Source organism: Tenrec ecaudatus, chromosome 1, assembly GCF_050624435.1.
Source record: "Tenrec ecaudatus isolate mTenEca1 chromosome 1, mTenEca1.hap1, whole genome shotgun sequence".
Taxonomy (NCBI): domain Eukaryota; kingdom Metazoa; phylum Chordata; class Mammalia; order Afrosoricida; family Tenrecidae; genus Tenrec; species Tenrec ecaudatus.
In genome coordinates this window covers 29,285,610-29,357,698 of record NC_134530.1, presented here as the reverse complement: position 1 = coordinate 29,357,698, position 72,089 = coordinate 29,285,610, and positions in this window count along the sequence as shown.

Below are 72,089 nucleotides of genomic sequence, written 5' to 3'. Positions count from 1 at the left end.
CAGTTGGGTAATGGTTATTGTAATGTATTTCTTAGGCTATCAAACTACATGATACAGCTGTATTTCTGATCACTCTTGGGAATGAGTCATGAACCTTACGAAAAACGGAATCTCAAGAAGTCATTTGGCCCAGACTTCATCCCACTGCATTGCATCGGAATCATCCAGGAAGCCATCCAAGAATGCTGGAAATGCAGATCTCTTCCACAGAACTTCTTCCTTTCTCAAGCAACTTGAGTTCTCTTAGTTGATTTAGACTAGAGGGAAATAATTCAGTCCCTTCTTATAGTTAAAATGCACGACCAGCTCCTCCGTATTCAGGAAAGGTTTCTTTGCCTGGGCATAACACTGTCACATGTCCAAGGACAACAGCAGGCCCACACAAGGTGCCTGGACACCCTTCTCTCTTGTTCTGCACATGTGCCTCACAGCCTCCGGGTCTCCTCATGGTGTGTGCGGCTTTGACCTTCTTTGTCTCCACTAACAGCAGAGCCCTTAACCCAGGCAGCGACCCAGCAAGCAGCAGCCAGCAATCACTGGCTGTGTCCAAGTCTCAAGTAAATAAGCCATTTGTTCCCTGGCTTATCTTTATCAAAGCCCGGCTGTCTTCCAAATTAGGGCTGAGTCATTTATAAAGTGAGTAAAGGTTTGGATATTAGCAGCAAACATCCATTCATTTCAGGATAAATGATTAAAAGGCACTAATTAAATTCCTCTGAGGATGGATGCCGAGCCCTAAGGATGGATTGGGCTTCTCAGGGACTCTTCAATGACTATGTCATCTAATAACAAGTTATGGAAATTTTGGGGGGCCGGGGGAGATCTCTGTTTAAGGGATATATTGATGGGAGATAACAAGAAGGATGGTGTTTGAGCCCATTTCCAGAGTTGTCTTACTCGGAAACATTGGCACAGCCTTGTTGGCTCCTCCTCATGGAAGGATACATGTTACATTCCTTTAATGCCCGCAGGAAGTAGTTAATTCAAAGGGCCAGGGAATACTTCAATAAATTACTCCTAGCTATTTATTGCAGGCCTTATATGTTCTGAATGGGAATTCCAGGACCAATAATTGTCTCATGTAGAACCTGTTCATAGACCAAGAGGCAGTCGTTCCAAAGAGCAAAGGGATATTGTGTGGTTGAACATCAGGGTTGTATCCTCTTGCCATATTTATTTAATCTATACGCTGGGCAAATCATCTGGGAAATTTCACTAGGAAGAACTCAACAGCAGGACTGGAGAAAAACCCCTCTGTGATATGCAAATGGAATGCCTTCTGTCCTTGAGGAGAAGGCTGGAAGCACATCCTGGTGAAGGGAAAAGACTGCATAGCCTTTCAGAAGGATAACATCTCCACAGGAAACAACCCCAAATCCTGACAACTGGGCCAATTCACAGCCTCGTGATAAATGGAGAAAAGATGGAAGTTGTCCTGGGTTTCATGTTACTGGGCTCCCCCATGAACCCACACAGAAGCAACAACTAAGAAATCAAACACTAGACTGCCTGCTCCTGCTGCAGCCCTGGAGGCTCAGTGGGGCTGGCAGAGCAGCAGCTGCCAGGCCTCCCATCTGGGAGAAAGCTCTCTGCATGTCTCAGCCCATAGGCACCCATCCCTTGAGCATCTTCCCTTTGCCAAGATGCCTGAATGGAAGGTCAGCCAGGCCAAAGGGGCAGCGACAGAGGAGTCTAAACAGGAGGTGGTCCACAAAACCTGTGCCTGCAAAAGTGGAGGGGGGAAATGGCAGCAGGAAAGGATCAATCTTCAGACAAAAATGTGGAAGCAAAAGGAAAACTGGGAGCACAGGGAAGACAGGCTGACTGGGCTAACCAAGGAAGTAAAGATTTACCCTGTGAAAATAGGAATGAAAGACCAGAGTTCAGACCCTGATGAAGCAGGAGAAGAAGACGCCAGGTCTGATCAATGTTCATCTACCAGGTCTTCCCAGTGGACCTGTTATCTCCCTTCTTATGCAATCCAGAGGAATATTTTTATCAATTATTTTTTACATGTAAATGAATGATTTTTTAAATATCTCTCATTTTAAGGAGGAAAGCCCACTTCATCTCTCTCTTATTTTTATAAGTGTAAATATCTTTAAAAATCATTTTATTGGGAGCTCATACAATGCTAATCACAATCCATACATCCATCCATTGTGCCAAGCACATTTGTATATTTGTTACCATCATCTCTCTCAAAGCATCTGCTTTCCACTTGAGCCCTTGGTATCAGCTCCTCATTTTCCCCCTCCCTCCCCATTACCCCCTCGTTCATGAACCCTTGATAATTTACAAGTCATTATTATTTTGTCATATCTTACACTGTCTGTGATAGTTTATTGTGCCAGCCTGGCCGATAAACACAAGTAGGATTAATTGAAGGGAGGACAGATAAATGGCTCGGTGAGCCTCGCCTTGCTGGTCTCTCGCTCTTTAATCATCAACAAGCCTTGCTTGTTCTGTGCCTCAATTTAAAGGGCACACTACCTGTGGGATGCCTAGCCTGTGGACTGTGTCGCTGTAAGTTAAGGTCCCTTTAAGCCCACACGATTGAAATGTTCATCTCTGGACCTGGGGACCGACAGTTGGTGACCTGCCTTGCTGTTTGCTGCCTGGGTTTATATAGCCCTGCTCTCTCTACAGAAGAGGAAGTGGCGGCTCTGACGACTTAAAGGACTACTAGTGTCTCACTGCTTTATAATTTATAATTTAACTGTTAATTTCTTGTATTATCTATCTATCTATCTATCTATCTATCTATCTATCTATCTATCTATCTATCTATCTATCAATCATTACTAGCAATCTGGTTTTGTCTCTCTAGAGAACCCTGTCTAACACACTGTCCAATGTCTCCCTTCACCCGCTTCTCTGTAAATATCTTTTAAAGACATGAACTTATTCACCGGTTGTTTGTTTTCTGGTACAACCAAGAAAGAGTGGGTTGTTGAAATGTGGGAAAATTTGACTCTGTTGGGTGTCAAGGTCACATTCCATGGGGTCTGGGTAGTTTTGTATCCCTAATACAAAACATGCTTAAAGGCAATTTGGAATCACCATCATGCATTTGTGGACCTTGAAGATTGTGAATCCTGATGGGATTTTTGGGAGAATTTTGTGTCTCCAAACCATTCCCTTACTGTGGCTCTCCTGTCAGAACTGTGTGCATTCTACAACATCTTTGGTTGTAGTCATTCAGTCTACCTGATGACTTTGTTATGTGTGGTGAGAGGTTAAACATTTGCGTGTGCAGTGTGTATGATATTAAATTATGAATTAGTGGGACTTATGATTTAAAAACCTATCAGCATTTGAAGATATGAGTTCTCAATAATCTCATAAGGAAATTTTGCCTCCAATTTTAAAGCTGGAAAGTCACTGGAATGTAGAAAAAGATTGTAACTACACTCCATTTCAGGATTTTGGTATATGCATTAAGAATGGCATACAAATTGTTTATAATGTCTCTGTATTGATCCTCAAAACAACCATTAAAGTGCCAGTTATGGAAAAAAGAAAGACAGAAAGAAACCAAGCAATGCATTACATTGGGCAAATCTCCCCTAAAAGACTTCTCTGAAGATCTCACTTGGAGGGCTAAGTGTGCCTGACCCAAGCCGGGGTGTTTTCAGTCACCTGACATACATGCAATGGGTGGACAGCAAGGAAGACAGAAGTACTTGTTCCTTGCAATCATAATGTTGGCCAAGAAAGTTGACTCTTTCATGGACAACTGGAAGAGCAGGAGAAAGATGGGGGTTTCCACTCCTGTAAAGGGGGACGGTCTTGGAAACTCACAGCGAGTTCTACCCTCTCCTATAGGGTGGCTGTGAGTTGGTAACAACGTGAGGTCAGTGAGTGTCCAGCAGAGCAAACAAGTCCGTCTCCAGAGAAGTACAGCCAGAATTCTCCTTAGATGAGATACGGAGACTTCATCTCATGTACTTTGGACAGATTTTCAGGAAGGATCAGACACTGGAGGAGGACATAACACTTGGTAAACAGAGAGAAAACCCTCCAGGAGATGGATCGATACAGTGGCTGCAACAATGAGGGTGGACATCGGAATGACTGTGAGGATGCCCGGGTCTGGACAATGTCTAGTTCTGCTGTAAACACTGGGTTGCTGTAAGTTGGACCTGACTGGCTTAATGGTACCTAACACCAGTCAGACAAAATATGGATAAAGAGTTCCTGAGGAGCACAAATAGATAAGTACTTGACTGTTAACCAAGAGACTGGAGCTTCAAGTCTACACAGAGGGGCCTCAGAAGACAGGGCTGGCTTTCCACTGCTGCAAAAGCAGACACTAACAATCCTCTGGGGCACAGTCCTACTCTGACACACATGGGACCATCATGAGCTGGAATCAACCCAATGGAAACTGGTTTCCTGAATATCCTGGGTTAAGCGCTTGGCCACCAACCACCTTAAGATAATAATGAATAAAGCCCTGAAAATCTGCTTTTTAAAGGTCACTGTCATTAAAATCCACATCGGATCACCATGAGTTGGAGTCAACCTGATGGCAACCTGTTTGTTTGCTTGTTTGTGTTTGATATGCACTGGGCTCTGTGTCTACCACTGGGAATAGAGATGCAAAATACTCCTGGCTCTTCCCTAACAAGGTGTGAACTTCATGGGGAGATAGGTCACACACGGGCAAACTCATGAATGAGCAGAACCCATGGAGAACAGGTTCTATCTAAGCTGGAACACAGACACAGCATGCAAGGCTTCCACTCTGTGGCTGTCCAGCCCTGCCCCCCCAACCTTTCTCCAAGTTCATGTCCCACTCTATCCCAGGAAACAACCCCGCAGCTCTGGTGCCACATCTGAGTCTCCAAGACCCCTTGGATGTACCCCCTTTCCTCCCACACCCAGGATCTCCAACCCTGTCCATCCCTTCTCTGCTTCCAAAGGGCACTTTTGAACCACAAAATTAGATGCCTCCTTCATGTCTAGGGATAGTTTCAAATCAGATATCTGATAAGAGTTTGATATCTACAATATATAAACAACTCTTGCAACTCAACAACTAAAAAAGCAAACAAGGTGATTAATAAATAGGCAAGGGAATTGAATCAACAAGTCTCCACAGGCATTGGCACTGTAAGGTAGCACTGAACTGTTCACCGGAAGTTTGGTGGTTCAAACCCACCAGCTATTCTGTGGGAGAAAAATGAGGCAATCTATTCCCATAAAGATTTACAGCCTCTGAAACCTTCGGTGACTCTATGTCAATGGGCATCCCCAAGGATGACATACAAATGGTGAATCATTGCACAGAAGATGTTCAATATCATTAGTCATTGAGGAAAATTTCAATCAAAGCCACAAGAAGATAACACTTGCACCCATTTGGAGGGCTATTATGGGGGCTTGGAGGACTGAACGAGTGTTCGCAGGGATGGAGAGAAATTGGAGCCGTCTACCACCATGCCAAATGGTGCAGCCACTTTGGAAATCAGTTTTAGAAAACAGCTTTGGAAGCTCCCCAGAAACTCGAATACGAGGTGGCTATATGACTCACTCACTGCCCTCCCATGTGTCCACTCCCATGAGTTGAAAGCAGGAATCCAAGCACGAAAGCTTATTTGCAGTGGGTAGAAGCAAATCCAAGTGTCCGTCAACAGATGAGTGGCTAAGCCACACGTGGTTTATACATTAAAATGGGACATTTCTTAGTCCTAAAGAGAAATGAAGGCCTGACACACACCCAAACTTGGGTGAACCTTGAACACATGCTGAGAAAAATGTCAACCACAGCAGAACAACTATTGCACCATCCCACTGATATGAAATACCTAATCTAGACAAATGTACAGAGACAGAAAGCAGAGGAGAGGGGACCAGTTGCTTGGGGTGGGAGGAGCAGTTCAAACATCCACTGAAACCTCAATGGAGCACAGTTCTGCTCTGATACTCTGATACGCATGGGGCGCCATGAACCCCAGTCAATCTCATGGCAATTGGTTTGTCTGCCTTCTTTCTTTCTTTTCTTTCTTTCTTTCTTTCTTTCTTTCTTTCTTTCTTTCTTTCTTTCTTCCTTCCTCCCTCCCTTCTCTCCTTCATTTGTTCCTTCCATTCTTTTTCGTTTTCTATTTCAGTGCAGTCTCATACTATTTTTTTTGCCTTTTTTTTATTTCAACAATTTATTGGGGCTCATACAATTCTTTTCACAGTTCATACATATACATACATCAATTGTATAAAGCACATCTGTACAGTCTTTGCCCTAATCATTTTTTTCTCTTTTCTTCTTTTACATTTTATTAGGGACTCATACAACTCTTACCACAATCCATACATATACATACATCAATTGTATAAAGCACATTCATACATTCCCTGCCCCAATCATTCTCAAGGCATTTGCTCTCCACTTAAGCCCCTTGCATCAGGTCCTCTTTTTTTTCCCCCTCCCTCCCCATTCCCCCCTCCCTCATGTGCCCTTGGTAATTTATACATCGTTATTTTGTCATATCTTGCCCTATCCGGAGTCTCCCCCCCTTCTCTGCTGTCCCTCTCCCAGGGAAGAGGTCACATGTGGATCCTTGTAATCAGTTCCCCCTTTCCAACCCACTCACCCTGCACTCTCCCAGCACCGTCCCTCACACCCTTGGTCCTGAAGGTATCATCCACCCTGGATTCCCTGTACCTCCAACCCTCATATGCACCAGTGTACAGCCTCTGTCCTATCCAGCCCTGCAAGGTAGAATTCGGATCATGGTAGTTGGGGGGAGGGAAGCATCCAGGATCTGGGTGAAAGCTGTGTTCTTCATCGATACTACCTCACACCCTAATTAACCCATCTCCTCTCCTAAACCCCTCTATGAGGGGATCTCCATTGGTCGACACTTGGACCTTGGGTCTCCACTCTGCACTTCCCCCTTCATTTAATATGATATATATATATATATACATACATATATACAGATACACATATATACACATACATACACACACTTATATCTTTTTTTTTTTTGCATGATGCCTTATACCTGGTCCCTTGGGCACCTCGTGATCGCACTGGCCGGTGTGCTTCTTCCATGTGGGCTTATTTGCTTCTGAGCTAGATGGCCGCTTGTTCACCTTCAAGCCTTTAAGACCCCAGACACTATCTCTTTTGATAGCCGGGCACCATCAGCTTTCTTCACCACATTTGCTTATGCACCCATTTGTCTTCAGCGATCCTATCATGGAGGTGTGCAGTCAATGATATGATTTTTTTGTTCTTTGATGCCTGGTAACTGATCCCTTTGGGACCACTCGATCACACAGGCTGGTGTGTTCTTCCATGTGGACTTTGTTGCTTCTGAGCTAGATGGCCGCTTGTTTATCTTCAAGCCTTTAAGACCCCAGTCACTATCTCTTTTGATAGCCGGGCACCATCAGCTTTCTTCACCACATTTACTTGTTCACCCACTTTGGCTCCAGCCGTTGTGTCGGGAAATAGATCTATGTGTCTATATTTATAGGTCAAGTATTAAGGTGGCGGAAGGACCTTGGGCCTCTACTCAAACACTCCCTCAATGCATGAATACCTTCACATACTATTTTAACTAAAATCACCTTCATAAACATATTTTCACACAAGATCACATGCATAGGTACAGGAATTATGGCTTAAATATATCATTTGGGAGAACATAATACAACCCACACATGCACCACATTTTCTGATATGTGCAGTGGTGGAGGAACTGGTAATTTGGAAGCATATATGACACCATCTTGGACTCGATTTTCTGGAGAAGCAAACCAGTGAAGTTTATAGATTCACATGTACTTGTTGGGCTGCAGTGTGTGTGGTCAGAAATCTGAAACCACCAGTCGCTTCTTGGGAGAAAATCTGGATTTTTACTTCCATAAAGTTACAGTCCCAGAAACCCACAGGGAGTCACTATGAGTCAGCGTTGACTTGATGCCCATGAGTTTGTTTGTTTACCTCAAGGAAATGGCTTTGTGGCTGTGAAGGCTACAAAATTTCAAGTTCATCTGTCAGATATCAGGCAGATGGCTGATTTTGACTCAAGTAGCTGCAGGGGTTGACAAACCCAAGATGGACAAGTCGAGTCAAAGGGCGGCTGTTGCAAAGGAGAATGAATCCAAGGAGGGCAGGTAAGATAGCAGGTTGCTCACTCGTAGGCTGCAGAGGCTAATGATCCCTGGGATGGACAGGCAATGTGGCAAGTAGCTAGCTCAAGTCCAACGAACTAGAGGTCAGATGATGACTTAGATGTAGGATACAGATTTAGCAATAAGCATAAATGTTTTGTAAGAACTTGTATATATTTTGGAAGCAGACCACACCCCCAATGAAATCCCCTTTCAATTGATTGACTTCTCATTGCAGATTTTATCCTGGGGAATGACTACATCATGTCTACCAAATCACTAAGAATCACAGTCAAGTCCAGCCAAGTGATACACAATCTTAACTATCACTGCACCAAACAGGGAGAGTACTCAGGGACATCATTTCAGGCACTGTTACTTCCATTGAGCCTGGGGCAGGATCAGGACCCTGCACCTAGTGGAGGTCCCTGGTCATTGTTACCCTTAATTAAAAGGTAGGTGCCACTTCTGAGTCTCCTAGGACTCCTTGGATGTACCCCCTTCTCTCCCACACCCAGGATCCCCAAACCTGTCCCTCTCTTCTCTGCTTCCAAAGGGTCCTTTCTAAACATGAAATTAGATGCCTCCCTCATGTTTAGAACTGCTTTCCAATCAGCTGGCTTCTTTATTCATTGCCATTTTCCAGATGCACACGACGGGATTGAAAATATGATGAGTGGGGGAGGTGCATCTTAGTCCTCAAAGGAATGTTCTTGCTCTTCCAATCTTTTTTTACAAATCATTTTGTTGGGGGCTCATACAACTCTTATCACAGTCCATACACACATCCATTGTGTCAAGCACATTTGTGCATTTGTTACCATCATCATTCTCAAAACATTTTCTTTCTACTTGAGCCCTTGGTAGCAGCTCCTCATTTTTCCCCTCCTACCCCCACCTTCCCTCCCTCATGAACCCTTGATAATGTATAAATTATGATTATTTTTTCATGTCTTACACTGACCAATGTCTCCCTTCACCCACTCTTCTGTTGTCCAACCCCACTGGGAGGGGGTTATATGGAGATCATTGTGATCGGTTCCTCCTTCCTGCTCCCACCTTCCTGTTACCCTCCTGGTATTGTTACTTTCATATTGGTCCTCAGGGGTTTATTTGTCCTGGACTGCCTGTGTTTTCAGCTCTTATCTGTACCCGTGTGTGAGTGTGAACATGTGAATATGTGAGTGTGTGCATACATGGTATGTGAGTGTGTGTGAGAATGTGAATTTGTAGGTGACTATGTGAGTGTACATGTATTGGGTGTGTGGGTGTGGATGTGTGTGTGCGCAAGTGAGTGTGTGTGAACATGTATGTGTTTGTGAATGTGTATGTGCGTGCTTGTGTGTGTTCGTGTGAGGGCTTGTAGGAGCATGTATGGCTGTGTGTGATTGTGTATGGTGAGTGTAAATATGAGTTTGAGAGTGTGAGTATGCGTTTGTCAGAGACACACCTGTGCATGCGTTTAGAACACATCCGTGGGATAGGAAGCAGCCCATCTCCTGGATTCATATTCCTCATCTTCGTTTCCCTAACTTAATACTGACAGGACAAGGCATGCGTTGCCCCTTCCCCTTGGTGTCCGACCAAGTCCTCTTTCAGGGTTGTGCAGATCAGGGATGCCAACCTCAGAGGCTCTGCTCACACAGGAAGTGGAGGATCTGGTTTCGAAGGAGTCTGCACTCTCACCTGCCCACCTCTGGAGCTTTGCCACTTCATTTTACCCCTCAGCTCTTTTACCTCTAAAGTGGGGACGGTGACAAGGAAGGTTGGGAGGATGGAATACAGTATGTATTGTATTGACGTCCTGTGGCTGCCACGACAAAGTACCACTGACTGGGTGGTCTTAAACACCAGACATCTGTTCTCCGCTAGTTCTGGAGGCCAGAAGTCATCCAGCACGCTCCCTGTAAAAGTTGGAGAGGAGACTTCCTGGTCTCCCAAGTTCCTGATGGCTCCAGGCATCCTTGGCATATGATGGCAGCATCACTCCAGTTTTTGACTCTAGCTCCACAGGCCATCACCTCTCTGTGTGTCGCTCTCTGTCTCCTCTCCTCTTCTTATAAGGACAGCAGCCATATTGGGTTGGAATCCACCCAATGGCCTCTTGTTAACCTACCTAATGAGTCTGCAAAGGCTCCACTTCCAAACAAGGTCACAGTCACAGGTACCAGGGTAGGGACTGCAAAGCTTCTCTTTAGGGCATAGCATTCAAGCCATGACATAGATACTAATTAAACATGCACTAGTGTCACTTCTAATTATTATAATGGGTGAAAAGGCTCATGGAAGCACAGACAATAAGTTACCATAATGATTACATATTTATTCTCACAGTAGTTTCAATTTGCCACGAGTACGATTCCTATTTTATTCTTATTACTGTTGCTATTATATAAACACAGCCCTGTTATATTAATGCTGACATCATTATCAACGATTATGGGGCAAGCCATTTACTACGAAGACTTGTAGTTTAAAATGAGGACTAAGCTGGTAAAACGGGCTCCTCATTGTCAGAGGAACGACTCATCCTCAGGCACCTATACATGCTGTATACACCATCTCATGTGCACACGCACACTCACATTTGCATACATGTTCTTTCTCCCATGCACACACATTCACACACATGCATTTTGGTACATGTCTTCACACTCACATTCCAATATATGCTCTTGTTCTCTCTCTGTCTCCCTCTTACACGTATGTGCACACACCCTGCCACTCAAACACAGCTGATGCATGCTCAGGTGAGCACATGGGAGTGCATGCGGATGCCACCTTTGAACGAAATCTGTGCTCAGAGGCCAAAAAGAGACCTATGTGGAGCAGGGTTGCAGCTGGGCTGACAGTGAGACCGGGGTCCCTGTTCGTTTACATGGCAGTGAGCATGATACTAGACTCAGGACAAATCCAAAGGGACCTTATGGTAAGTGTGTCTCAAGTGCTCCAAGAGACGAAGGAGAGAAAAGGTGGCATCGTCAAGAGCAGGGCTTGATGCAAGAACCAACAAAGAGCCAATGAGAAACAAGGAAAGAAACAAACAAAAGGAAGCACAGGAACGTGGCAAGGTCAACGCTGACTAGACTGAGTGCTTGAAGGACATCATTCTGAGACGAGAAAGAGGGGCTTGAGAACATCGACGTCCAGAGTCTTCTGACCAGGTGACCGCTGGACAGGATGGAACCTATCGGAGGAAGTGCTACTCAAAGCTGGGTGGCCTAGCACCTTCCAGAACTGACAGAAGACACTCTGCAGATGGAAACAGCAGAACTTGGAGCCAAATAAGTCACAACACATCCCCATAAAGATGTATTTTCGCTTCCTATTTGGAGACTGAAATTCAAAGAGAAGACTCTTAGCTGGCATCAGGAAGCAAAATAGGTACTTTCAGTCCTGACTTGTGGGGAACATGGATTGATCGGGGCTTTGTTGAAAAATAATTCGGGATAACATCTACAAATCCCTAAAAAAAATTCCACAAGCCATTTACTTAACATTTTGATGTGAAATTTGTTCTAAGAAAATAGTAAATCGAGTGTACAAAGACTGCAACTCAGCAGTGTTTGCCACGGGGGGGAATGAGAAAAGTCTTATTTCTGAACAAACACATGTACATAAATGATGGTATAAGTCAAACTGGAAGGTGGCCCCTGCGTGAGAATGATCTTTGAAAGAATATTGATTGGTTTGGGAAGAGGCACAGGATGCGTTCTTAACTTCAGTAACAGGATTTCGAAAGGGGAACCACGCTTACTGAGCCTCTGCAGTGGTCCCTGGCGGTGTTCCGGGAGATGGCATGGGGCTTCTCCAGTATCTCTCCCCACAACGCCGTCCATTTGACTCCCGTGGGTGTGTTCCATCTGGAGAAATCCATGCGCACACCCACCGTGATCTTGTTGAAAATGGCATTCACGGTGAAGAAGTCATTGGGCTTACAGTATTCGGTCATGTGGCTTCCAGGATCCTATTTTTCCACAGATGACCCTTTCTCTTTTTCTCCAATGTTTGCACTCAATCCCCAGTAACGATCAATACACCCCGATTCTCCGTTCGCTCAATTTCGGAATAAAGAATTTGACAGAGTTCTTCAATTTCATCATGGCTGGCTTTAGTTGCTGGCGTGTCCATTAAAAAAAAAACAAAAAACTTGTATTGACGAACCATCTTTGGAGGCGTATTGGTAGAATCTTATCATGTGAGGCGGTGTGCTTCTCAGTGGATGGCGACCTGAGCTTCAAGGATGCCTTCTCCTTGAATTCATCATTCCTGGCATAGTGGACCATATAATTGTTGGATTCCAAAGAGCCAAAACTGTCCATGTCATGTCATTAATACCTAAGGTACTGATAGTTATGTGTTCCATTTCACTTAGAAAATTCATTTTATTGGGGGCTTGTACAAATCTTATCACGATCCATATATCCATCTATTGTGTTAAGCACATTTGTTGCCATCATCATTTTCAAAATATTTTCTTTCTATTTGAGTTCTTGGTAGCAGCTCCTTATTTTTCCCCCTCTCTCCCTCATTCACCCTCTCTCACAAACCCTTGATAATTTATAAATTATTATTTTTTCATGCCTTACACTCACTTTTTACAAATTCCAATTTCCCCAGCTTCGTAGTTCATACATTCCATGTTCTGATTATGAAGGGATGCCTGCACCTGTTTCTTCTCTTTTGGATTCGCTTCTGTTTGTAAGGTTCTCGGTGGCTAATCTCTCAGAAAGGGATCACTTCTTTCTCCTTCCTTGTCTGTTCCTAGTCTGGAAACTCCCCCAAAGCTGTTCACCATGGGTGACTTTGTTGGTATTTGAAATGCTAGTGGTGAAGCTTCAAGGATCACAGCACATGAGCCGCCACAATGTGACAAACTGACAGCCAAATAGTAGAATCATATCGTGAATACTTACGCATACGCAGATGATAAATCCGGCATATGGTAGGGAATTAAATGTTGCCAAAATGCTGGAAACGAGGCCACTGGCATTTAAAATGCCAGTAGGGGCACCCATAGTGCACAGGTGTCAGTGGAACTTCTTGACTAAGACAGACCAGGAAGAAAGGTCTGGGGAAAAGCAGCCAATGAAACCCCTCTGCATAACAACAGAAGACTGTTCTCCGCTGCCAGACGAGCCTTGCACGTCAGAGGCACTTAAAGCACGCAGCCTGCCGCCATTGAATTGAATAGACCCATGGTACAGGATCCAGCGATATGTCCTCCTTCTGTGCCCTGGATCACCATGAGTTACACTTACTTGATGGTGACAAACCATAACAGTATTGCTACACAAATGTATTACATCTTAGCCACCTAGTCACTCCCCATTGGCCACACCACTAACACCACAGAGATGAGAACTGAACACGCTGTGGTCTCAGCAACCCGCATGATCCCCCGCTTAGCCACTTGCTGGCTGGAGGCTCAGGCACTTAACTGATCTGAGAAGGTTTGGTCTCACCTGTGAACAGGAGTTGATGACAGTGCCTACTTCTATAGGCTGGTGGAGAGGATTGAGAGAAGCAGCAGGGACCCAGGTTATAGGTGCGCAGAAGTGAGCACTGTTTAAATCATTACTCTTGGGAAATCATCCATCACCAGCTACAACCCCTCTTATGTCCTGTAGAACCTATGCTTGTGAAGACACCCTAGGTATGGGTTGAGTTCAGGTTCAGCAGGCTCTGGCAGTGTTCACTATGGAACCAATTGGTAGGAGGCCTCAGTAGATCCCTTTTTGAAGACTCCGTGGGTGCCCTCATGGGATACAGGTGTTGCCTTCAAGGTTCAGAATCCAGTGCAAAGCAGTAATGAGCAAACATATAACTGATGGTCCATGGGTGAGTCTGGATAAGTGAGGAGAACTTCAGATACCAACCCCCTTTTAAAGCCTCAGCATCCTGTCTTGGGGATACTTATGGCCTTGGCAGGGATTCCTGACGTCCCCACTTCTGATGTCAAATATGTGCTTACTTGACTAGGCTATGATCCTCGGTGATTCTGTAGTCAATGGACCGTGGGCTCTTCCACAATGTCGTACAACGGAATTACTTACCGTGATGTGACCAGCTAGTTGATTGGAACGGGAGTTTCCTGGAGGGTGTGGCCTGCCTCCAATATATAAATGGGTGCTTTGACAAGGTTCACTCTGTCTTTTGACCCTGCCTTCTTCTTGTCACCTGCTGTGATAGATACAGTTTTGTGTCAACTGGGCTAAGCCAGGATTCTTAGCATTTGGCAGTTAATAGACAGACAGTAATGCCTCTATAATGTGATCACTTTGGACTATGGGCTGCTTTCAATAAATGAGGGGGTAACCACCCCCCCAAGGATTTTTTTTCAAAGTTATGTATTTAAATTTTTTACAAAACAACCTTATCACCTTCAAAGTATTTTCCATTACACTTAATACATTGGTCAAATCTGTGATTCCATTCTTGGAAATATTTTTAAAACTCATCTGTTAGGATGGCTGACAATACCTCCTTCATTTTTTTCTCACCTCTTCTGCGTCATCAAAATTGCTGTCTTTTCATGGCCTCTACATTCGCAGAAACAAAAAGAAGTCACACAGAGCAAGGTCAGGTGAAAGAGGTGTCCAGGGAAAGAGAGGCATGCTGTCAATTGGTGCACTGAGATGGCTTCAGGAGCAGGTGCATTGTTGTGGTGTCAAAACCACTCCCCCATCTGCACAATTCAGGCCTTTTTGTTGTACACTGTTAGACAATCTTTACAGAACCTCTAAATAGAAAGCTTGATGAACAGTCTGACCTGGTGCAACGACCTCCCAATGCACTACAAGTCGACCTTTTCATGTGTTGAGGAAGTTGACGGACATTCAGAATGAAGTTTGTCATCAATCAATGTTTCATCTTTTTTGAAATGAGAAAACCACTCGTACACTTGAGTTTTTCTCGTAGCGCTGTCCTTGTCAGCTCTGTTCCACATCACAGCAGTTTCTACAGCATTTTTCCTGACAGGAAACAAAATTTCAGACCTTCCCTGGGTGTACTAACTCAGAGTGAGTTGCTCCATGCTTGCTTGCCAGAACAAACGCATACTATGAAAGCTCCACCCACTGAAACATTTTTCTGTTTTTCGGGGCGTACCCCCTTATAAGTAGGTGCTATTGTAAAGTTTGCTAACTTACTCCTGGGTCTGAATCCTTTATCTGTTGGCACCTGAGCTCTGGTTCTTTGGATTTGACCCAGTGGCATCTGATCTCTGACTCTTTGGGCCTTGATGTGAATTGCCTGTGTCCTGGCAGTCACCAGGACTCCTTCATCTCTGCAGCCAGAAGCCTACCTGCCAATCTTGGGACTCACCAAGATCTTACGGTCTTACCTCCTGACCTTGGATTCACTCACGTCTGCAGCCAGAAACCTGCTCTCTGACCTGCTGACCTTGAGTTCATCAGCATCTGAAACTACATGACTCTACAGAAACCTGCAGCCTGCCATCTGAGCCATGGACTTGGAAATGTACCACCTCTACAACTGTCCGAGCCATTTCCTTGGTATAAACATCTCTGTACATCCACACGAGCTTCGCTAGTTTTGCTTCTCTAGAGAACCTAGCCAAAGACACTATGGACCTGCTGTCTCTGCAGGTCTTGAACTTGCCAGCCCCTAGAATTCTGTGAGCAGTCAAGGTCCCCAGCCGATTGCCTGACCTATGGGTTTGGGAATTGTCATCCTCCATGGGTGTGAGCTATTTCCTGGCAGGAAATCGCTCTCTCTTTTGAGAGCTGGAACTTGACAGGATGGCCTTCGTTTTCTGAATCTCACACGTTTCCTGTCTTTGACAGGGTGCAATATTAGCACTTTTCTCACTGTCCTTTTAGGAGAAACCATTTGAGATTTCCTTCTCTGACAGGTCCTTGCCTTATGTAAATGTAAGTTCGAGCTTTCACCGGTTTTACTGCATAAAACCCTTGATGGCTCCTGTCGTCCTCTAATAAGGAACTTTTGGTCTGTTTTCAGTCCCACGGAGTTGACTCTGACTCATCATGTCTTCACGTGACAGAGGAGAACTGCCCCACTGGGTCTGCTAGGCTGTACTCTTTAAGGAAGAAGACCGACAGATCTCTTTTCCCCGTAGAGACCGTGGCTGGGCTCCAACTACCAACTTTTCAGTTAGAAGATGAACTCACAACTGTGGTACCATCAGGGTTCTTACAGAGTAGGTAGGATAGAGGTTGGGACCTTAATGCAAGTCTTGGTCCTTACGTTTGGTACCCCCTGGAGAACAGAGTCCAGTTCTACATCAGCTTGCTGTGAGTTAACCAGTGGTTATGGAGTTGATTCAGACTCTGGGCGATCTGTGTGTGTCAGAGTTGAGCTGCTCTCCACTGGGTTTTTGACAGTTTATTTTTATAATTATTTTCAGAAATTGATCACCAGGCCTTTCTTTGGAGGCTCCTTTTGGTGGAGCCTCAAACCATGAACCTTTCTGTTGGTATTCAAGGACTTCATCATGTGTTCCACTCAGGCATGCCTTGCTATGAGTTAGGACTCCCTACTCCAACGCCTTCTCTAAAGCCTGTTTTGCATACCTCTGTTCCACCCCTTGTGTGAAGACCGTTTCAGGACACATCCACTCTCTGTGCTGCTACAAACGATGTCTTCTTGTGGGTGGTTGGCTCATCTTCACACATCCTCCCAGGATTCAATGCCTTCCTCATGACTGTCAGAGAACCCAAAGCAGTGAGAGCCAAGCGCAGAGAAAATGCCAGCCACTGTCTACTCCAGGGAGCCTGCTCAGGCCCTCAGGTCGGGATCAACTCCCTGCCTCCTCCGAGGCTTCCCTGCGGGGTAGCCCTTGTCCTGCACACCTCTAACCAGCTGGCTCCTCGTGCATCTCCCCCTGCAGACCACAGCCACCTTGAAGCCAGAACGTGTTCTCTGTGGCATTAGAGGCCAACAGCCCCCGCTCAGTGCCTGTCTTTTGAAGAAGGGGTGAATGTCTGTCTAAAACACAAAGGACTTTAAGTCTCCCTTGAATCCCCTTTATCACAGATGTGAAGGGATGTGAATTGCTTTGCTATCATGCAGAGTGCATTGGAAAGTGGATCATTATAGATGTAGTTAGGTTAAAATTTAACAGCTTATTATTTGACCTCCCCTTTGACCTATTTTAAATTTGTTCTTATTCTTAATATTTCCTGCTCTCTTTTTGATTGGGGTTTTCTCAGTTTCCTTTTGTCATTGCTGTTGGGTATTTTTTCCCTAATGTTTTGCTGTACATGAAATCCAGGATGGGTAAATCCATAGAGACAGTAACTGGTTAATGGTTTCTTGGGAGTATGGCAGGGGAGGGTAGGAAGAAGTGAGGAGCTAATGACAATGAATGCAAGAAAGAACATGCTCTAGAATTGATGGTGGTGATGACTGAACAACTCTTTTTAACATGATTGAACTATTGAATTAAGGATGCAAATTATATGTCAATAAAACTGTACACACACACACACACGACTCATTTGACAACCAGCCCGTCTTCAGTGCAGTTATATCCCACAGTTCCTGTGAGCTCAGTTTGAGAGCACCCCCCACCCCAAGATGAAAGAGCAGATACAGGGCAGACAGAGAACCAGAGGCCCGGAGGCTCAGACAGGCCTCCATTCAGTGCTGTTGACTCCCGATCTCACCACACATAACCTATTGGTGGGAAATGGAATCAAGCCCATCCACCTAATGGGCCAGGAGTGTTCCTACGTGATGGCTTTTCCAGAAAGAGCCGGCCGCTCTCAGGAAGGAGCAACTGGTGATGGATACTCCTTGGTATTGAGCAAACAGTGTGAGCCTCTCAACGGGCGAGGCACAGACACTCCAATCTGGACAACTCCTTGCCTACAAAGGAGACACAAATTGCCTCAAATTCAATTCCATGGCATCCTAATGGCATTGGGGGCGGCCAGACAGCCCCGCTCAGCTGCGTTTAATGGGAAACGATGGATGCTGCCCCACAACTGTTGCCATCCCATCGCTCATCTGCCATTCCCGTCTCCCTTTCCCAGTGATGAGTGAGGCCCGGGAAGCCTGACCGTACGAGGTGGGAGGACTGTGTGCCCGGCAGCCTGAGCTTCCGCCTGAAATATTTAAGCATCTCACTGCACCGGCTCAAAATGTAATCAAATGTTAAATTATGAAAGGTCTCTGGGTTCAGCCAGCCCTGGAGATAATGGATGGGCTTCAGTAATTCATGAAGCAGGGCCATCGCTAACTGCCCACATTGGGGGCATTCTTGCATAACTAGTGAGCAACCTCATCACCCAAGGCTGAGGCCACTGCTTCATCGAGGCACTCGTGGGGAACTGGGGCCACCTGGGCGCTGTGTCTGCCCATTAGCCAGAGAACACTGCCCTCCACGAATGGCCCGGCCACGGGCTCTGGAGATGACAGAGCAGGGTGATCTCCATGCCGAGGACTGACTGGACCGGAGAGGGTTAGCCGGTGTTGGTTGGGGATGAGAACATGGCCCTGGTTTGTGACTCTGATTCAGGACTCATGTCAGCAGGTGAGCTATGCCTTTGGTCTAAGGCTCCCCTACGTGCCCTCAAGTTGACGCTTATAGCTCATGGCAATCCAGGTGCATCTGAGAAGGACTGGGCTTTCAATGATGGCCTCACAGAAGCAGAGCACCAGGGCTTTCCCCTGAGGTATCTGGGTGCAATCGAACCTCCAACCTTTTGGTTCGCAGCTGAGCACTTTAGTGGGTGGAACTATTCAAGGAGCAGTAGTCAAATAGATGACAACTCGTTGTGACCCCATTTGTGCCAGAGTAGGACTGTGTCCTGCAGAGTTTTCGATGGCTGATTTGGGGGAAGTAGGTTGTGAGGCTTTTCTTCTGAGGTACCGCTAGGTAGACTTGAATCTCCAACCTTTGGGTTAGCAGCTGAACCCATTCATTGCTTACGCTGCCCAGGGGCTCCTGATATCCCTACAGGTAATTATATGTCCTAGGCATATTTAAATGGACTCTGGTATTGGGCATGGCTCCTGCCTTGCCCCTCTCTCGCTTCTCTCTTCCCAGGGATTCCCAGCAACGAGCATTATCCAGGGGACCCCAGGGATTCCTTGCTGGTTTGCAGGTGCCCCTTACACTGCACTCTTCTTTTTCCAACTCAGAGAAAGAGAAAGAAAAAGAGAGAGAGAGAGAGAGAGAGAGAGAGAGAGAGAGAGAGAGAGAGAGAGAGAGAACAGCAGGAGTGAGGAAAGGAGAGGAGAGCAGAAACTGAAATATATCTTTATTCCAGATGAAACTACTTGGAAATAACCAAGTGGACGTGGTAATATGTCCACCCCGGATGGAGTCTGCCTGCCCCCACCCCATTAGCCTGCCCGAGGGGGACGCATTGCCTGGCCCCAGAAAGAGTGATCGGAGTGCACCCTCCCAGCAGGTCGGAAGGCTCGAAAGCAGTGGTTCGCAGCCTTCCTCATACCACGACCCTTTCATACAGTTCCTCATGTTGTGGTGATCCCCAATTATAAAATTATTTTTGTTGCTACTCATTGCTGTCAATTTGCTACGGTTATGAATCAGGCAAACCCTGTGAAAGGGTCGTTCGACATCCAAAGGGGTCGCGACCCACAGGTTGAGAACCACTACTCTAAAGCATAAAGGGGAGGGCTGTCTTGCTCATGCCCAGTTCCATCTCTCCTAGCCCAGGAGAAGACGCAGGACTCTAGGGGGACCGGGAGTTGGACCCAGTCGTGGTCCTTCCTAAGCCGAAGTGCTCTAGACATGTGGAAACCTGAAAAGTGACCTTCTGTACCTCTCTGCTTTCTACTTGATAAGCTCATCAGGTGAGCTGCTCCTGTCTTTTAAGGCTGCCTTCCCACCTTCATGGGGCAGCTTGCCCAGGCAAACCCCAACTCCTGTGGGAGTGTCCTGGCCTTGCTGATGAGCTGTGCCCTTCCTCTTCCCAGAAAGCTCAGAACTGGATCAGCAGAGTGCTTTAAATGGATTAACTCTGAAGCTACTCCGCTCGCTCCCACGACTGACTGAGAGATACCTTCTCACGTCTAGTTCACACCTCAAACGGAGAGCCAGGCACATCAAGTGATTCAGCTCCTTAGGAGTCCTCATCATGTAGCAGCTTAAAACAGCAAGAAACGTTTCTCATGCTCATGGGGTTGGGGGTTCTGGTTTACAGCTCTCGTGAGGGAGGCTGCAGTCAGATGTCAGCTGAAGACCTGACTCGAGGGGGCGGGGACCCACTCCTAAGAGGACTGCCTGAATCCCCGGTACTGTACGCCCGTCCTAGCTACGGGCAGGTGTCTGCTCGTCACCACAGGGGCCTCCGCAGGGCTGCTCGAGCGGCCTGCCAACATGCCGACCGGCTTCCCCGAGCTTCAGCGACGCCTGAAAGGGAAAGCCAATGGTTGAAATGACTTATGATGGAGCCTTAGACGTCACCTGTCATTTCTTATTCAGTTCAGCCCTGTCAGTGTGGGAAAGGACCACCCAGGGATGTGAGTAACGGAGGTCATCTTGAATTGGGACGATCGCCATACCCTACGTTTCTTAAGCTCTCGTCTGAGTGAGTTCGCCCAGTGCAGCCACGTGTCCTGAGCATCTGCCACACGGGGGGCTGCCTTTCACGTGGGTGAGGATGCTTCTCTCAGGCCCTTCATGGACGTCAAGCTTCTTTGTGCCTCTCTTTGAAAGAGCTTGAAGAGTCAACAGGCCATAAGATAGATAATATCTTAGCACTGCCTTCTGTTGAAATCCAGAGAGCAAGGGAACCTCCACCTCTAACGTAGTTATCCTAGGCTCCGTCCTGGTCCCTGCGCCCAGTGATTTGTGCTGCCAAAGACGGTGGCGGAGCATGTAGGGCACTGAATAGAAGACAAAGGGAGTTCCTCGGGTTTCCATGGTGGCAGGCACGCCAAGTGCTTGGACTCTCTTGGGAGACATTTCTCCTTAAGGAGTCAGGAATGGATGCCTTCAAACTGTGATGTTGGAGAAGAATGTCGGGGATCAGACATGGGCTGTCGGGAGACTGAAAACCAAAATCAGCCTCAGAAGACAAAAAACCAGGGCAGTATTGAAAATGAGGAAGGGGTGACGTTGGTTGCCTGGCTGACTTTGGACATGCTGTTCAGAAAACCCAGGTCGAGACAAGAACATCGTGTTTGGTAAAGCAGAGGACCGGTAGCAGCAAAGGCACCTCTCACTGAGATGGACTGGTGGTAGCCACAAGAGTGGACTCCCCATACCAACAGTCATAAGAGTGGAACAGGGACAGCAGGGTTTCAGCCTGTTGTACATCAGGCTGCCCTGAGTCAGAGCTGACTCGCTGGCAACTACCAACAGCAACTTGTATTTGTCACACCAGGGTGAGAAGTCCCTACAGCCTGTTATCACCTCCTTCAGAAAACTCACATGTGGTGCCTTTGCCTTCTCGTCAAGTCTAAAAGTTGTCCACGGTGGGAGCCTAGCTTATCTGAGATTAGTTCTTGCCCATCCCACATCCATAAAGCTCTCTTGCCACTCCCCCTTGGGCCCACGGCTTTGGTGCTCTGCTTCCCAACTGAGTGTTCACTCAGAGTCATGACAGGTCCTTACAGTGTCTTCTCAGGGAAGCCCCCCTGCCTGCTCCTGTTGCTTCCAGAGATAGAGCTTCTTGGGCTTAAAAGAAATGCCTTCTAGGCTCCCTCCTGTCTCACCTCCACATTTGTCTACAGACTCTCTCTAGGCAAGTCTCAGAATCCAGTTGCAGGGGTGGGGGCTGGAGAAGAGTATGCCAACGCCTAGTGACGACCACTTGCTCCCTGGACCGTTACATTTCCCCTGTCTTTGCCGGTTCAGAGCTTTGGGCAGCATTATTGTTGTTCATTTACTCACTCATTTGTCCACTGATCCACCAAATATTTAAGTGTCCATTGCATAAAGGGGACTTCATTCACTTCCTGCGGTCTCTGTAACAAATGTCCTTTAAGCGACACATATTTATTCTTCTATAGTCTGGAGGTTAGCCATTCAAAATAGATCTGAAACTGAAGGCCAGCAGGGATTTGGTCCTCCAGGAGCCTCTACTTCCTTGACTTTCCCAACTTTAGAGGTCATCTGCCATCCTTACCTGTGACCTCCCATCATTCCAACCTGGACTTTCACGCTCACATTCCCAAAGGCCCCTATTCCATGCAAAGCCACATCTTCACAACTTCCAGGGAATAGGACATCTTTGGGGGCCATTATTTTGCTTCCAACAATCAATGCTTGGGTCCACGATCAATGCGCATGGAAGCAGCAGCCAAGAGATCAAACAACGCATTGCTTTTGGTCAATCTGTGTCACAAGGCCTTTTTAAAACGTTGATAAACAAGAATGTGACTTTGAGCACCAAGGTACACTTGACCCAAGTGATGATATTTTCCATTGCTTCGTGTGCATGCGAAGATTTGACATTGCATATAAACAACAACAACAACAACAGAAGAAGAATGATATACGTGTTTGAATTGTGGTGCTAGAGAAGAATACTGAAAGTGCCATGGGCTTTCCAAAGAGCAAATGTCTTGGAAAAAGTACAGCCAGCATGCTCCTTAGAAGCAAGGATGGCCAGACATGTCCTTGGTAAGATGGATTGGTACAGCAATGGGCTCAAGTCTAAGAACAATTGGGGATGGCACAGGGCCTGGCAGTGTTTCGTTCTTCTGGCTATTGGGCCACTATGAGTTGGAACGTACTCGGTGGCACCTAACAAAAATAGCAGGTGGCATTCAGCCTCCCACTGGTTCTCTCCTGGAATGGGGGAGCAGGTATGAACAAAGAAAAAGACACAACGACACAACCTTAGCTCTGGGGACTCGATTTTGGTGTAGAACTCATTTTTCTCTGCTCGATCATTCCCCCCAACCCTCCCCAGGAGTGGAGCATGGATGGATACATAGTGGGAAAGCACTGCCCTATTCGTTGATGGTTGGAATGGCATCTACCTGCACTGCCCAGTAGGGTAGTGGCTATTGAGAACTTGAATTGTGACTGATGTCACGGCAGAATTGAATTTTAAATTTTATTGAATTCTAGTTGGTGCAGATGAGGGTGTAAACACCCACAGGAGGCTGGTGGTTAAAGAGCTGGACAGAGCTACCCTCAAACTCTGTCCTCAGGGCTCCTTCATCCTCCAGGAAAATCCAGAGAATGTGTACAGTTCATGTGCTAAGTCTTCACTTGGCTTGCTCCCTGTTCCAGTAGAGGCTCAGCTGGCTGTGTCTGTCGGCAACATTGATCCTCTTGCTTTCCCTCTGTTTGATAAATCAAGCTTGTGGTTCCCCTCCACCACCAACATTTTCCTCTACATTCTTTCTTGGGGTGGGAAATATGAAATCAATATGTTCTAAGTCTGCCAAAAATCACCATCAAACCCATCTTTTTATCATCATCTTCCTGATTGAGAGAAAAACCTACTGAGGCAGGTTATCCCACCAGCCCAACTCCTCAGCTCCAGCCCCCAGACTGGGTCTCTGAATATGTTCATCCCCCGGCTCCTCTTTAAGAGATATTTGCTTGCTAACACTTGCAGAAGCAGAAATGATGGGCCAGGCATTGTTATGCATGCCTCGCAAATACGATCCTGCTTAATTTCTAATCTTGCCAGATCAAGAGAGATCAAAGGAGAACGGGCACATTTGAATGGTAGCATTGACCGATGGGCAATATTGAATAGGCTGTGGACTGCTAGAAGGAGGAAGCAATTGATCTTGGAGGAAGCAGAGCCAAAATGCTCCTTCGACGTCAGGATGGGAAAGTGTCTCACTTTGGACAACATTGTAGGGAAAGACTAATGGCTGGGGGATGGAAACCAAAGAAAACTTTGTTCTTGGTCAACTAGGGGGTCAGTGAAACCAGAGTAAGCCTCAATGAGATGGATGAAGACAAAAGCCACAATGAACCCAAACCCATGATCTGAAGGTGACACAAGGGTACGCAGTGCTTTGTTCTGTTGTATGCAAGGTTGCCACGAGTTGGACGCCACCACCAATCAGAATTCCTGCAAGGTAAGTAACATCATCAGCCTCATTGCTACAGATGGAGAGAGTTAGGCACAGAGAGGTTAGGTGACTTGCCTGAGGCCCCATAGCATGGAGTGATAGAGTCAGGATCCAAACCAGGTCATCTGACCCTATGGTACTCTGGACATCTGGGATCTGTTGCCCCACCTTTGCTGGATTTCCCCCCGCCCCCCACACACCTCAATCTCATGACTTCCTCTATTGAGACAAGACTACATTAATACCTATGATAACAGCGTCTTCTTGAAATCGGCCTCCCTGTCTCTGTTCTCTATGCTGCCTACCTCTGGGGTTGCTGAGTGGTGACACTGTCACTGCCTTCAAGAAGGACACTTCCCCGGTGGCCCTTGCTATGGCCTCTCCTCCGCAGCGATAAACAGGCCCCAGCTCCTGATCACCCCCTGAGATCAGATACTTTGAGTTGCTAAGACCTAAACAGTTTCCCTTCCAAGCACTTAAGAACACTTGGACCCCGATAGATCTTCTTGCCCCTTTAATTTGGAATAACCAGTGACAGATTGCTAACCTGAAAGTTGGCAGACTGAACTCAACAAGGGGCACTGGGGGCAAAATGTCCTGGAGATATGCTTCTGCTAATGTTATAGCCCCTCCCCAACCTCTATGGAGTTACTCTGTACCAACATGGGGTCACCATGGGTCAGAATCAACCCGTTGATGGCCATTAACAACTAGCACGATACTTTGGCCTGGAGTCCCTGAGGGTAAACAGTTAGCATGCTTGGCTGTTAACCAAAAGTCAACAACTTCCAATCCATCCAGGGACACCTCAGAAGACAGGCCTAGAGACCTACTCCCCTCCCACCTCAAAAAAATCCCTCAGTGAAAAATCCTCCGGAGCATTATTCTTGGCTGAAGCACAGGAGGTCGCCATGACTAGAAATGACTCCATGGTCTCTGCGTTGTCCCGGCCTTAAAGTGATCTCTTTCCTGGTGCTTTCTTTAAAATCCATTCGACCTTAGCAGGAGCCCTGGTGGGACAGTGGCTCAGTGGTCACCTTGAGCCTTTTATTCCACCCCTCTTCTCTTCCCGGTGCATCTTCCAAGACCTGCACGTTGCTCCCAGGTCCTGCCTCTGAGCTCCCACCTGAGGGCCTTCCTCAGTTTCTGCTGCTCTTCCGAGGGGAAGCCCAAGGCTCTGTGGGTTTTGTTTCCCACAGATGGGCACCCCTTGAGTTGTGAGAGCCTTCTCCATGCCACTTCACTCTTAATGAAAGGACTACATCCACACCTAGATTTGCTAATGGAAAGAAATCCAAAGGGGTTTTTCATTTTTATGAAAAAAGGTGCTGAGCAAAATCCACTCAGCCTTTGTTTCATCACGAGATATGAAAGGGCAGCTCATGCCTGGAGCCTCCCAGCAGGCGTGGTGCCCACTTCCTCTCCTCAGAACTGCCCTCCATGTCTCTGCACCAAGCTGCCGTGGCTTGAGCAGTGTCTGTGAACTCTGTCACCATGCGATTTAAGGGTATATGTGCTCTTTGGCGTGATTCAATAGGTTGTTTGGCGGCGGTGGAGGGGGGGGGTGTCTGGCAACACTGAATATTTTTTTCTCCTTATATCAGTTAATGGTAATGGTTTCTTTGCGCCATTTGGCTTATGAATAGTTTCGTGAGAATGCTCCGCTTTTCAGCTAGTGGGGGATGCTTCATTCCCTCCCTGCTTCCTGAACGCATTGGCGTTTCACAGACTGTGTCCAGATGAAGGCGTCCCTATGCAGCGAGGTCCCTAGGTGGCCCAATCCATTCACGTTTGACTGCCCGCTTAAAGGCTGACGATTACATGTCACCCAGCAGTGCTGTGGAGGACAGAGCTGCCAGCGTGCTTCCATAAAGGTTATTGGTCAGAGGGCCTGGGGCTCAGGGCCCCTTCAAGGTCAACTGGAATCCCAGGGTCCACAAAGATAATGTTGGGTGTCCTCTGGTGGTCAGTAGCAACGGGGGCTTTAAAAGAGGTCCCTGTGGGTCCCTCCCCTTCCCGAGCAAAGAAGGGTAAAGAACATCAAAGTCAGGAGACCCTCAGCCCCCATGACTCTGAGACCAGATACCAGGTGACACTGAATGACCACTGCTGACACTTGAAAGCAGAGAAGACCCTGGTGGGCCGGGGAGAAAAATGTGGGACAAACTCAAAATAATAGGCCAGGCTGACTCGCCTGATCGACACTGGTGGAACCCCCAAGACTAGGACCTTAGACACCCTCCAAGCCTGGAACCGAACTCACCGTGTGGCTGAACTTTCAACCAAACAATCGACGGTCCCATACGGCGAATAGTAACCCCAGGACTGTCCATACCTCTTAGAACAGCCCGCCATCTGGAATCAAGCCATGTGTGCAGGGACAGAGCTCAGGATCTCAGGAGGCAGGGAGGGATGGGAAACTGGATGACTGGCAACAGTAAACATGGGAAGTGGAAAGGGTATGGAGAGAAAAAAAGCAAACGAGAAGAATGGAGCAGTTTTTCTCCGTAACCTTGGGGCTGCCAGGAGTTGGAACCGGCTCAACTGCACGCTTCTTTTGGTGGTGGGGTGGGGTGGGGGGTTCTTTGCATCAACCCACGCCCCTGCCCTCTTTATAAGAAGGGTACTTTGGACTCCTAAGGGCTTTCTATCGTGCCTATCCCACCCCCCTATCTGTGGATGAATTCCCCTCTGGGTATTAGAAATCAAAACCTATCGTCAGTGTTTATGGGGTTCACAAATCCATGGTCCACTGAGCCCTTTCGGCTGGGGAAACCCACAAAAACCTGGGGGTTCAAGGTCAGGCTCTTTACATGGTTCTGTCTTAGCCTGGAAGGTAATTATATAAAGTCAAGGGGTCCCACTCGGGACCAGCTAATCCTACCCTGCTCACTGGGCCAGGCCCTGAGAGTATGAGGCTGGCAGCTCACGCCTGGCCCCGTCCTCGTGCGGGCAGAACGCAGCTGCTACTGCAGTTTTCAATCCTGGCTCCTGGCCTGCCGGCCCAGCTGGGAAACACAGTTAAAAGCAAGTGGGGGAAAAAAAAGTTTCCATCTCCTAGTGCCTCAAAGTCTATATATCCAAAGGCGCTCTTTTCTCTATTATCAAAGCATTGCCTGCTAAAAACGGCCGTGCCCGCTAAAAACAGCACATCTCTTCACATTCGCTAAGGTCTACACTGGCTGAAAGACAGCCACTGCTCCGGGATCAGGCCTCCATAAGCTTCAGGGACCTACCAAGGTCAAGATCTGCTGAGCCTGAGCATCATGAGGCCGAGATCTGTGGGACTCACCCAGGCTGCACCCACTCATCACAGCCAACCTCTCTGCAAAACCCAGGTGGGGTGTGCAGGGTTCCCAGACTCACAAACCCTCCTGGGGGGGGGGCAGCAGCCCCCAGAGACCTGTTCCTCAAGCCTCAGTCTCTAGTTGATTGAATGTTGTTGCTAGAGAAGAATATTGAATATGCTATTAACGGCCTGAAGAATGAACCTATTTATCTTGGAGGAAGTACCAACCAGAAAGCTCCTTACAAGAAAGGCTGGGGAGACTTCATAGCATATCCTCTGGACATGTCCTCAGGAGGGACGTTCCCTGGAGAAGGGCATTGTGCTTGGTAACAAAGAGGCTCAGGGGGAAAAAAAAGGCGATCAAAGAGATGGATTAATACAGAGACTCCAGCCATGGGCTCACACTCAAGGACGATTGTGAGGGTGGTGTGGGGCCAGGCTGTGTTTCTTTCTGTTGTGTAGAGGGTCTCCGAGTCACAACAGGCCCAGGGCACCTACCAGCCATGGAGGCCATGCTTTGTGTCTTTCCTAAGGTTCTGGAAATGTAACGGGGCTTAGGATTTTAGGGAGTCGACATAGGACAACCGCCCTTCCCCGCCCCATCTGGAGAGGTTTGTAAGACTCAGACAGAGGAGAGGGTAAGGGTGAGAAAGGCCATCCTTGTGGACCCAGTGCTGCCAAGATGCCTAAGGTTGTTCTGATGGCAGCACCCAGTTCTACAGCCTGCCCTGCTGAGTGGACACAAGTGGTGAGAGGACCCGAATTTGCCCTAGCCAAAGGCTCGGAAGGGTGGGGGTACCTGTGCCTACTTCTTTCCCTTGTGGCCAGCTGGATACTGATCCTCCCCCTCCCCACCACCCCCAAAGCTGGCCTCATTGTGGTCTCCAGGACCTTTGAGTGAGTGCCTTCACATGGCAAAGGGAGTTTGCCAGAGAGGCTGAGATTAGGGACCTTGAGGCGGGAGCGGCTTTCAATTATCCAGGTGGGTCCAATGTCATCACAAGGTGCCCCAGAGCGGGGGATGGGAGTGGGGGGGTGGGCAGCGGGGAGGCAGCAAAGGAGACTTGACAAGGGGCTAGAAGTAGGTGTGACACTGGGCTGGGAGGCACAGGATGTGGCAGCCTCTAGAAGCCGGAAAGGACAAGGGGGTGGACTCCTCCCATGAAGCCTCCAGAGGGAACGCAGCCTTTGAGTTTAGCCCCCAAAGACCCATTGTGGACGTTTGACCACCACAACTGCAATATAAGAAATACATGCTGTTTTTTAAGGCACCAAATACCTGGTGATTTCTTCCAGCAAAAAGAGGAAAGAAAAACAGCCTCTAAAACTCATTTGTCAGCTTAGTGTCCCCTCGTGATCTGGTGCCGACAAACCAGCCTTGGGGCACTCCAGGGAGGGCCAGGCCACTCAGACTCCCACGGAGCCCTTGGGGTGCACCCGGGGTCTTGAGCTGATTGGATAGCCGCTGGTTTGAGTTGGTTCATTTGATTTTTCTACTTCAGTGTTCCCTGCAGTGGAGAAAAGCAAGTGAGGTACCAGCCTTGCCTTCTCTCCCCGCTGTCCAAAGCTCGGAAAGGGTGTGGTTGAGCAGAAGGAAACTGAGGCCCAGGAGTCACACAGAGCCACCCAGTTAGGTCACAGGAGAACAGAACCATTGGTGGTAGGGGCAGTGGCTGCAGTTGAATTTGATTCTAACGCCCAGTTTCTGACCCACGTCTCTGAGAACGGTGCTCCAGAGGGATTTCAAAGGCATGACGTGGTGAGGTGGATGGCCAGGTCTGTCTTCTGAAGCACCGTGGGTGACATTGAACCCTCTCCAGCCTTTTGACTGGTAGTTGAACTGGTAGCACCCTCAAGGGACTTAGCCCCAGATTGGGAGCATGATCTGCCCCTGTCTGCGGCAGATGGCTCAGGGATGTGAACCCTGGCCCATGGTGACGGCTGGCCCTGTGGTAAGCAGTCGTCTGAGCAGACGGATGTGGGGAGAGAGGCAGGCTGTCCTTGGCACAAGGTCAGGCAGACTCAACAATGTACTCTGGCTTTGGGTCCAGATATTGACCATTCATTATTCATCCTAACCTATTTATGCCTCTTGATAGCATGAGTCAATTTACACCATCAGGACTTTTTCTGCCAACTGAGCAGGCTGTTCTGTTTTCCCAGTTGGCAGGCCCAAAGGATGAAGCACCCCAGTTCCCCCGCTGGCCTTGTGTGACCCCCATGTTGAGTCCCAGGCACCTGCATGAGCACCTCATCTGACCTGAGATGGGGCTTGTGCACCACGTGGGTGGTGACGTCACCCCTGCTGGGCTGAAGTTGCAGTCCATGTGCTTGCTCAGTGGCTACCTGGTTCCTGTCTGATCCCTGAAGGGGGGATGCAGCTGACCCCAAAACAGGGGCCCTGTCCTCCCAGGGCTCATAGTCTCAGGGGGAGAGGCCGAACAAAAGCACATGTGTGAATGACCCTCTGCATTGCTTGTCTATCTGGACAAAGTGTGCCTCAGCAGACCGCCACCAGTCTGGGGACTCAGGGTCTAGACACAGGGCTTCACCCTCTTCTGCACCCTACAAGAAACAAACAGACATGTTCCTGTCGAGTTAACCTCACCTCATGCACATCAGGGCAGGACCATGCGCCAAAGGGTTACGATTTGGGCTGCTCGCTGCAAGGTCAGCCGTTCGAACCCACAAGCTGCTCCAAGGGAGAAAGAAGAGGCCCTGCTCTTGTGCAGGGTTGCAAAGGGTCAGTTCTTCTCTGTCCCATGGGGTCACTCTGAGTCAGCATCGAGTTCAGGGCAGTGAGCTGAGAGCCTCTAGGGAGGTCCTAGGTGGAACCTGACAATGGTCTGTCATCTGCTACTCACCTGCATGCTGATGGTTCAGACCCCCCCAGAAGAAGGTCGGGGTGATGTGCGCTTGGAAAGGGGACAGCCGCAAGGACCTTGTGGTGCAGTCCTACCACAGCACGGGGGCCACTGTGAGTCTGAAGGGACTGGACCCCAAGAGTGTGGAAGTGGCGATTTAGCTCCAAGAACTGTGAGAGAGCGCCTTGGTGCGAGGACTCAGTGGCATCCCATGACACTAGCCCCAGGAATCAGAGACATCGCCCGTACACCTTCCCCCACACCCATATTCTCCTCAAGCGCGGCTCCCAGCCTTTGCTCCAGGATGCACTGACCCAGCACCCTATTTGAGTAGCCAGAGACCTGGGTCTTCCTCTTTGTGACCCGCGGACAGACCCAGACCAAAATGCATGTCCCCCTGCCCTTGAAGGGGGCAGGTGGTTGGTTAGCCTGGTGGTTGGTGGCACCAGTGTCAGTACTGTTTCCAGAAGGGATGAGGAGTTGCCTGCCCACAGCTGGGCGTGCTCTTTCTGGGCCAAGATGATGCCCATGCTAGGGGTCAAGCTGACTGCCCACCTAGCCGCAAGGTCACTGGCCAGGGCCTCTCCTTACTCTGTGCCTGCCCTGCGGTGTAAAGCTGAGAGAAGGGCTGGATTCTCCTAAACCACATTTTTACATCTTTAAAATGGCCAAGGGGATTCAATGAAAGCATTCAGCGATGAGCAAGAGGAGGGGCATGTGAAGCACCCCTTTCCCATTGGAAATGTACCCGAACGTCCTGCCTGCCTCCTTATTCAGCCAGCATCCGATTCAGGAGTCAATTCAGGGTCACCTCCACTGAGAAGGTCCCTGACCTCCCTAGGGTGGGTCAGGTCTGGGAGCCCCTGGTGACTCATCACCCCTGTCAAGGATTGGGGCTTCCTAACTAGCAGGGAGTACGGCAGGGTGGGCGAAGGTCTATCACGAGTGCTGTATCCGTAGTACCTGGCACAGTGCCTCCCACATAGAGTTGCTCCTCAGGTGAAGAGCAAGAAATACATTTCTCAAGGACCTTAGAGATGAAAGGGAGTAAGACATTGAGGTATCTGAAGGTGCAGGCTCTCCCAAGACTTGGGTGCATCAGGGTGTGCATGCAGGAGCCCAGCAGCTGGCTCAGTTTCGAGTCTAGGTAGAGGGGTGGACTGCTAAGCAGAGTCTTTGTTGGACTCACCCACTCCCCAGTGTAGCAATGCAGACCAACACTTCCAAAAACCAGCTAGAAATGATGGATGGATTCTGGCCTGGCATCCTCCGGGTCAGTCATTGAGTTCAAACATCATCAAAAGAAGACCACGTCCTTCTTCCCTGTCACATGTCCCTCTCACCCTTATCAGCAAGTAAAGTTTTTCTTGGCAACCTCCTACACACCCTTCAAAACCCAATTCAAATTGCCCCTCTCCTCTTTCTCCACAAGGGCTCTGTGCTGTCTAACTCAGCTCAGGCTACATTTTCTGTCCCATGACCGTGATCCCTATCGCCCTGAGGTGCTCCTGGAGAACAGACTAGCTAGCACCTGAAACAGAGTAACTGCTCCATACATGTTTGGATGCATGAAGGTTGTTTTGTGCCATTGGCATTCCGCCAGAAGGGGCCAAACTGTTCTGTCTTTTTATGTGACTTCTGCTGATGCGTTTTGGGAGCCCTGCCCCCTGGACATGCTCACCCTCTTGACTCCCCAAGGCTGTGGAGCTAGGCCACCTCTTTGCTCTGGATTCAGACCCCAGCTACCTCCAGGGTTGTGGGGAAAACAGACTCCACCCGTGACCCTGCCAGAAGGCGTGACATCCAAATAACTATCTCTAAAATTTCTGTGCAAACGTTTCAGCAGAAATGTATCATTTTCATCAAAGATCCCTGTCGCCGTGCGTGGTAACAACAAGCGCACGTCTTTCATCAGTCCAGCTTACAAGCATCCATGTAGCTCCAAGACTAAGCTCTCTGCTAACCTGCTCAGGTGCTAAGTCAGAGTTGTCTTTACCTCACTGACAATAATGCTGCCAATCTGCAAGTACCACGAGCAGGCGCTGCCGCTTCCCAGGCTGCTGGTGTGTTCACAGTCACCGATGTGTCAGCTACAGTGTTGTGGTGATCAGTATTTGGGAACCTGTGTCAATAACTTTTGTGGAGAATTAAGTAGTAATTAAAGGAAAAGGAGAAGCATTTTTGAAAAAAGACTTCCGCTTCGTTACGCTCATAAAGTTGTAAGTGATAATGTAATGCCAAGATTTTAGGAAGCAGTTTTGTTGCCAGTATTCATATAAGTATAAGAAACATTGCATTTAAGCAACGCACAGCTATCTGCCTCCCGTGTTAGTTTATGATGAGCGTGGATAATAGGCCATTATTCAGGATGTGGTCTGGGATGGGAGGAGGTCCATGGTGGGAGTGGGGGGTGGCCCCAGGGGTTGCTGCGGCCGGCTCTGCGCCACCTCCCCACCCCCAGGTACTCACGTTGATAGAAGCCTGGAGTGGTAGTCGGGATTGATTTTGTCTTTATGATTTAGGCTGCGATTGATTTTCCCAGGTAGAAGCTTTGCATTTAATGAAGTGCGGGTTGCCCTGCTCCATCTGAGACAGGATTACGTGCAAGGACAATTACCCTTTCTGGTGACAGCTTGTCTCTCGCTAACGTATCTATAATGCAATGAAAATAACTCAGCCGACACGGGGAGATGTGATAGGGAGTGGGTGGTGACACGGTGAGGCCTGTCTGCCTCTTCCCACCATCGGGGGAAGAGATTGTTCCAAAGGATTGTATTATGATTAACTTTCTTCTTTGTCAACAAAAAAGACATGCACAGTGCTGATTTTTTGGGGCGTGTGTGTGTGGATGACATATTTAACTGAGCCCGAGCCTATTTAAGATTTGTTTTCCTTCTGCTTAAGCCTAAGAGCCCAAAATAGACTGAGCCTCATTCATAGGATCGAGGGAGCATCTTTGCAAGAATGAAAGAGTGGCTCTCTCTTTGTCCAACCTGCAGGTCCAGGTGCCATGCCGATCCCCTCAGTGTGAGGCAGAGCCGCAGACTCAGGGAGCCCTGCCACGTGCCCTCAGGCTATACCATGCCTTTGCGTGGACACAGGGCTTAAGTCAATATGGTTGGAGTTTCTCTGTCTGGGCCGTCAGGCCTTCTCATCACATCACTGATGAAGGACCAGCATCTCTTGGATGTGTGAGTCCATTTCACTCAAGGGGCTCAGAACGAGTGACTCACTGTTGTCGCTTGCTGAAAATTGTCCTGTCTCTCACAGAAAGTTGCACGTCCAAGGAGACTCAGTTCCAGGCAAATAGGAACAGTGGGTCACTCTAGCTTAGACAGACTTCTTCACATGAAAGAGCGAGAAGGAGTGAGAACTAGACACACACAGAGGCGCACGCAGAGAAGAAGAGAGACAAACACAACAAGGAGACACAAAGATGGAGCAAGAGGAAGAGAAACACAGAGGAAAAGAAAGGAGGAAGGGGAAAGGGAAGGGGAGAGAGCAAGCGAGAGGAAGAGAGAGGAAGGAGAAAGATTGAGGAGAGAAGACAAGGGAAGAGAGCTATGCAAAAGGAGAAGAGGCACAGAGAGAAAGAGGAAGATGGAGATAGAAAGGACAGATAGATACATAGATGGAGAGGGAGCTGGAACTGTAGATTAACTGCCACCCATCTCTCTGGGATGTCCAGATGTTCAGGCAACAGGAAAGGAGGCCAGAACTGGAAGATGGATGGCAGAAGTTAGTCCTTCCCTTCTGTCTGAAATGCATCTACACAACAGCCGCCATCCCTGTCCCTAAATATCACTGGTAATGAACGGCAGAGTTTTGCAGGACAATGTGATTGAGAGCAAAGTCGGACACAGAATAAGGAAGATCAAAGAAGAATGGATGCATTTGAATTGTGGTGCTGGAGAAGAACACTGAAAGGACCACCGACTGTCACAGAACAAGCAGATCTGTCTTTGGGGAGGACGGCCGGAATGTTTCCTAGGGGCAAGGATGGTGAGACTTCATCTTGACGACTGTGGACCTGCTGCCAGGAGAGACCAGTCTCTGGAGAAGGACATCATGCCCGGTCAAGTGGAGGGGCAGCGAGAAGGAGGAAAGTCCCTAAGGAGATGGATTGACACCTGGCTGCAACCATGGCCTCAAACGTAACCCCTGTGAGGATGTTGAAGGGCCACCAGGTGGTGTTTTGTTCCGTTACCTATAGGGGTGTGAGAAGTCTGAACAAGCCTCCCAACAACATACCACCGTTACTGAGGGTCAAGAGAGCAGGGGGGAAGGTATATTGGGTAGAGTCATCCAGCGCAGCAGGTGTAAGGACCAGGAAACGCAGAAAGTTGCCAGAATCAGCTCTGTGTTCAGGATGCAGTTGAGAAACGTCCCCTTGTCACCTGGCTACCTGTGGGGTGAGGGGCTACTCGGGCTACTGTCTCTGATCAATTCTGGACATAGCATTTGAGGGCTCAGCAATGCCTTCAAGGCTGTATTTTCTGACCTTCAGGAATTTGAGAACCAAGCCGATCTCTCTGCCTTTCCTTAAATGCTTTGGCCACGACTGAACATGTGTGTGTGTGGACTGGAGGGGGGGGCTGGTTAGGGGAGAGAGGGTGGGCGGGGGTCATTTAGGATTAGAATTCTTACCTTCCATACAGAAGACCTGCATTGGGCTTCTAGCTCAGGCACCTCGTGTGCAGCCACGGCCCATCAGCCAGTGGAAGTTTGCACATAGTGACGGCGCAGAGGCACTTCCAAACTTAGATGGCATGGGAAGAAATCCACGTCCCCAAATCAGCCAATCAAAGCCCTCTGGATCCCAATGGGCTGATCAGCAAGCTACTGTGTGGAGGGCACAGGGCACAGCAGCATCTCTTTCAGTCGTGCGTGGGGTCTCCTTGAGTGAAGGTACAACTCCTGCGCAGCTGGTCCCCCCATGGAAGCAGGCGGGGAGACCCCATCAGAACTCTCTCAGTTGCTTCCATGCCAGGAGAACATGCACCGAGGCACACCCACCATGTGCTAAACCCCCGTTGGGCTTGCCTAAATGCGTTCGTGAGCATTGCACAGGTAGCTCAGGGACCCAGAGAGCTTGGTCGTGTGACTTCTGTCCCCAGCACTGTGCAATCCTTTACCTGGGCTGAGACCTGTTGAGACAGGTGAATGAGGGTCACACACAGGCGCAAGAAAGTAGTTAAGGTATGGTTGTCACGGGCAGAGAGCAGGGAGGGAAATGTGCTTAGGGATGGTGATGATTCAACTTTGGGAAAGTGGTCAGAGAAGACGAGTGGTCCATGTCCACTTAGGGACTAGTGTCCGACTTCTGGACTTGAGTTGGACTGGGTTGGGGTGTTTTTCCTAAAATATAACTACTTCTTGATATAAAGCTCTTTTTATGTGAATGTCAGTGGATTTGTTTCTCTAGTCAACCCAGCCTGTGTTAGTCTGGGTGCTTTAGAGAAACAAATCCACAGAAACTCATGTATAAGAGAGAGTTTCATATAAAGGTTAAGTGCACATCAAGAAAACATCCCAACGCAGTACTGCCCAAGCCCACAAGTTCAACATTAGCCCCTATGTCTGACATCAATCCATAAAGTCCTCCATCTCACAAAACATACAGTGTGACACCGACTGCAGGAGGAAAGCCGAGTCAGTGAACGTGTAAGCATCTCAGCACTGGCAGGGGTCTTCACACGGATGCTCCAGCACCCAGGGCTGCATCGGGGTAGGTCCATGTCGATTCTCCTCAGGGATGTCTTGCAGGAAATGAGGCTTGCCAGCTGAAGCATGGAACTGGCTAAAGCAGCTCCACCCCGGTCCAGCCATCAGAAAGCAAGAGACCTGGGAACTAGAAAGGTGAGGCTCACCGAGCCATTTATCCCTCTGTGCTTCAATTAACCCCACATGTGTTTATCAGTCAGGTTGGCACAATAAACTACCTCACAGCCTGACACCGACAGGATGCCACATTCCAAGTGTGGAGACAGGAAAGTTCCCAGCAAGTTGGGCCAAGTTGGTGGTCCCATGAAAATCCTTATTGCAACCAGAGATAAGCAGACAGATGGTCAGAGAAATCGGCCAACTTTCTCCTGATCCCCAACTATCTGCCTTCCAAACCCATGGTCTGTCCAGCATCTCTCAGGTGAGGGGACTAGATTCAGGAGAGGCTGTCAGGGAAATGTGTGGTTTAGGGAGCTTAGCAGTGGTCTGGTGTGGGTTGAGGTGGCGAGTGCACTGAACCATAAAGGTAAGTTGCCTGTGTGGGTGGTGGTACTGCAAAGCAGGCCCACACTCTGACCCCTAGGAAGTGGTCATGGGATGGCCTGAACCTCCATCTCCTCTCCCCATTGCCTGTCCCTCTTCAGACTCTCCATTGCAGGCAATCAGGGACCACTCATGTTTATGTTGCCGAGTTTGGCTCTGATTGTTACTGAGTTTCTTCAAATGAGAGCCCCAAGGATGGAAGGGTCAGTAGTGAGGTTGAAAGGTTTTGTGGAGATCACGCCAACTGGAGCCCCAATGAATGTTTGTTCACGAAGTCCCTGGGAATGATTGCCAGATAAGATCATGCAAATAGAATTTTGAAAAGGCCTGTGTTCAATTTACACGCTGGGTGCAAACAGACGCGTGGCGAAGAAGCCTACTGTAAGAGGTTATTACAGGGACCGATATTGCTCTTCACGCACTCCGGAGCTGGCAATCATTTCATTAATTGTAAACAGATGCCACTGGGAGCGCCAGGCAGGGCTAATCAGCAGAGCCCATCTCCTGGAGGAGGGTGGCAGTGGGGCTCTCTGGATGCAGGTCTGGGATGTCAGAGTGGAGGCCTGAGAGGAAGGTGACCATAATGTAGCCCAGGCCCTCTGTGGCACAGAGAAGGGGTGGACTCCAGTGTCTCCCCGAGGTTTCCAAGGATGTATTCGCATGGCATGGCTGCTGTAACAAACTCCACCGACTGTTGACAGGTCACAATGGGGCACCTTTGAGGTTGGAAGGGAGCCTTGGGTTGCTGCAAACAGTTAAGCACTCAACGGCTAGCCACAAGGTTGGTAGTTTGAACCCACCCTGAGGCATCTATCTAGAGGAAAGACCTGGAGATCTTCTGCCAACAACAACAGAAAAACAACCATTGAAAACCCTATGGAGCAATAGAGACTGGTGGGATCATAGAGCCTGTGATCCTTAGGCAACCTTTAGGTCTGGAATTGACTCTAGTCCCAGGGAGTGACTTTCAGGCAAACAACACTCAGGCCTTTAAAGTGAACAGTAGTATCCATGAGAAATATGCTTCTGCACTGAGAAGGAGGGCAGCATTTGTGCCCAAACAAAGCTCAGAAGGACAGGGAGGGGCCGGAAAGGAGGGTGCCTGGCCAAAGGGAACCCAGGGCGGAAGTGGGTTCAACCCCCGGTGACAAACAAAATGTGTGTAAACTGTTGAGTGAAAATCTATTTTTCTCTGTACACATCTACCCAAGCCACAGTCCAAAGCATCAAAGAAACGAAAATTCCACTCTGGCGCACATGGGAGGCCATCAGTTGGAATGGGCTTCATGGCAAAGACCAACGATATTTCTGTTGGTCCAGAAAAGACCAGCATTTCTGGAGGGTCAGAAGCCTGCAGCTGATGACATTGAGCATAAAGCAGGCTGCCCCCAGGGTTGGCTCCTCCTGGAGACTCAGGGGAGACTCCATTGCCTTGAATTTCCCAGCCTCTAGACGTCACCTGCATTCCTTGGCTCGCGGCCACATCCTCCATCTTCAGAGCCCGCAATGGCAGGATGAGTCTTCCTCATGCTGCACTCTCTTTGGTCTGACCATTCTTTCAGGACCGCCCAGATGATCCAGGGACTCTCTCATTTCTAGCTCAGCTGGCAGGCACCCTTCCCATCCACAACGTCCAGGCATAGAAGTGGGGGATCTACGAGGGGCGAATTTTCTGTCTGCTGTAGATGGGGGCATGGTTTATTATCTTCAGAACATAGGGATGTAATTTTATTTAGTTTGCTTTGTTTATGTGTAAGAAAAGAGGGTTGGAAAAGGCCTGGGTCTGGGAGTCTCAGCTTTTGTCTCAGCCAGCTCCCCCTCCCCCCAAGCTGCGCTTCCTCTGCCTCTCTAGCTGTGGGTCACTCGTCATGCAACAAAGCTGACACTACTTGTCTGGACTGCCCTTTCCTACCTGCCGAGGGCCAAACAAAACAAGAAAGTGGATAGGAAAATCCTTCTCAAAGTATAAACGTTATTCTAATGGAATGCAGCTGCTATTGAAAGGTTGGAGGTTCAAGTCCACCCAGGGCCTCCTTAGAAGCAGGGCCCAGTGATCTTGGTGGTGTTGACAGCCACCGAGTCCATTAAGAGTCATGGCAACCCCGTGTGTGCAGAGTTGACCTGTTCCATTGAGTTTCCAAGTCTGTGACCTTGGAACCTGATCACCAGGCCTGTTCCCTGTCCCCTAGGATCCTGTGAGCTTTGGGTTGGTATGAATTATTTTTTTAAAAGAAAGAAAAAATGGAATCAGGGAGACCTTGAATCCCTTTTGGCTTTGCTCGTGTCCGCATGGTCATACCAATGACAATGATAAGCAACACCTTGGTACCGAGTCTAACCAACTATGACTCCTGGCTCCCCCTGTGTGTTAGCATAGAGCTGGGCTCTACAGGGCTCGCAGGGACTGACTTTTCAGAAGCATTTAACCCGGCCTGTCTTCTGAATCACCGTGAGTGGTCTCCAGCCCCGGACCTTTCAGTTAGCAGCCATGTGGATGCCTGCCTCTGCTCCCCACTTGGACGCCGGGAAGCCCTCCTGCGACGTTCCATCCTTCGGGGCCCCAGAGCAGGCTGAGTTTCTGACACTCTGTCATACTGCTGCCCACAGCTTCCTACTCTCTGCCGATGCCAGGAGGGGAGGTCGCCAGGCACCCATCTGCTGAGAATGTCCTCAGGGCATCCTGGATTCCAACGTGGTCACGGCAGCCACCCGTGCCCCATCCTGCATCTCCCCTGAGCTCCAGGGCCATGTGCGGGTGTTTGTTTATGTATTTATGAGCCCCGGAATTGCCGCTTCCGGCACACTATTTACTTAACAATATCACAGTAATTGTCGGATAATTGTACTGCAATGAAGTAACAGCCAGGGCCTGGGTAGTAAGTGGATAATAAAAAAAAATCTGGGTTTATGTGCTCTGCTACTAGGAAGATTTATAGCGTTAATATTGCATTATGTAACCAACAGCTCTGAGCGTGGAGAGGCCCGTGGTCTGCACTGAGACCCTCTGCCGGTGGACTGTGACCGGGAATAGGAGAGAAAAGGGCAATCCTCATGACCTTGCAGCTTCCTTGCGTGGCCAGGGCTGAGGATCCAAATCGTGACATGCCTCTTGGACAGATTGGAAGAGAAGAGGAAGGAAGGCTTGCTGTAGTGAACAGTTCCTGCCTGCCTCAGGCCAGCCTCCCTGTGATGGGCTATCCTGGGCCTTTTTGTGGGGGCTCCCTTTAAGGTCCCAGTTGGCACAAGTGGTTCATGGTGGACTATTAACTTAAAAGTTGGTGGTTTGAACCCACCCAGGGTACCAAAGAAGAAAGGCCTGGCAATGTTGTCTGTAAATATTATAGTGAAGAAGGTCAAGAGAACTCCATGGAACAACTCTACTCTGTCACACCTGGGGGTTGTGTTAGTCCAAGATAACAAGAGAAACAAATTCAGTGACACTCACTGTGTTAGTCTGGGTACTTTAGAAGAACAAATCTATGGAAACTCATGTATAAGAGAGTTTTATATAAAGTGTAAGTGCGCATCAAGAAAATATCCCAACCCAGTGTTGCCCAAGCCCACAAGTCCAACATTAACCCATATGTCCAACACCAATCCACAAAGTCCTCCGTCTCACAAAACAGATGCAGTGATGCCAACTGCAGAAGTAAAACCGAGTCAGTGAATGTGTAAACATCTCAGCGCTGGCAGGGGTCTCCACATGGGTACTCCAGCATTCATGGATGCATTGGGGTAGGTCCATGCGGCTTCTCTTCAGGGATGTCTTACAGGAAGTGAGCCTTGCCAGCTAAAGCAGGGAACTGGCTAAGGCAGCTGCACCCTGGTGTGACCATTAGAAAGCAAGAGACCAGAGAACTAGAAAGGTGAGGCTCACTGAGCCATTTAATCCTCCGCCCTTCAGTTAACCCCACATGTGTTCATCGGCCAGGTTGGTACAACAAACTAACTACCTCACTCACCTATGTGTAAGAAATGGCTTTATTTCAAGATGTAGCTATACATCAGTAAAACACCCCAGCCAAATCCAACTTAAGTCCATAAGTCTGATACTAGTCCATAAGTCCCCCTTTAGACTCGCACAGTCACAAGCAATGATAATGAAGGAATATCACAGGCTGGTGGCTGCAAGGTCTTGTGGATCCAATGTCAGTAGAAACATCTCCAGGGCTCTGGCCACCATTAGGGTCCACCAGCAGCAAAGTGAAGGTAGAGAGAGAGAGAGAGAGAGAGAGAGAGAGAGAGAGAGAGAGAGAGAGAAAGAGACTGGGGAGGTTCCCTGGACCCTTCTTATGAGAAGGTCATGGACATAAAGAGGCTCCAATGAGCTGTGACCTGATTGGCAGGCTAGGCTCCACTCCCTGCACTTTAATATATCAAGTTGATATATTAAATTATGCAACAACCACAGGGGTCTCCAGGAGTTGAGTTCTACTTGAGGACATAAGATGACCAACCAGAAGGTTGTGGCTGAACTGGGTCTCTGAATTTCTTGAGCCCCACACGGAAAGCATGTAAGGTCTCTAGATTCTTAAGGGGCCTCCTACGGTTATGGATTGGTGCCTTTTTCTTCCAGAGTATAAAACTCTGAGCTGGAAGGACATAGACACACCCCAACATAGACACACCCCAAAGCTGGAAAGACCAGAGTATGGGCACACTGGCAGACTGAGCTGGTCGAAGTCAACCCAGTGTGCTCTGTCCTCTCAAGATTTCCTACTGCTTTGTTCGACCATGGTTCCCGTGACAGCATGTGTGCAGTCCCCACCGAGTCCATGTGAAAGCCAAGTCAGAGAAGACTGTGGGAGACAGCCTGCTAGAGTGGGCACAAGAGCTGGCAGGTTTGCACTAGGACAAGGGGATGAGTATGGGGGTGACTACTGACCTGGCTGAGACAGAAGTGGCCATTAGAAAGAAAGATATGCTGTGGGCCAGCCTTAGCCAGGCTTAGGAGCCAGAGGGGTGTTTGCATATCAATTGACTGCTGGCTCCAAGGACCTGTGACAAGAGGTCTTTCAGAAACTTGGACCCTTCAAGGAAGGTGGGCGGCTAGCTGAGTAGATCAAGGGCATTTCAATTTCATATGTATTCTCCCCGAATTCTGGGGGCAAAAGACCCCAGGATTACGCCTTCTCTACCATAGCTGCACAGCAGCCACCCCCTGGCTGAGGGAACCGGTGAGAGTAACTGAGACCCATTGAGATGAACCAAGGACCGGAAAGCATGTTTAGGACAAAGGCATCGGATGCTGTGGGACTCTGTGACTGGATGTGCGTCACCTCTACTGGAGCTTCCCAGATGGACCAAGAAAGCCCATATGGTATCCAATGATCCGTGATGCATCCATACTCATTGATCTCTCTCCCGGGAGCCAAGAATTATAGGACACAGGTGAGAGTCTAGGAGCTTTGGGGCAGGAGACTGAGCTCTGCAATTAGCCCAGCTGGGGTGTAATCCCAGCTAGGTTGAGGGCTCTTATTTTGAGGCATTCCTAGACATTGCATTGCACACCTTCAAATATACATGACAGTCCTGGACTCCATACACGTGGATACAGCTTCCTGTTTGGAGAGCAATTTTAATTTTTCATTTGTTCTCTTTATGAGATCAGGCCAGAGCAGGGTGGGCTCTAAATCTAATCCATTTTGAGTAAATCAAGAGAAGAGTTAGAGAGATGTCTTAGCTAGAACCAAACTCTTTGAGGACTTGGGGCCTCAGGACTATCGTCTCAGGGTACATCAAGGTCATTTGGCACAACACAGTCCACCAGGGCGAAGAGCCATATTCGACTTTGGCGAGTAGTGCTTGTGGTTTTAGCAGTCCATGAGCGATCATCTGTGTAGGTTTCTTCCCATTTGGAGCAAAGAAGAGTGAGGGACATTGAAGATGCATGGGATTAATTCATCCAATGTGTCAGTGGAACATGAAAACCTCAGTCTCCATGTCCTGAGGCCAGACGAGCTAGATGGGGGTATTTACATAATCTGGTGTCAATTTTGAGAGGATTACAAATTAGGGGATGGGGTCTAGTATCTCAATCAAGTCATAGCCAATGAGGCCTCTGTGTGGGCATGACCTTCTCTTGGGAATTCTGGGAATGTCTTTATTTTTCCTCCTTGGGGTTAGGAGAGACTTCCCTCTCTCTGCTGACCACTTGCGAGATAGCCCTGAGGAGAAGCCACACGGACCTATCCTGATGCAGCCCTGGAAGCTGGAGAAGCCACATGGAGATCCCTGCCAGCGCAGAGATGCTTACAATGCCACTGGATCTAAAGACTTTCTACCCGCTGGCCTGTGATCATCCTGAATTCAGCATCATTGCATGTGTTTTGTGAGTCTGAAGAGGACTTTATAGGTTGGTATCAGGGATATGGGCTAATATCAGACTTATGGGCTTAGACTGGACTGGGTTGGGATGCTTTCTTAATGTACAATTACCCTTTATATAAAACTCTCTTTTAAATGTGTGTTTATGAATTTGTTTCTCTAGTCTACCCAGACTAACACAACTCCTCATGTCTCAGAAAGGGATCATATTAGAAAATCTTGAATAGAGTGGATAAAAATTCTGGAACAAAATTCAAAATCGCAAAAAGACCAGGTCTCCTGGTTGCATAGAGACCAGTACAACCCATAAGACTACAGACCTTTGGTCATAATTTAAATTCACCCTGTTGTCTTTGCTCCTCTAGTCAGTCAAACAGCAGATAAGTGTGTAAGAAGAAGGATCACCAGGGAGGTACAGACGCCTCAGTATAAGCGAGCATTTGATATCAAAAGGGAAGCATTTCCCCATTTAGCCAAGGACAGAGCTCAGAAGGCAGGAAGAGTTAGGGAAGGAGGAGGAATGGGAGTAGGAAACACGGAGAAGTGTGGTGAGTGGCATTGCATTCTGGGAGTTCAAATACATGACGTGAAACAACCTGCGTGTGAACTGTGAAATGGAAAACTGGTTTCCTTCATAGACCTTCAGCCAAATCACAATAACAAGTTGAAGAAGAGAGCAGGAGGAGCCCAGAGACATGAGGAAGATGCCATGTGAACACAGACAAGTACATATCTAGGATTTGCCAAGGATTACTGAAAGCTACTCTAAGCTGCCACAGACAATGGGAAGACCTGCCTCCAGCTACACCTGGAACTTGGACTTCTAGCCTCCTCCTCCTGGAGAAAACAAATTTCTGTCCTTCGATTGGTGTGGAAAGTTTTGCAGGTAAAATGTACACATCAGGAGTTTCACAGCAGCCAGATGTACCCCTTGAGGGTTTTTTAATGCGTGTGCCTCGCGACCGCACCTCTCCAAGGATGTAGAATGTTACTGCCACCCACCATGTTCCTCATTCCCCTTCCCAATCAACAGCCCCCTAGGTTAAGTTGCCTTCTGATTTGTCCATCACAGACTCATTTCACATTTATCCTTTGGTGTCCAGCTACTTCTGTTCCTGGTCGAGTCAGCAAGAGCCATCCATGCTCTGCATAGATCCTTACCTGGATGCACGCATTTGTATTGCTGAGTAGCTTGGTATTCTGCAAACATCCCATTCTTTGTTTACTCTTTCCCCTGCAATGGCCATTTGGGTGCTCTCAGTGTTTGTCAATTATAAATAAAGCCTATATGAACTTTCTTCTGCATTTTGTTTGTTTCATTTTGTGAACATATGCTGTTATTTCTCTCGGGTTAAACCTAATTGTATAATTGCTGCGCCATAGACAAGAAGAAACTGCCAACCCCCTTCCATAGGGGCTGCCTTATCTTACTTTCTCCACGTCCGCTCTCCCTGCTCCCAGCAAAACAGAGGAAGGCCTTCAATTTGGGGCATTGACCCAATAGCTTCAACAAAGGGCTCGAGGATAGCCCAGATTCATCTTGAAGATGGCACAGGGCTGAGCAGCATGTCATTCTGTCATACATCAGGTTGCCTGGGGGAGGGGGAAATCTCTAGAGAGCTGCAGCACAGCTTAAGAGTTTGAGTTATTCTGTATCCCTCGCAGCACGTGGTAGTGCCAGTCTGATTTGGGTTATTCTTGGAGTTGTATTATGGTAACTCTCTTTTAAAATATTTGGACATTCAGCTTGTTGGAAATGACAGTGGTGGCCAACCTGGTATACACATATATTTGCATCCATTTATCTATCAATGATGTATAATACATATCCTAGCTCTGTCTAGTTAGGGAGCTCAAAAGCAATGCCACACGCATATCAAGGCACTCAGCCGCCACTGAGATCTTTTCTCTAACTGCGATTCCCCATCACATGGAGCCAGGGTTACTTGGAGAAGAGGTTTATTTCAGAGCCAAAGCATGGGGAGTACTAGATCCATCTGGAACAGCTTGTTGCATGAGAAAGTAAATAAATCCTCCAAGGGTGATGGGGCCATGTTGAGAGGACAGGTGCTGGCATGAGGGACTGCAAGTGATCAAAAGTGGGGAGGTTTGTGCGTGGAGACCCATGCCAAGAGCAGTCAGTGGGTGACGGCTTAGTGCATCAGCTAAGATCAAAGACTCCAGATTAAAACACCTGAAGGAATTAATCAATAAATTGGGAGAAGGAAAATCTCTCCTTACACACGAATCCCACCCAGCCTAGAAAAAAGAGGTTTTGAGAACCATGAATGGCTGATGAACGTAGCAGGTGAGAGGTTGGCACGAGCAGGGTCTTTACATAGAATCAACATTATCTGTCAAGGAATCACGTAGTAATTATGAAAGAAGTAAAGAGTCGTTTCTTAAGGTAGAGACACAACATATCTCCTTTCTAGGGGTTAGTCAAAACCAACCTCACCCAACTTGGGGCAAGCTGACATCATGTGACTCCTGAGACAAGGTCCTGAGAGGGTGCTCCTTGTCATAATTGATACAATAACATGACCCACAATAACCACGAGAAAGTTTCCGTGCAGGCAGATTTGAAGGGCATTCTAAAAACCAACTGACTTTCATTCTTCAAAAGAATACTTCATTGGTAGCCTGTCCATGTGACATTCCTGGCTCCTGCCCATCACGTGCAGCCATTACTCACTGGGTCCATGGAGGTGTGTGTGCAGCTGTGAAGCTGAGCCCATGGAGTAGTTTCAACAGAGCTTCCAGTCTATGATGGACTAGGAAGATGGGCTGGGGCATCTACAGTGAAAACCAGGAATCCCAGTCTATGGAACACAATAGAACATGGTCCAATCCATCACCGCTTGTGCACAAGGCCAGGCAGGGCTCTGGTATGTTGTTCACAGGGTTGCTCTAACCCAGGGGCCAACTCCAGGGTGGTTATAACTGTCAAGGTCATGAAGGTTCATGTGGTTATAAATGTCAAGGTCGCGGTCAAGAATATAAACGGTCATGGTTATAAATGTCAAATGTCAAGGTCAAGAACTGTTTCTGATGGAAGAGACAGGGTGACACATGGAAACCCATCTGGGATTTATTGCTGGGGTGTAAGAAAGGGTCCATGCTACAAAATGACAGGATTGGGGCATCTGAGTCAATTTGCATAGGCTTATGGGATCAGTGTCAAAGCTTCCGACTGATTTCAGCGCTGTGGTTCCACAAGGCAACGGTTATGTTCTTGAAAAACGTGGAGATGGGAGGAGAGATGACAAGCCAAAGAGCCAATGCATCTGGGTGAGGGGCTTTGCAACTTTGCTGCAAGTTTTAAATGATAGCAAAATGAAAACAAGCTAGGAGAGACAAAACAGGCCAACTGAGCTTCCATATGTGGCACGTCTACAAGATGGAATGTGCCCTGGGGGATTCTGCCGATCTGAAACAAACCCGATGCCGACCTGAGTGAGGGGAACCAAGAGAGGATGAACGCTCTCAGAGGTGCCAGATCCCACCCCTGGTGGAGGCACAGGCATGGGTCTTGCTGCTGGCAAGCGATGAGCGGCCCGAGAGGGCTTTCAGGAACAGGTGGCCTTTGTAAACTGCCAGGGATCAGCATGCCCTGGAGCCACCAGCTGAGCATCAGCGGGTCTGGCAGCCTCTGTGTGGGGACAATCTGCTCAGCATTACATTCAGAGCTGTCCTCGGGCCCCGGCACTTTCCTCCCCGTTGAGCCTCGTGCATAGGAGGAAGCAGGAAGCAAGCCTCCCCCGGAGCACCCCAGGCGGCATGCGGGTGGTAGGGCTGGCCGCCGTTTCTCCAGAATGTTCATCCACATCTGTGGATCCCACTTCCCACTCCCTCCATTCCACAGGGCTGTGGGGGACACGGCAACTGCTCTTCTGGCTTGATGTGTTGTTGTTTTCCTTTTAATTACCCCCTTCGTTACCGGCCTGGCTATCTGGGGGCTCCAAGGGAGGGAGGGAGGAGAGCAAGTGTCTAGAGGGGAACAGGGCAAACCTGTTAGGTCAACAAGGGGCTCCTTGGACCCAGAGGCAGCTAGCTCCCTTCTCCATGCTCACCCACAGAGTTTGCTGGGGCAGCTTGCCTGGGTGAGATTAGGGGTGCATGGGAGGGTCTCCCTGACCCAAGTCACTCTTGATGGAAGCCTCCAGACAACGGTTCCAGAGTCTGCACACTGCCAGTGCGCAGATGTGGGTGAAAGACCATGGGGTCCTGCTTGGGGCACCACTTTGAAACATGGGGAGCAGGACAAGTCTTTGGGACCCCACTCTTCTCCCAGGGAAGGTTTCTTTGATGCCAGAAAGAATAAGGAGAGAACTCAAATGAGTGTCCTTGGGTGGTCAAAACAAATGGCCACAAGTCAGAGGGTGGGTAAGTGACAAAACCAAACCACAACAAAACCCTAAACCCAAATCACCACCGCGGAGTCCATTCAGACTCGGGCTTTCAACAACAGAACCCTAATCCCTGACAGCATTGGAGGCCAAAGCCATGACCAAGACAACAAGCCGGCACTATGCTGACTCCTAGTGACCCTTCAGCAGAGAGGAGTATGGCACCATGGGGGTTTGGGGGCTGTAAGTCTTCCCTGGAGCAGATGCCCATGGCACCCATCCATGCTGCACCAATGAGCTCAGTAGGCCAGCAGGGAGAATGGGGCTAGCTGTCCCCGTGGCACTGAGCTACCATAAACAGTCTCTTTAAAAATGTCTCTTCAAAGCAGGGCAGCCAATAAAGAAGACCAGGGAAGAATGGGTGCATGCAGATTGCGGTGCTTGAGAAGAAGCATGTTTATGCCGCGGGCATGTTTCCAGAGTTAGCCTTCCAGGAAGGACCGCGAGGATGCCCCTCTGAAGCAAGGATGGTTATGACTGCATCTCACTTCGGACATGTTATCAGGAGAGACCGGACTCTGGAGAAGGAATTCATTTTTGGGAAACTAGAAGATTGGTACAAAAAGGAAAACATCATTCCCGAGATAGATGTGGCTGTCTGTGGCTGCAGCCAGGAGCTCAGCAATGCCAGGCTGATGAAGCTGGCCCAGGACAACACAGAGTTCCGTTCTGTGGCACACAGGGTCACCGTGAGTCCAAACTGACTCCACGGCCCCTCACGCAACCATCACCTGTCTACCGGAGCCAGTGGCTGGAAGACCATCAGAGAGGAGGCCCAGGGAGCAAGGAAGCCCATGGCTCCCCTTCTGGAATCATTTCACTCCAACGCCCCCTTGGCATTGGGTGCAGAACTGCCCTGGAAGTCTCTGGAGGACTTTCAGTACCAAGAACAGCTGCAGTGCCTTGGGCTCCTGGGAGCGCCAGGAAATGGAGACACTTGCACAGGGCACACCCATTCATGTTTCCTAACTGTACAGGGAGCCTTGGTGATGTGGTGGTAACATGCTAGGCTGTGATCCGCATGGTCGGCAGTTCAAAACCACCAGCAGCTCCTTGGGAGAAAGACTGGGCTTTCTACTCCTGTATGCAGTCACCCTTTTGGAAACCCACAGAGGGTCGCTATTGGTCAGCATCCACTAGATGGCACTGAGTTTAGTGGGACAAAGAGCTTCTGGGACTTTCAAAAGAAGGATCTGCAGCAACAGACAGGTACGACCATAGGGAAGATCCGTTTTCCTTTCTCCTGGAAGAAAGGATGGAGGCTGGAGGACAAGTGGCAGGAATTATGACGGTCTCCGGTTTCTCGTTTTAAGTGAATGGGACCAGGAAGGGAGGGGGCCTCCACAACCCCATGCTTCTTTTTGCTCAAGGCTCTGCAGACCCTGAAATGTGATACCCACTCATGATCACAGGAAGCAGAGTCTGGTTCATGCTGCTGAGCTCTCTCCATCATGTAATATAGGGTGGATTTAGGATCTCTCCACTGGGCTCATGTCTCACATGTCATTATGTCTTTTAACCATCAGGCTGCCTGCTCCCTGTCACCCGCTCTCAGCCCAGACTGACTAAATGCTTGGGGTCACCTCCTTGGGGAAGTCAGCCTTGATCTCTCAGCCTCAGCACCCATTAGATGCTGTTGTTGGTCATCTGAACATTTGCACTCTGACCTTCAATTTCCCGTGGAGTTGTTTCCCTCTTTCCTGGACCCCAGGCTCCATCCGTCTCATTCTCGGATGTCTCCTAGCAGGGGTCAGGGCCTGACCTTCTATGGAAAGGCATTCTGTGAGTATTGTGGTCACTTAGTTATCAAACTGGCTCTGACTCCTGGCCACTCGCCTCATTTACTGCTAGCGAGTCGATTCTGACTCATAGAAGAAAGGACAAAGGAGAACTACCCGTGTGTGTTTCTGAAACGATGAATCTGTATGGGAGTGGAAAGCCTCCCCTCTCTCTCTCAGAGTGACTGGTGGTTTCAAACCGCTGAACTTGCAGTTAGCTGCTCACTGCAAACTCCCGGATGGCACTGGGGATCCATTGGAAACCTGAATGGCTCCCTGGTGATCACAGAAGGAATTATGGCCAGGTCCTGCACTCGCTTCATGATCTTTGAATGCTCGAGTCTGTTGTCATGCCTATGAGCCTATCTATTTCACTGAGGGGTTCCCTGGACTCCCATCAGACTGCCACTTTACCTAGCAGGATGTCCCCCTCCCACCACTGGCCCCTCCTAATGTCCAAAGTAGGAGCGTCAAAGTCTCAGACGATGGCCTGGGTGTCCCAGGATTCTCATTGGCTGCTTTCCAGAAGTGGATTGCTGGCACTTTCTTCCTACTCTTGATCTGGAAGCTCTGCTGAAACCTGTGTTCCGTGGGTCACCCTGGTCGTATGGGGAATACAGGTGATGAAGCTTCCAGCATCACAGCAACAAGCAAGTCACCGCAGCGAGACCAATGGACGGACACCACGGTGGGGGTGCTGAGTAGAATCCACGGAGAGATGGATGAATGGAGGAGTACGTGGAAGGTTCAATGAAGGGCATTGCTGGTGGGGATACCCTCATTGGAGTATTGTTTGCTGAGTGCACCAGGGAAATGTCTGAGTGTGGGAAGACACCTGCCCTCATGACGCTCTTGTTTAGGAAGGGAAGATATGAAGGAAATAAGCGTTTCCCACAGCAACGCAGGAAGGGGAGGGCAGCAAGTATTTAGAGAGAAACGACGAGGCTCCACGGCGAACTAAGAACGCAACGAGCTTCTTGTCTTTAACAAGAAGAGATTGTAACAAGAGTCGAGACCCTAGATTGAAAATGCTGCTTCTTCCAAAAAGAGATCGTGGTGACTGGGCTCGGTTTGTTAAACCCAGGACATGGTGGCTGGCCTGGTGGCACAGTAAGTTATGTGTTGGACTGCAAACCACAGGGCTGCAGTTTGAACCCTACCAGCCACTTTGAAAAGAAAGATAAGGCTTTCTGCTTCCATAAAGATTTCCAGTCTCAGAAACCTGAAGGGGCAGTTCCATTCTGTCCCATAGGGTGGCTATAAATCAGAATTGAATGAACAGCAGTGAGTTTGAGCTGGGGCGATGGTTGGTATGGTCTGGAAAAGATGGTTCTGGAATAGGTGGGCTTTTGGCTTGGGTTGAAAAGGAATGAGGTTGCTTATTCAAATGGAAAGGCCCTGGGTAAGTGTTTACCTTGACATCGCCTAAGCTGCAAACTAGAACTTGGTGGCCCCTCTGGTTGACCTCACCACGCCTGGCAATGGGGCGAATGTCTAGCTAAGGAATTGCTAGAGCGCTCTTGGAGGCTCTGGGCGGGAGAAGCTGCCGCTGCAGTGCCGGGCATGCTGGATTGATGGAATTGCACATTCCTTCCCAAAGTCCTCTTTCCGACAACGGCCCCAACCCTCCAGCCCACATCTTCTAACCTTGCTTCGGGTCAGAATGTTCTTGGAGTGTGGGGTCCATTTTTTAAACCTCCTTCTTTCAATTGCCCTGGTCAGAGGCAATCAGGCGCTCTAGAAAATCGTGGCAACTGTTATAGTCCCTTGATTAATTGGACGTTTTTAACCACTCCGAGTCTCTGCTGATCGGGAGATAGTCGAGCCTGGGAATCTAACAGGAGAAGAGAATGTAATTGGACTAATTTTATCCCCAGAGAGCCAGGGAAGCGGAAGTCATTTTTTATTACCCAAGCTATTAAGGTGCTGTTTTTTTGCTCCCTCCCCCCACCACCATACAGAGGAGTATAATAAACTTTATATAAAAGTGAACGGACAATCCAATAAACAGACTTTGTGAGACGGAAGCTGGTGGGAACAGGATCTGGAAGTGCGCTCTCTTCAGGCATAGGAGCCCATGGCAATATTGGAAGTCGCCTGCGTTCCCCTTTGTGTCTGAAGTCCTAGGGGTCACAAGTCTGCAGGGCTCCGGGCATCCATCCTGTTCCAGTCAGCATGGCCCACAGGCAGCATCCCATCAGGGTGGCCCTGCCTGAAACCTTCAGAAAGCTCCTCTTGCATGTGAGCTCACACACACACGTGCACATGCACATAAACAGGCACTCACACTTATAAACACACTCACACACATGCACATACTGACATAACATCACTATGCAGGGACACACAAGAGGCATTTGCACTTATACAAATATATCATGCCTATACACAGTGACACACTCATGTTCACACACACACAAACACATTCATGCTTATAGAGGCTCTCACACAAACACACACAAATGCAACGACACACATTTTCCCACATTCATGCATTCACACCCAGAAACTTACCCTCATACACCTGTGCACACATGTGAGCACGCACATTTATATAGTCATCTGCATGCATGCACAAGGACAAATGCCTATGGATACACTCATGCTTACACACACACACATTCAAATGGGTGCACGCACTCACTCACACACACAGGCAAACAGAAACACACTCACACTTTTATACATGTGCACATACATATGCATCTAGAACATTTCACAGTTATACAAGCACAAATGTAGACACCCTGACACTTATATGGAACCTATACATGGCTTAAGAGGCAGTTGTGCAAGCAGACCAAGGGAAGACTGCATCAGGAAAGGTGTGCATCAGGGTTGTATCCTCTCACAATCTTTATTCTATATGTCTGCTGAGCAAATCATCAGAGCAGCTAGATCACATGAAGAAGAACGTGGCATCAGGACTGGAGGAAGGCTTATCAACAAGCTTCATTCTGCAGCCGACACCACCTGGCTTGCTGGAAGTGAGGAGGATTTGAAGCACTTGCTGATGAAGATCAAAGATGGTTCCCTTCAGTATGGTTTCCAGCTGAATGTGAAGAACAAAGTCCTCACAGCTTGAGCAATAGGTAACAACGTGACAAATGAAGAAAAGACTGAAGACGTCTGAAGACGTCAACTGTTTTGTCTTGCTTGGCTCCACAATCAATGATCATGGAAGGGGCAGTCAAGAAGAGATCAAAGTGCACAATGCAGTGGGTAAATCTGGTGCACACGACTTCTTGTGTTGAAAACCAAGGATGTTACTTTGAGGACTAAGGTGTGCCTGACCCAAGCCATGGTATTTTCAATCACCTTGTGTGCATGTGAGTGGGACATTGACCAAGGAGAAATGAAGAAGTATCGATAGATTTGAATTGCGGTGCTGGAGAAGAATATTGAAAGTACTATGGATTTCCAAAAGGACAAACAAATATGTCTCACAAGAACTATAGCCAGAATGCTCCTTAGAAGCACAGATGGTGAGACTTTGTCACATGGGCTTTGGACACGTTCAGCAGAGACCAGTGCGGGGAAAAGGACACCATGCTTGGTAAAGCAGAGGTCCAACAATGGGTTCAACATAAAAGCAATTGTGAGGACGGCCCAGGACTGGGCAGTGTTTTGTTATATTGTACATTGGATTGTTATGAGTTGGAACCAACTAGACAGTACCCAACAACAACAACAACAACACACCTTTACACATGTACGCATGCACATACATTTGATATGTTCAGTTATACACACACAAATGTAGACTCACTCATGCTGATACACACACACACACACACTCCAGGTGCTTCCCTGACACAATGCGGAGCAAGACAGACAAATACAAAAATCCAGTTCCCTGTTTCTGCCTATTCCTCTGGGACGAGCACAGCTGGCCAGGAGGTCTTCTTCCTTTCTCAAGGTGAGTTTCCTGGGTTGGACATGTCCAACTCTCCTTCTCTCCCCACCCCTTTACCTGCCTGGGTGCAACGAAGAGGCTCATAGCCAGAGCAAGGGATCTGCTTTTCCCATGGAAGCCAGCATTTCTTCCCCTAGGGTTCCTCAGAGCCAACAGCCAAGTGTCACATGTTGCTGTTCATGTCACCGTGTCAGTTCTGACTCACAATGACCCTGTGTACAACAGAACAGAGCACTGCCTGGCCCTTATGGATGGCAAAAAACACTCACTGCCATCGAGTCCATGCCCACTCATAGTGACCCCATACAGAACCTGTTTCCAGGTGTCAAAATGTCAGTCTTTCTCACGAGGAGCTGCTGTTGGTTTTGAACCGTTGACCATGTGTATTGCAGTCCTAATGGAAACCACTATACCATCATAGGTTCCTTCAAATCTCAGAAGCCTCCAAGGAGAAGGTGAACTCAGCATGCACTGCCTGGGCCCTGGCCCCAGCCTTGTCTGTCACTTGCTGCCTTACAGGGATGTCAGCTAACACACAGGATGGCCATTTACAAATGCCTCTGAGAGAAAAGAGACATGATGAGAAATGCAGCCCATGGATTATTGCATGGGGGATACTAATGGGAAGTACGCAACTCAAAAAACAAACTCACTGTCATCAAGTCAATTCCAACTCATAAGGCCCCTTCTAGGGTAGAACGGGCCCTGTGGCTTTCTGAGACTATAACGCTTTTAGGAATAGAAAGCCTCATCTCTCTCCATTGGCGCTACCAGTGCTTTCAAACTGCTGACCTTGTGGTTAGTAGCCCAACGTGTAACCCACAACTCCACCTGGACATACTTCTGCTTAAAAGCAAACCCAGAAACAACCGCAGTTTTTCTGAAATTCAAATGTAACTGGGTCCCCTTCTTCTGGTACAACTGCCAACCCGTGTCCATGTGACCTTGGTAAGTGTCCTCATTTTAACAAAGAGGATTATGGTAATAATCCAGGTGACCTCATGGGGCTAATGTGAGGAATCAGGAAGATATGCAAATACTAAACAAATACTAATGTTCTGTCTGGTTATTCGTGCATTCACGCAACAGCCAGCCCTGCATGTTTTTCTCCTGTCCACTGTCCCAGGGTTGGGGAGGGGGGCACACTACTAGACATCCTGGACACCGGCTCTGCAGCTTGAGCTTAATTTAGTGGGGGTGGGGGGGTGGAGAGGGGAATGGTAAAATCCATCGGACAAAATATTTCTACTGAACGATCTTTAAATGTACAATTCACTGGCAGTAATTACATTTGCCATGTAGTGCAAACATTACCTTTCTCTATTTTCAAAAGTTCTTCATAACTCTTGGCCGATAACAGAAAGGTCAGCAGTTCGCGTCCCCTGGGTGCTCCATGAGAGAACTATATGGTAGTTTGCTTCATGAAAGATTACAGCCTTGGAAATGCACTGCGGCGTTCTATCCTGGCCTAGAGAGTTTGAACAGCACATACTAGACTTTATAGATTGACTTAATAGAGTAACTTAAGCAGTAACTCTCTCCTCTCCTCTCTCAGCCCCTGGTAAACACCAGTGCAGTTGTGTCTCTAGACCTTTGTCTAGTTGAGGTGTTCCATACAAGTGAGATTATACAACATTTGTCATTTTGTAGTGGTTTTGCGCTGCACTGCCAACCAACCACAAGTTCAAAGCCACCAGCCACTCCATGTAGGAGAAAGAAGAGGCTTTCTACTCCCATAAACAGAGACAGGCTCAGAAACCCACAGGGGCAGCTCTGCCCTGCCCTTACAGAGTTGATATATGAATTGGAATTGACTCGAGGCCAGGGTGTTTGGTCTTTGAGTTTGTATTTTGCTCAGTGTATTTGTTTCCAATGCTCATCAGGGTCAGCGCTTGTGTCAGAACTCAGTTCCCCTAATGACTGAGGAGTACACCTGTGTATGCCCTCTCCACAACTGGTCGATCCATTCATCTGCTGATGGGCATTTAGGCTGCTTCTACCTCCCAGCTCTTGTGAGTCTGGCTGCACTGAAGACTGGCGTCCTGGTCTCTGAATTTCTACCTGCGGTCCTCGAGGCATAGATCTGGGAGTGGAATTACTGATCCCTCGGCTGCAACACTGGTGAAGAGGGTGCAGGCCTGGCAGCGCGGGGTTCTGTTGGACATAGAAGGTGGCTGACCTTGGCACATGGTCGTTCTAAAAAACATCCACGTTGTTTCCCACGGTGGGTGTACCAGTTTGCATTCTGACCAGCAATTGATGAGGCTTCCAATGTCTCCCTATTCTCACCCACAATCATTATCTTCTCTTGTTCCCATCATGGCCCTCCCTGTGGGGCTGATGTGGTATCTCATTGAGATTCCTGCTGGCCTTGTGATCATGAAGTGAGGGTGGCTGCCTGGGCCATTTGTGTCTCAGTCTCCGGGTTGTGTTTCTTGTTTCAATAGCAGTGGCTCCCCAGGGGCTAATTTCACTGGGAAGATGAACATCAAGTCCCAGGTAATGAACTTGCAGGTTTCTGATCAACACAGCAGCAGCATAGGCTCACCTCTCACATCGGAGTATCTGAAACAGCCCACCTGAGTGCTGCCTGATACCCACAGCTTGCGCTGAGAAGTTGTCTGGGTGTGTCTCCTCATCAGGTGTGTTGGTTGGAATACTCCTTGCGTGGACTCCCACACGCTCCAGGAAGAAGCACTGCAAAGGAATCAGGCTTGCTTGCTTTTCTAGCAGTGACCAGCATTGACCAAGCCTGGGGGACCCTTAGCAACCTGTCCCCTCCCCATCCCATGTGTCCACAGGGGGCTCTGATCCAATGGTGGACAGAATAGATGGCACAGGGCATTTCAGTGGGACTCAGTCCTGCACACAGGAGCCTGTAGACCTAACATGCGGGGGCTGCCTGGTCAGCTGTCCACTGGCCCAGCAGGACAGTGTGTGAGTTGATATCTGCAGGGGCTAGCTCAAGGGCAAGCCCAGTGGGGAAAGCCAGAAACTGAGCCAGGCTGGCTCATGGGAGCCATGGTCTACTTCTAGGCTAGACCCGCAGGAAGTGGACTCTGCAGAATGGATGCACACACAAAGGTTAATGTCCATAAAGGGGCTTCTTGGGCTCCCGGAGTCCTCTCAGGGGTCATGGTGTCCTTGTGTTGCTTAAACTGGTGAATTCAAACCCAGTCAAGGAGCCCAGAGCGCAGGAGTCAGGTTGTGTGGGCTGTGTGAGGGGGTTGGGGAGTGGATGGAAAAAGCAAGGGCAAATCAGGATGGAAGGGAGGCACCCGGACAGCCCTGGTTCACCCTGATGGAACCAGCTTCCTAAATGGGTTCAGCTGGGCCAGGAGGACTGAGTGGGCAAGGTCGCCAAGTAAGAAATATTGCTCTGTGTGTGGGAAATACAGAGAACTCCAGGGAGCTGGTATGGCCCAGGGTTTGGGGGGTTCATGGAGAATGCCCTCCTATGGGTTGTATGCTTGGTGTGGGGAAAGGCTGTCTCTCTCCTTAATGCCTGCCCAGGCCCAACTGTGGGTTCTGAGCCCCAGGCTGTGGGTGAGAAGGATTTGGGGGTAAGCTCCTTCCCTGTTGTGCGACAGGCCAGGCTAGACTGTGGCCTGGGGGGCAGGGGTGTGGGGGCTTGGTCCCTGTGCTTTGACTGTCCACTGACACTCCCCACCCCAGCCAGTCAGGCCAGCTCTGATGGGTGATGGGGCTATAGAGCTGGCAGTCTAGGCCCTGGCACCAAGTGGCATGGATGTGGGCAGGTACCAGGTAGATGCAATAGAAAAACTCACATTTTGTTATGCTGTCCAAAGATTCGCCCCTTGGCCCGCTGAGGCCCTGGGCCCTAGTGCTACTGTCTGAGCAGGATCTCAGACACAGCTTTGGAGGCGGCTAGCTGCCTGGGCGCACTCCCTCGGGCATCACATGGCAGGACACAGCTTGTTAGAGGGGATGCAGCTACGAGCAGCCGAGCTTCCACTTGACATATCACTATATGAATGTCAAGAAGTCACCTTTCCTAAGTGCCTTCGCGGCTCAGCCTCAGGAATCGCCCTCTGACAGTGAGATGGGAGTTTCAGGATTTTACCTCGGGAAATAAGCAAACCAAACAAAAAACATCTCTGCCCCTCGCTTTGAATTGTAGACATCGGAATGAAAAATGCCTCTGTAATTGTCTGAAGAGAAGACATTGTCTCATAATATCATGTTCACTGATTCTCTTTCATCTTTGGATGGAAGCGGAAATGTTAACAGCCACCTCGACCTGCATTGTGCGTGCATGGAGGGGGCCGCCGCCTGCCAAGGGTCACCGGGTTTTTGTGGAGCGGATGGGGGGGGTGGGGGGGCACTTGTGATGTGACCCAGGCCTCCTCCCCCTTCTCGCAGGCCAACCAGAGATGGCCGTTTTGCAAAAGGGGGCATGGCCTACAGTGATCACTGCGCTGCTGGGCCGGCTTCTTTTGTGTTGGGTAAATAAGGCTCAAAGGAGAGGCCGGGGCACGACCTTGCGTTGTGAACATGAACTCTGCTGCCGCTGCCTTCTTCAGTCTGCACAGCCTGTTGGGAGGGATTCGGGGCCGGCCGGCAGGTGCAGAGGGTAAATGTTAGGGACACGTCGGCAGGTGCTGGCAGCCCTGAGGGCCTGTTGGGGACACATGGAAGGAGGTTTTGCTCGCCTGGGTTCTGCACCAACTTGAACGCTGACCCCACCTTAGGTGCCTTGAAGAGGACAAAATGAGGAAGCCTAGTCTCTGATACAGCAGAGGATTCCACTGAGTCAGGAAGGGGGCTGGGCAGCCCCCGCCGGAAGGCTCCCCGTGCACCCCTGACCTGCTGTGTTCACATCAGTGGAAAGTCCTCCCCACCCCACCCCAGGCACTGAGCTCTTGGAGCTGCAGTGACGGAAATGTCACGGTGGCTTTAAAGCATTCTGGAGGCCAGCCGTCCAGACGCGGCTCTCAGCTGTGCCTAGTCCACCTTTGTGGGCCCTCTTACATGCTCCTTGGTTCCTAGCATCTGTCTTCACTGGAGTGTGGGTGAGAGTAGCTAGTCTTCTCTCTGCACAGCTCAGAGTGACTAGATTTAGCACCCACCTCCTCTAGAACAGCCTCATTAGCAATGAGGAGAATCCTAGTTCCGATCACGCTCACAATCACAGGCATAGAGCTTAGGGCTCCAACACATATTTTGTTGGGGGGATGGGGGCGTGGCTGGGGCACAATTCAGTCCATTAATCGTCTTGTGAACAAAGTGGAAGGAGGGAGAACTACTGCCCTTAGTGTCCTCTTACTTGATGGCTTCTATTTCTTTTTCTCCTCCTCTTCCTCTTTGTTCTCTCTCTCACTCTCCCTTTCCCTCCATTTTCCCTCCCCATTCCCCTCCCCCTTCTCCTTCCCTCTTTCTCTGCCTTTTTGCTACCCACAGTAAGAATTCTGGCTGTCTTGTCAGAAAGGCCAAGGGGAGAACATAGACCCCAGCGGATGAGAGCCCCCTGGGGAAGAAGGGAGGAAGGCTCTCCCAAAAGCCTCTTCTAGGCTCCAAATGAGGCAGCTCTGACTGCAGGCTGAACTGTCAGGTCCTGAAAGGGCCCCAGGCAGAACCACCAGCTCCGTTGCTCCCGGTTTTCTGCACTTCAGAAACAGCATGAGATAAGAACCACTCGTTGTTGGAAAGCCTAAGTTAGGGATGCTTTCTTATGACACAGTGGCTGTTGTCGCCATCAGCTTGGGATCGACCCTACACACAGCAGAAAGAACCACTGCCCCAGCCTGCGTCAGTCTCACATGCACTGTTCTGTCTCAGTCCATGTTTGCAGCCATGGAACTCATCCATCTCATCCAGGGGCTCCTTTCTCTCTTTTACTTGGCTGGGCTCCGCTTTACCAAGCATGATGTCCATCAAACACTGGGCAATGACTAAAGAGGCCCCGGGAAAATGGAGGCCCTTGGATAACGGTACTGGTGAAGACTACTGACTATACTTTGAAGCGTCAGTAGGAAGAAGTACAGCCAGAATGCTCCCTGGAAACAAGGGTGGTGAGACGTCCTCTCAGGCCCCGTGGCCATGTTATCAGGACAGACCGGTCCCGGAAGGGCATCATGCTTGATAAAGTAGGGGATCGGCCAAAAAAAGAGGAAGCCCCTCACTGAGATGCAAAGACACAATGGCTGGCAGCATGAGCTCACCAAGGGAGGGTGAGGCAGGCCTTTGTTCTCTTGCACGGAGGGGCCACGATGCACCTCTAATCGTGGTATCTAACACCAACAAAGGGGAAATGAAAACTGCGGGTGATAGGTCCAGTCCAGCCATTTCAACAATCTCCTCATCAGGCTATGAGAGGATGCCGGCGCTTATCTTTGCTTTCTACCACTCAGGATAGCTCACGGCTGTGTTACTCCATATGCGTCCTCTGTCGGCACCCTGTTGAGGGTGGCCGTGCGTCCTCTTCCCTGCTCAGAGGGCTTACACAGTCAGCAGCTCCCCTGACATCCTCTCTGTGTGATCAGTTCCTCCAAAGTGCCTTTGGTGTCCACCTACTCTGGATGTACCTCCCTTCTCATAATCTGGTGTCCACTTGTGAAGGAGTGGAGTCTAGCCTGTCCATCAGGTCGCAGCTTGATGACCGACTTTGGAGTCACCATGGAGAGAAATAGCTCACTAGAGGCCAGACACACTCACTCCCTTGGAGACAATCCTGCTGACAAGACACATGGAACTATGTTAGTGCCCTGGAGCTGGAGGAACCACATGGAGACCCCCACCAGTGCTGAGATGCTTCCACCACCACTGGATCCACAAGACTCTCCACCCTCTGGGCTGTGATCTTCTTGCATTCAGCGTCATTACATGTTTTGTGAGTCTGAAGAGGAATTTATTGATTGGTATCAGACTTATGGACTTGATCTGGACTGGGCTGGGATGTTTTCTCAATAGACAATTGGTCTTTTATAGAAAGCTCTTTCGTATGCACATATGAAGGTCTATGAATTTGTTTCTCTAGTCAACCCGAACTAACACACAGGTCTTCCTAACAGATCCTGCATTTGTGAGCTCTTGACTTGGCCTCTTGTTTGTATGTCAACTTCCCTGCCAGATTTCCAGAGGCCTTGCAGCCTCCAGAGAGCTGTTTCATACATTCTGATTTTGGATTCCATTTTCAAACGAGCTTTGGAGCAGGGTATTTTTGCTGTTTCTCCTTCCTCCTCTCCCTTGTTCTTTCTCTTTCGGCATCTCTTCCCTGGTTTCCCCCCTTTCCCTTTCTTCCTTCTCTCTCTCTCCCTCTCTCCTGTGTTCTCCCTCCCTCCCTCTCTTAATGGGAGCCACAGAGCTGACAGATGGAAGCACAATGCTAGAGTGCCCACCCTCAGGCGCCCAGAGGAAGGCTGCCCCATGGCCCTCAGCACACATCCAGCCAATGCCCCAACACGCTCCCACAATTGCAAACAAGCCCAGAGTTGTTTTCCGTGCCTGCACGGCGCTCCATCACGACACATTGAAAACCTGGTTACTTACAAAGCAATTTGCTCCTACGGTCTGGCTTGAGATTAAAATGGTAATTATCTTGCAAATGACTGTAACTGTCTTTCATAAATGTGGCAGTGTTTGAGATGTGACTAACTGCAGTCTGCAGGATAATGGGCTTAATAAACGATATCCTCCGTGTATTGTCAGGGAACACAACCTATTAGTTTGGGACGGGACAATACTGCAGTATCACTGAGATGGACTCCATTCTTCTCCTCAACCAAGTTTTCATTTTTTTCTCTTTTTTTGGCAAGTGCATGTGCTCATCATCTTTTTCTTAAGAGGACATCTGCCCCCCCTCCTTTGGATTATTTGCAAATTGTTAATGTGTTTTTATTATCTCTCATTTGTTTCCCTTTAAAGGTTTTGCTTTTCCTGGTGCCCCTGGGACCAACCTCTGCCACCTGTTCCAGACACCAGGAAATGATCGTGCTTGTTGGTGGAGGTGGGAGGCGGTGCTTGATGTGTGTGGAGCCTCAATGGGAGATGGTGTCACAGCCGCACATGTACTGGGGACAACAGAGTGCTAGCTAGTGAGAGAGCTTGAGAGACCTGCCCTTTGACAGTCACCCCCTCCCCCCCCACAAGGAGTCTCAGGAGGCCACAGGTTTGGGCTATTTGTTTGGCTTCGTGCTGGAGTCAAAAACTGTTCTTGGAGGTCCCAGAGGCTCATGTGTGAGGATGGATCTGGTTCTCAGCCAGGAGAGAAAGTGGGTCTAGGGGCAGCGGAAGGTTTGGGGGACCACTGTATGGAGTGGGACCTAGGGACCACACAGCCTATAGACTTGTTGTTAGCTGCCATCTCATTGCCATGTTGATTTTTGTACCACAGAACCGAGCATTGCCTGGTCCTGCCATCCCTGGATCACAGGGGTATGCGAGTCCATGTGCCCATGTGTCAGTCTCTCTCATTGAAGGGTTCCCTCATTGTTGCTGACTATCTGCTTTACCAAACCGATGCCCTTCTCTAGTAACCCATCTCACCTGATGACGTATCCAAAGTACATGAATCAAAGTCTCACCCTCCTTGCTGCTAAGGGGCATTCAGGTCGTATCAGATTTATTCATTTTTATTCCGTGGTAAATTCAATATGCTTTGCCAACACCCAAGTTCAAATTCATCAGTTCTTCTTCTTTCTTTTCATTGTTTCTCATGAATATCAGGCAGCTGTAAACACCATGGCTCCGGCCAAGCACACCTTAATCACTAAAGGACTGGCGATGTGGGCAGACTAAAGAGATTAGGACTGGCTGTTCTTGGACACAGTGCATCCTCTGGAAGGCACTCTAGGAAGCAGACTGAACCTGGAGGAACTTGGGGAACTCTTGCATGTGGGCACTACCTGCAATGACTTCACCATTCAGTTGGCACTAGTGTGACTTTTTGCTCAGCTGTGGCTCACTCCACATGAGCTCAGGAAGTGGCATGGATGAGGACACCTAGACTCAGCTGTGACACTTTGGTTTCAACAGTGCCAAGTGGGAATCCAATCACATCCTACTGGATCCGCAACTCTTTTTATTCTTTGATTCCATGAAAACCCGAGTTGACAACGAAAGAGCGTGAACTGGGATGCTGAGTATCCATCAAGCGGGATATTCTCTGGCCAAACATGGTGGCGATGTGTGCCCTGAGTTCAGTGTGTGTGGCCAGAACATGTGGGAGTTTCATTCCAAATGCTAGAATTGGATAGACATGAGAACATAGAGAAATGTCCTGTGGATTCAGAAAAGGGCAGTGATTGAAAACCTGTCCACATTCCTCAAAAAGCCCAAGATTTACTTAATATACTCTTACAATTCCACTCCTGGGTATATAGCCCAAAGAACCGTAAGCAGGCTTTCACTCAGACACTTGTGTATCAACATTTATAGCAACACTACAACAACCAAAGAGTAAACAAACAAACAAAAACCAGGTATCCACCAAAACATGGATAAATAAAGTGTAGTCTATTCAGACAGTGGAATATCACTCAGCTATAAAGGAAAAGGAAATTCTTGTGCACGTTATGAGATCAATGAAACACAAAACACCGTGCTAAGTGTAAGAAGCCAGACAAAAAGAATTATTAGATGCTGCCCACTTGGTTCTGACCCATTGAGACCCTATATCCAAGCGTGTTGCAGCCACTGTGTCCATCCCTCTCATTGAGGGTCTTCCTTTTGTTCGCTGCCCCTTCACTTTATCAAGCATGATGTCTGTGTTAGTCTGAGCTAACTAGAGAGACAAATTCATGGCCACTCATATGTGTATAAAAAAGAGTTTTATATAAAAAAGCCGTTGTATATTGAGAAAAACATTCCAGCCTAGTCCAGATCAAGTCCATAGTCTGATATTAGCCTGTATGTTCGATACCAGTCTATGAATTCCTTTTCAGACTCACGGAATGCATGTAATGATGCCGAATGCAGGGAGATCACAGGCCATTGGGTGGAAAGTCTTGTGAGTCCAGTGATGGTAGATTCAGTGATTCAAAGTCTTGTGAATCCAGTGATGTGGAAGCATCTTAGTGCTGGTGTGGGGCTCCACGTGGCTCTTCCAGCTCCAAGGCTCTAGCTCCATCAGTGTAGCTCCATGTAGCTGGTCAACCAGAATGTCTAGCAGAGAGACAGTGTCCCACCTCCAGGGAGGAAGACAGGAGTTCCCAGAATTTTCAGGAGAAGGCCCTGCCCACACAGAGACCTCATTGGCTATGACCTGATTAACAGTCTAGACTCCGCCTCTTCACTCAAGTTGACAGAAGATTATGTAACTGCCACAGTGTCCTTCCCTAGGAATTGGTCTCTCTTGGCAACATGTCCCAAATATCTAAGACCAATTCCCATCATCCTTGTCTCTAAGGAGCATTCTGGTTGTACTACTTCCAAGACAGATTTGTTCATTCCTTGGGAGTCCAGAGCACTTTCAATATTTTTCACCAGCACCATGATATAAATGCATTGATTTCTTTGATCTTTCTTATTTAACGTCCAAGTTTCACATGCAAATGAGGTGATTGAAAATATGACTTGGGTCAGGCACACCTTAGTCTTCAAAGTAACAACCTTGCTTTTCAACCCTTTACAGAGGTCTTGTGCACCAGATTTACCCAATGCAGTGTATCATTTGATCTCTTGACTTCTGCTTCCATGAGCACTTAATGTGGTTCCAACAAGATGGAATCTTTTCCCAACTTCAATCTTTTCCCCAGTTATGGTGATGTTACCTATTGGTCCAGTTGTGAGGATTTTTGTTTTATGTATTGTATGATTCTATTTATATGGCATCCTTGGGTGGTTCAAATGGTGAACACACCAACTGAAAGGTTGGTGGTTTGAGTTCACTTAAAGACATGTCAGCAGACAGACCAGGTGATGTCCTTAAGAAAAACCAGCCACTGAGAACCTGACAGAGGATGGTTCTACTCTGCCATGGGATCACCAGGAGTTAAAACCCACTATGTTCCTACTGGGTTCGCATATGAAATATTCAGAATGGTAAATCCATGGAGAGTGGCTGCCAGGGAGTGGTGGGAGAGGGATGTGGGGAGGCTGTTTAATATGAATGCGGAGGCCCCTTGGGTGATTAAACTGTTTTAAAGCTAGATACAGATGGTGATTGTTCAACATTGTGACTACCTGAAATGCCATTCGCTAGTGCACTTTAGAGTGAGTCGTGGTTAATTTTATGTTTTGTGACCATTATCTCAATTAACACACACACACACACACAAACACAAACACAAACACACCCACCCCTCAGCAAGTGAATGATTGCAGATATCATTAGGTTAAATTTTAACATTTTGTCATTTGGTTTCCCCTTTAGCCCATTTTTAATCTGTTCTAGTTTTTATTATTATTTTTCCTTTGGGGTTCAGGCTTTTCTGTGCTGTACTTTGTTATTATTGCTCAGTTGGCTTTGTTGATTATTTTATTTATATGAATCTCAGGACAGGTGCATCTGCAGAGACAGTCACTAAAATCATCGTTTCTTAGGGTCGCGGCAGGGGAAGTTTCGGAGAAATGGGAGCTAATAACACTGAGCAAACAAAAGTGAAGGAAATTTTCTACCATTGATTGCGTTGAGGGTGGCCCAACTCTTTTTAAATATACTAAAACCATCGAATTGTACGGTAAGTGAATTATAGATCAATAAAACATTTAAAAATAAACCAACCCCCCCACAATTACATTGTATGGTAAGTGGATTATATATCGATACAACATGTTTAAAAATAAAGCATTTAAAGGCACAAAGGAGGGTAGGCCTCTTATTTCTCGAGCTGGTGGGGCTCCAGAGCTGACTCCGAGGCAAACCTTGGGTCAGTTGGGCCCCAATGGAGAGCTCTGCCCAGACTTTGCTACCAGAACCCCACATGGCGTGGGCATGGCCACTGTCCTTGCTGTGTGCTTCCAGCTGAATGGTGAGGAGAGGGTGGTTGTCAGGGAGTGCTTGGTCCTCAAGTGTTCATTCAGATCTTTAACCGCGGGGCCTGGGGTGGAGTGGGGCTATGGAGCCTCTTGGGGACCAGCTTCTCCTTCGGTCACCTTCTCCAACACGTGGATCTCTGCTCCATTTGTCTCCCATGCTGAATTCCAGAGCAGGGACGTTCTTCGGGCGATGGCTATTCAGTCTGCCAATGCTTTGATGTCTTTTGAATCCTTTGTGGCCCAGAATCAAATAGAAGCTTTTTACAGCCACGCTGGAAACATCCGTGTTCCCATTTGCTTTCACTTAAAGGATTTCTCCCCCCGTGTGATTACCACAAATCACTTCTGAATGGTGCTTTACCATTCAGCAGCCGGGCATTCATTAAAAGAGGCAGACACATGCATACCCGTCTATGCGCAGCCCTTTCTAAACACCAGACGTATGTCCGTGGATATTTATATATATATGTGTACGGTATTCACTGCCACAAATGCTGTCTCCCACTTCCATTAATGAAATTATCCTCACAGAATTATCGTCACTAAACAGTTGCCTTTCCAACACCCCGTGACTCATTGCGATTTCTGCCATTTTCCATCACAATGACTGTAGGCAATTACTCAGGCTCAGTAATTCAGTGCCCAGCTTCCTGCCTAAGGAGAAGGTTGGAATAAGACGCATTTTTTTTAATAGCCCAAAGAATGTTAATGGATGTCAATAGGTTGCGCTCCGGAGAGTGGGTGCCTGGGAGAAGCAGCACATGTAATAAAAGCTTTCTCAACTTTTCTGTTGCTTGAACAGCAATTACTAAAACATTTCCAACTTGGGAAGGCGGCATTAATTAGATGCCTTCTAGAGATTTTTTTCAGGTTTATCAACCGAAATGTCTGTGTAAGCTCATTGGAGGGAGCATGTAAGATGCTGGTGGAGCGTACATCTCCGATCAGCCTAAATGCCAGCTTCCTCGGGCTCTGGAGCTCTGCTTCACCCTGAGCCCTGATCCTCAGGGGGATGGGCCTCAGGCCACAGGGCTCATGGTATCCTCTAGGGGGAGTGTGTGTTGGAAGTGACTTGGCAGCAGGGGCGTTTTGGTGTTTGGGTAATCTTTATGGGAGCAGATTGCCGTGGAGCTGTTGGTTGGGTTTGAAATATTAACCTTCGGGTTAGCAGTTGTGCCCTTCCCTGTGGCCCCACCGGAGCACCTCAGCTGAGACAATGCATGCAAACGAATGATACATCGGATGCCTAGTACATATCAAATGCTCCAGAAAGGGTAGCTTAGCATCCTTCCTTCCATTAGCAGAAGGTTTCAGAAGCAGGAGTAGCGTGTCTGTGTCCATTGCCGCATCCCTGGGAGCTGGACCCCTCAGCCTTTGCAGAGGAACCAAATGTTCTTAGTGTCATTTCTGGGTGCTCATCGCTGATGGTGGAACTGGAAAGGGGTCTAAGAATATATATGTTTTATAAGATAGGACAAAATAATAATTCATAAATTATCAAGGGTTCATGAGGGAGAGGGGAGCAGGGAGGGGGGAAAAATGAGGAGCCGATACCAAGGGCTCAAGTAGAAAGCAAATATTTTGAGAATGCTGATGGCAACAAATGTACAAATGTGCTGGACACAACGGATGGATGGGTGGATTGTGAAAAGAGTTGTACGAGCCCCCAATAAAATGATTAAAAAAAATAAATGAAATAACTATAAAAAAGAATATATAATTTTTTGGAATAATTCTTTTTTTTTGGGGGGGGTGTTGAGTTGAGCTTAGAAGCTAGAGGAGCCCTAGTGGAGTAGCAGATTACACACCGAGCTGCTAACTGCAGTGTCAGCATTTCAGACCCACCAGCTACTCTGGGGGAGAAAGATGAGGTTTTCTGTGCCTGGACAAATGTACAGACGCGGAAACCCTAGGGAACGAACGGCTCTACTCTGTTCACCAGGATCCCTTGGAGTGGAAATTGACTCAATAGCAGTGAGTTGAATCTTTTATTTGCTGAGGGTGATAAAGGGGAGTGCAAGGAATGTCGGGGAAGCAAAACCCCTCTGGCTGCAGAGAGGCTTTGTACTGGGTGGCACTCAACTGGACCGCAGAGAATGGCTGAAATGCTGGTGTCTGTGAGCGCCAGTGACATGCCGGGCACCGTGATCATGCTTCTATTGTTGGGCCCCTTCCATTCATTCAGAAAGCTCATTTCACATGAGCTTAGAAGAAATAACAGCTTAGGTTTTGCAGGATAATATTTGGCCATCCTTTCCAGACCTTGGCCTTTGAGCAGGACTCAGGGCAAACTCACAGGGAGGAGAGATCCAGTTGGTGAACCTGACTGTGCCCAGTCCGTTCCACTCACTGGGGAAACCCCTCTCCACCCTCGTCCCAAGCCTCGTGGCACTCCAGGCTTCCACGTATTCTGCCAGTTCCCGGATGTCCTTGTTAGCGAGGGAATCACCTTGTGTTTGGATCAGTAAGACAAACTCTCCACCCACCGGCTGCTCAGTGGCTTTCAGCCAGGATGAAAGCCCACAGGGGTGAGGCGGTCAGCCTCCGCACGTGTCAAGGGATAATCACTGTCAATTTGCTGCCTCAGCAGTTTGTGCAGGAAATGGGTGGGGTTAGAGTAGTCTGCACCTTCGGTCTGAGGTCTAGGATGCAGCCCGCTCTTTATTCCAGAGGTAATGTGGATCGATGGACATGGCTTGAGGACTTGACAGAATTCCCAGACGGGGCCTGTGAGTGAGCCCCACCTTCCCCTCTGAGACCAAGCCTAGTTTGGTAGACACCTGGACCTTTGTTCTCGCATGACACATGTGTTCTATAAATGAGTCATAAACAGCCTCAGGAGATTGGTCCCAGATGGTTGGCTTCCCCTTAGCAAGCTGAGGTTGTAAGCCTCAGATGCTGACTAGCGCCAACCTGAAATGTGTGCACACCTAATTATTTCCTCGATAGCCCCCAGGAGTGGATTTCCAGTTGCCTGGGGCCTATGATATCCTGAGAAACTGCTCCATGGATGTGATGAGATGCTGTTGTTATGAGGGCTTATGCTGATGCTGCCTTTGGAGTTTGCTGCCCCCAAACTCTCCACCTTGCTGCAGAAGGACATTGCTTAGGGACATGTACAGCCCCTGCCCGCCCCACCCCCTTTCATGGGGTTTGCAAGGTTGCCTTCCCCTTAGGTGGCTCTCTGCACTACTTGCCTCCGGAATGCATCCTGTTGCAAGACCCAGGTGTCCATGTGTTGGCCACAGTAAGTACCTTTCTGTGTAATGCTATCTTGCGGTCATATCTCTTTGCTTCCGACGCCTGCATCTCCTCAAACTCACTTCCACACATTGCTGATATAGGAGAGGAGATAATCTGGGGGAGAGTCCAGCAGTGGAGCCAATTTCTGGAGTGGCCTGGGGTACGGTCGAAGGCCTGCTCTTTCTTGGCATCCCTGACCTCTCTTCAGGGTAAAGCTGGAGGCATGGACAGAGCCTGTCCAGGGAATGGAGCAGATGTGTCACAGAGATAATGGGAGTTTCCATTTCTTCCAGAGGCTGCCTGACTCTGAGCTTCAGAGAGATGCCTGGGTACCGAGGACCACGAGGACTGAGTAATTCTGCCAACCCTTGGGCTAGTCATGTTTGCCCCAGGAAACAGAACCTGCGATGATTCTTTTGTTTCTTATGTCTTAGATGGGAAAGGATGCCTGTACCGGCTGCTTTCTGAGCAGTAAGCACAAAATCATGCATTAATTTAAACAAGATTTCCTAGGCAGGAATCTGTGCAAGGTCTCCTGGGGGTAGCGCAGGTGGGGAGTTGTGCAGTGGTCCAACACCAAATACGATAATCCAGGACTCCAGTTCTCAGAGAAATTTTAGTCTAGTGGGGAAGACATGTAAACAAGAAAAAAGTAAGTTAGGAAAAAAAAAGAATCGCACATTGTATTGTGTACTGGAAAGACGGAGGGACAAAGTAGAGGGTAGCTTGGGAGGAGGTAGTTAAGAGTGCCTTCATAAAAGAATATACTATGGATTGCCAAGGGATGAAGAATCACTCTAAGGAATACAACCAGAATGTTCCTTAGAAATGAGGATGCTGAGACTTTGAGTAGCTTACCTTGAACACATCACCAGGAACGATCAATAGCTAGAGGAGGACATCATGTTTGACCAAAAAAACAGTGAGAGTTAGGTTTATTGTGCCAAATAGGCTTCCACAGGAACATGTGGTCGGAGTTTAACAGGCCCCACTTGATTGGAGGGCAACCAAAGTAAATGCATTCTGAGGCTGGCCTCCTTCCCTTTTTCTCCCTGATGATAGGATTGACATGCTGCTGCTTGAGCTAGTTTTTTTGCCTTAACCATGTGCTGCACTACCAATGGACCCAGCCAACCCGAGCTTGAGGCTCCTTCAAGACCTGCTTCACTATGCTCCTAGCTTCTGACCATTGCTGCCTCACCCTGCCTTCTCCTGCCATTGGGCAGACTCTGCTTGTCTTGCCTGAGGGCAGATTCCGCTGTCTGCTTCCTTGACCTTGGACCAGCAGCTGGCTTGAGCTGCAGGACCTTCAGTATATTAAAACTGTTCCATGAAAGTGAGTTGAACTGAGCCCTCTGCACTGCTGTGTGGATTAACTAGCTGTTGTATTCCTTCTTGCTATATAAGCCTATCCTTAGATATACAATCATAAGTGTCCTGGTTTTGTTTCTCTAGAGAACCCTGCCTAACACAAAAACCAAGGGATTATTGGCACAATACCTCTAACACGGAACCCATAAATAATCATAAAATGGCTCAGCACTGGGCAACTTTCTGCTCTGTTGCCTATACAGTCATATAAGTCAGAGCTGACTTGATGACAACCAACAACCCTTAGGATAAGGTTGAAGAAATAGACGCTTCAGAGAAGGAACCTCAGGGCTGAGCCCTGGAAGATAGTGACAAGGTCTTTGATGAGATGTGCACGGTGAGATGACCCAGACTACAGAAAGAACATATAAGGAGGCAGTGGGAATGAGTCCATGGCTTGGCATGATGTGATGCTAGAAATATTGGGAAAATGCTAGGGTGCCTAGAAGCGAAGGAAGATCAATGGGAGACAAGGTGACAGGCTGGACAGGGGCCGTCTAAAACAAGGTCTAGGAGTCTCAAGGTTTTGTTTAGTTCTGTGTGAAGGGGCTAGCCTTTGAAGCCTGGAAAATACTGAGGCATTTACATCCTATGGGAGGATTCCGTGATAAAAACGCAGAGGAAGGGACAACCTGTAGGAGCTATGCAGTATAGAGCCTGCCCAGTCACACTGAGGTGGCCTTCATCCTCTGCCTCCCTTGCAAGCCCTCATCCTTCTCTGTAGTGTGCTTTATTGGTGGAATGAGGAGCTCTTGAAACACCCATCTCTGGGTAGCTGCTTCAGCCTACAGAGCAGTGATCCACAATGTGGACCTGTTCCATCCACAGTGACCATCCCCTGGCCAAGCAGTGCCAGCTTCAGACACTGTGATCCTGGAAAACAATATCCAAGAAATATACAGTCATGGACTGTTGTGTGATATTCTTTTTCAGATTGTCTTTCCGTGGCTTTAGAAAAATAAGCAATAACAGGGTTTTCTTAATATCAAGTCATTGGGCCGATCACACACTGTGTTTCTGGGAATAGATTCTAAGCAACCACCTGCTGAGCATTGACCTAGATGAGGGACGAAGTGCCGAGAACCAGAAAAGAGCAGACAAAAGAGTCCTACAGGCTATTCCATGGGAAGGAGACCTGTAACCTGTACTTCTGATCAAAGAGTCAAAGTCTACAATGGTAAGGCCGCTACAGAGGCCAAGATGCTTGAGAGAAGCATGATCCTGCAGATGATTCATGTATCCCCTAGCCCACTGGATAAAGAGAAACAGTAAAATGAGGAAACAACCTGGACATCCAACAATGCAAGATTGACCCTGAGCCGTGGTGCCCTGGGGGTGTCCTCTCGTCATTCTCTGCAACTTAGGGAGGAAGCTGAATGCATGTCTCCTGGATCCACTCTCCCTCCTGGATCCTGGGTTAGTGTATGTCCACAAGAGGCATCCACATAAGTGAAGACAGGCGGTGACTGAGGTCACCCTTCTCAGTCGCAGTTACCTATAGATGCGGACGTATGTGCCAGATGAGGTTTCGGCCCTTCAGATACGGGTTTCAGGGTCACCGTCTCCTTTAGCGCCACATGCAGACGAGAAGGAATAATCACATCCTTGGACTTCACCCCTGCAGCTCCTCCCACCATTGCGTAGCCCCAAATCCCCTGGATTAAAGCCTTCCCGCTGGAATACCTTCCATTTTCCTGACAGAACCTTGAGTGACACGCTTGCATGCGCCATAGAACCTCACTTTATGGAGTATTATAAAGCCATCATTCGAGATAAAGTTTTGAGGCGCGTGGAACAATGTGGAGCACACTCATAGCACAATTCTCATCGACACGCACTATACAGTTATTCCAATATTATGATCTCCAGCAAGCGAAGAGGAAGCTATGCAGAGCAAAAAGATGAAAGGGGAGGATATGAAAATGCTAATATTAGGATTATAGTTAATATGCCTCTCCATTTGGTAACCTACTTTTTCTGTATTTAAAAAAAGTTACTTGATACATGACTATTGCTTAAGTAATGAAAGGCTCTTGTTAAATAAAGGAACTTGGATGCAGGTCTCAAACATTCTCTCACTGTGGCCATGTGCTCCTCACTCCCCATCCAGCCAGGATGTTGTGTACAGTACAGAAGTGGGCGAGAAGTGGGGGGAGGGGGGAGGGGAAACAAAGATGCTCTTAAGGCATCTTCCCTATGGAAGAACCAAACAGAAAACACCCCAGCCAAGAAATCAGCCACAGTGTAGCATGCTGATCAACAAAGACAGTTTTCACAAGTTTTCCATATGGTGCATGATATTTTGGGTAAATGTGTGAGAGGAGCCAACAGACCCCCCCTGAAAAAAATAGAAAACGAGACAATAACAACAAAAAAGATGAGGAAGCTGTGTTGAAAGGAAGAGAAACATTTGGATTTTGTCTGGGCCTCAATTGTGTCATATGTTTGGATCACAGGATCTGGGCGCTTGGGTTTTGGTAGAGTTACATGGTGTATGGCCTTCTAGCACAAGCCCATAAAGACCTTAGAGAGGGGGTGTACTCAGTAACCCCTGTTGTG